At 35.6% G+C, this 54055-nt stretch overlaps 6 protein-coding genes and 1 long non-coding RNA gene across 12 annotated transcripts; 5 read left to right on the top strand and 2 right to left on the bottom strand.

Annotated features, from left to right (window-relative positions):
* The first annotated feature begins 2958 nt into the window (after positions 1-2958).
* LOC129789255 (plasminogen-like) lies at positions 2959-8166 on the top strand. 2 transcript variants are annotated; one of them, XM_055825916.1, is made up of 5 exons: positions 2959-3199; positions 3398-4624; positions 4851-5304; positions 5370-5571; positions 8152-8166. In XM_055825916.1, exons 1-4 carry the CDS (start codon positions 3179-3181, stop codon positions 5552-5554), a joined length of 1887 nt encoding a protein of 628 aa, XP_055681891.1. In that variant the 5' UTR covers positions 2959-3178; the 3' UTR covers positions 5555-5571; positions 8152-8166. The 2 variants fall into 2 exon arrangements, with proteins under 2 accessions (XP_055681891.1, XP_055681884.1); XM_055825909.1 differs by lacking the exon at positions 8152-8166 and having other exon boundaries at positions 5370-5675.
* Positions 8167-9355: 1189 nt separating this feature from the next.
* On the bottom strand, positions 9356-10481 carry LOC129790240 (protein atonal). The gene has a single exon (XM_055827672.1). It carries the CDS (start codon positions 10454-10456, stop codon positions 9713-9715), a length of 744 nt encoding a protein of 247 aa, XP_055683647.1. The 5' UTR covers positions 10457-10481; the 3' UTR covers positions 9356-9712.
* Positions 10482-15615: 5134 nt separating this feature from the next.
* LOC129790295 (ras-related protein Rab-11A) lies at positions 15616-21620 on the top strand. Of its 2 annotated transcripts, XR_008750545.1 has the most exons (5): positions 15616-15816; positions 17782-17903; positions 19463-19811; positions 19929-20117; positions 20276-21620. XR_008750545.1 is itself a non-coding variant. In XM_055827748.1 (4 exons), the coding sequence occupies exons 1-4, from the start codon at positions 15777-15779 to the stop codon at positions 20063-20065; spliced, it is 648 nt and encodes a 215-aa protein (XP_055683723.1). In that variant the 5' UTR covers positions 15631-15776; the 3' UTR covers positions 20066-21620. The 2 variants fall into 2 exon arrangements, 1 of the variants encoding a protein (XP_055683723.1); XM_055827748.1 differs by having other exon boundaries at positions 15631-15816; positions 19929-21620.
* Positions 21621-21920: 300 nt separating this feature from the next.
* On the top strand, positions 21921-26322 carry LOC129788841 (double-strand-break repair protein rad21-like protein 1). The gene is made up of 4 exons (XM_055825231.1): positions 21921-22712; positions 22776-24369; positions 24454-24612; positions 24690-26322. The coding sequence occupies exons 1-4, from the start codon at positions 22339-22341 to the stop codon at positions 24813-24815; spliced, it is 2253 nt and encodes a 750-aa protein (XP_055681206.1). The 5' UTR covers positions 21921-22338; the 3' UTR covers positions 24816-26322.
* Positions 26323-27374: 1052 nt separating this feature from the next.
* LOC129789460 (proton-coupled folate transporter) lies at positions 27375-33017 on the top strand. 2 transcript variants are annotated; one of them, XM_055826290.1, is made up of 8 exons: positions 27375-27841; positions 29597-29870; positions 29946-30347; positions 30742-30995; positions 31500-31601; positions 31712-31981; positions 32493-32601; positions 32669-33017. In XM_055826290.1, exons 2-8 carry the CDS (start codon positions 29623-29625, stop codon positions 32862-32864), a joined length of 1581 nt encoding a protein of 526 aa, XP_055682265.1. In that variant the 5' UTR covers positions 27375-27841; positions 29597-29622; the 3' UTR covers positions 32865-33017. The 2 variants fall into 2 exon arrangements, with proteins under 2 accessions (XP_055682265.1, XP_055682273.1); XM_055826298.1 differs by having other exon boundaries at positions 27408-27841; positions 29606-29870.
* A 312-nt stretch (positions 33018-33329) lies between these two features.
* LOC129788400 (angiotensin-converting enzyme-like) lies at positions 33330-38636 on the top strand. Its single transcript, XM_055824441.1, has 6 exons — positions 33330-33824; positions 34544-34705; positions 34771-35551; positions 35618-37146; positions 37204-37438; positions 37496-38636. Exons 1-6 carry the CDS (start codon positions 33585-33587, stop codon positions 38359-38361), a joined length of 3813 nt encoding a protein of 1270 aa, XP_055680416.1. The 5' UTR covers positions 33330-33584; the 3' UTR covers positions 38362-38636.
* A 2287-nt stretch (positions 38637-40923) lies between these two features.
* LOC129790602 (uncharacterized) lies at positions 40924-44141 on the bottom strand. Of its 3 annotated transcripts, XR_008750579.1 has the most exons (5): positions 43262-44141; positions 42090-43146; positions 41603-41662; positions 41116-41399; positions 40924-41033 (listed from the first exon to the last, which is right to left on the bottom strand). It is a non-coding gene; the product is annotated as an uncharacterized LOC129790602 (long non-coding RNA). The 3 variants fall into 3 exon arrangements; XR_008750578.1 differs by having other exon boundaries at positions 40924-41399; XR_008750580.1 differs by having other exon boundaries at positions 40924-41662.
* Positions 44142-54055: the final 9914 nt, after the last annotated feature.

Below are 54055 nucleotides of genomic sequence, written 5' to 3'. Positions count from 1 at the left end.
GACGTACTAAAATAATAAAAATTAACTTGACAGGCAAATAGAGCAAATTGCAAATTAGTTAAGTTTTTTTTCTTTCTTTCTAATAGACCTTCTTACAGAGAAAAAAGTTTTTTTTATATAAAAAAAAAAGATTCTGTATACCTTCTAGCAAGAAATCTTTGGCGTGCTCCTTACAATATGTGCCACGCGCAAAGACCTCTCGTGTGTTTAGAGACTTTATTGCAAAAAGATAGCATAGGTATAGAAATGGGAAACTAAAAACTTGGCTCAAGAAAAAAAGCCGACACACGCTCATAGAATCTTGCGCCGATAATCGTTGTGCCGAAAATCTTTCTTGCTCCCGTACGATCATCCTTTTAGCGCTCCCCGGACGTCTGAAATTTGCGAAAATTGTAGAACCCCAAGTAGAGCTCATTCATGAAAAATTCGCGCCTCGTACGGAACTAATGAGGTCCGACATGAAGGTTTTTTCCTCCAAACAAAAATATATTTTCTGTGCATAACTTTCAACACTTGCGTTAAATATCAATATAATTTGCAAAAACCAATGCATGTTCTTCAAAAATATAAATTTGAAGTCTTATTGGACAATCAATCAATGGGAAGATGTATCCTCATGAAATGCAAAGTTTTGAAAATTACATAATTTGAGATTATTATGTTTCGTTTGAGTGTTGATGATTGAATAAATTGGTCGTTATTTGCGTTTTTGCATTCAAAACAATTCTGCTAATATGACATGGATAGAAAATTGAAAACATTTTGGCTAAAAATTCTTTAGCTTTTTATTTGTGATTCTTTTAGATCTTCCGACGTTAAGGAAAATAAAATTTAAAATCTAAATGAATAGAGAGAAGTCGAAGGGGTGGTCACTACTAATTAATAGGCTAGAAAATCTATATAATTTTATTGTTTTATTGATTCTTCAAACTCAATAAGACAGGCAAGTCCTTGCTGGTGGCCCAAAATCCGGTCTAAATTTTGCAATCTCAATTTGTTCCACATAACTATACATTTGCCAATATATTTTGTTAAGAAGCTCTAATTAGACAAATTGTCTATTGATAATACTGATATTTTCCTAAATAAAATACCTGAATTTCCTTAAAGAAATACTCTTCGGTCTCTCTTAAATCATCGAAGGAATATTGATTGCCGATATATCAGTTTCATTTCATCTAACACATTCCGACAAAGTGCCGAAACCTTTGAAAAATACCCCATATGTGGGAGTTCTTGTTGGAGTTTGCTAATTGACTGCGGTAAGACAATGGCAAAAAAAAACTCAAATATATGGTCAGTTCATACCCTCTGCTGGCGAGAGTATGCTCAACTCCCTGGTGGCGCCAAAATCTTCCCAGTCAGGAGGATATCCTCTGAACCAAATTTTGCACATTATCTTCTTAAAACATATTAAGGGGATGACTTGCCAAAAATTTAACAAATAAAAATATATATACGGATATACCGAGTTTCCTGTGTTTATAGTGCACCACAAGAGTTGTGCACAATTCTCTACAATCCTCACATGTAGAGAAAAATTTGTTGCGTAAAATGGTAATAAAATAATTACTCATTAACATATCTTTTAAATTAATTAAAATTTTGACAAGAAAAAATGCAGAGAAAATATTTAAATACTTCTTAACGTCATCGTTAACATTCTAACTGTGTTGTAAAATTTGCATTTACGTGATTTTATTTCTCAATAAAAAAAATCTAAAAATATTTATGTTTATGAAATATATATTGATAACCTCGTGTAATTCTTCATGAGCTTCCAGTATCAATAAAATAAATTTGCAATAATTATCGCGCGTCACATGTAAAACCCAAGACGATTTCCCCCACAAATAGATTTATGTGCATGCATGAGAAGGCGCATATATGTAGTGTCTGTGTGAAATTCCAAAGCTCCTCAAAACAATTTTCTATTTTTTTCCAAATGGTCCATAATTCCAATAAAAATGTACCTTTTCGGCGATGGGAAAAACAGAAAAGGATCGTGAGATTTGTCACGGTCAAAAATATGCATTGAGCTGCTGGAGAATTTCTCAGGTATATGGTTTTATTTGATGTAAAATAAAATATTCATTAAATTCGTATAAAACAAATTCTTTAAATCTTTTTTGATGCTATCAGTGCTCGATGACACGATCGTTTATAAAACATTGAGGATCACCAGTGTGATCTCGCAGAGTTACCCCAAAAATGAAAGATATATTAACGTGTGAAGCTCGTGATGATAGGTCTGCAGGTACCTCTATAGGACTTTAATAATGTAAATTCGGTCGAGGAGTCCTTTGAGATGTCCTTCGTCCTTTATCATCATGTTCATATCAATTCCTCCATGCTCTCTAGCCACTTTATGGTGAATCACCTGCTGTGCCAGGAGTTTTTTTTTTATCGTCAAGTTGGTGGACACTGAGGGGACATGGTTTTCTATGTATGAGGAAATTTATTATTCAAATTTTATTAAAATAACAATAAAATGCAGGAGGGAAACTTCTGTATTTCCATCGGAAGTGATAATCATTTATGTTAATTTTTATGCTCACTCAGAGGCGCCCACCATCACCTTCACTTTCATTCTATGAGATCTTTGTTTTTTTCCTTAATCCCTCTAAGATGGAAAAAAATTATGGGAATAAAAAATTATACCCTCTGATTTTTCAAACAAAGTAGAAGGAATCTTTTTTTTATATATTATAAAAAAATCATCATCATCACGTGGAAGTTGAATGAAAATGCATCAATAGTTCATGAGAAAATCTTATCAAAAAATCCCCTAATCAATCACATACTTTTCCTATAACAGGGTTGCTCAACCTTCTTAGAAAATGCATCTATAATCTTGATATAAAATTTTCTTTGAATTTTTTTTTCTACAAGTTGCATATTAAACCAAGTTGCATCTACTCTGACTTTAATTTCATATTTGCAATTTTAGCGACATGCAACGTATTGCTGGTGAGTCCAGTAGTTGTTGTGCAGCACTCGTCGCGTGAATATCCGGATATTATTCTCAATCTTGCTCTCAATGGAAAATAAATAGTTTTCCTTATTTCAAAGACGAAAAAAATTGTGAAAAGTAATAGAGACTGTCTTTTAGTGATATGTGAAAAGTTTTATTGAATTGAAAGTGAAATTAAGGAGTTGGAATTTAAGTTAAGGAGCCATGAATACAATAAGTTCAAAGGTGCGTCAGCGGAGTTTATATATTCGCTTGAAGGCCAATTGTTGGTTTGATATTTAACCGAGATTAGTGAGTGTGTTAGGAAAAATACACACGAGTTATTTCTAGGAATTATAAATCTTACATTACACATTTCTGATCAATCTGAAGAAATATTTTTATATTTAGAGAGACGCTTTAAGTTGTCGCATTTGTTTACAGGTGATTCTCATATTTGGTTTCATCTTATGGAACGCACGAGCTCAACAAGTGCTAACATCGCCGTGTTCGGATGTCTTTGAGTATGAGAGCATTTCATCAAATAACGACGAGTGGCATGGGGTTTTACACTTGAGAAGTAATGTTATGCTCCATGGAATCTTCATTGATGTAATCTTGGATGCAAGGGCGCGCAATTTAGGCGCCAGCTACAGATATAGCGTAACAACGGTTGATAATATGGAATATCGCCTGGACGATAGGACCTTCAAATTGCGCCCGAATGAACAGACAGATGTGAGATTTTTTATAAAGTACAATTCCTACCAAATCCCAAGGATTACAGAAGTCAGACTGAATGGGCAGAAGATATGTCCCAGCCGTACTGTAGCAACGAGCACCCAAAAATCTGCTGCTGATATAGCAAGAGATACAGCACTTTACTACGAAGTAGTTGGTTCATCCAATCGCAATGTAGCACCACAGCGCAATCACGACAGCTCAAGCAATCGAGATCAACCCGTAACGAGCAGAAGTCACTTTGCATCGAATGACGATTCCTTTTCAACAGATCAATTTGATAGCAGCAATTACAACCGCAATCAGCAGGGTGCTACAAGATCCACTAATTCCCACACATCAACCAGCACTCTGTATTACACACCGACATCGCTTTCGCCGTATGATCAGCACTCGTCGTCGCGTAATTTGAATACCGGACGCGATAGTCAGACCACCAGATCTGTAAACACTCAAACTGCAGCATCCGATGGCGTTAACTACGAACCAAGTCGCACAGCTACGGGGCGAGGATCAAACAGTCGAAATACCAACAATGTCGACGGTACAACTCGTAGGGCGGTGTTCAATTCAAGTCCTTCAGACAGTGATCACATCTTCTCCCAAAATGCTGGCAGGACGACAACAGAACGCTATGCAACGACACGCAATTGGGATTCAATTAATAGGGACATCATACGAGCATCCAATGCTAGGACAACAACCAGGAGCCCCTATTTCCAGGGAGACTTGTCGAAATTCAACCCAATTGAGAGGGAAACGACCCCTACCCTATCCTTTGACACGTGCGGCGAAGTGGCGCAAAAATCAAACCCATTAATTGTTTCAGGGGAGGAGTCATACCGTGGTCAATTCCCCTGGCATGCAGCTCTATATATATCATCGGGACCACAATTGAAATATACCTGTGGCGGAAGTCTCATTAACAAGGTAAAAAATGTATAAAATTACGAAAGAGTTTCTTCGCACAAAAGCTGCATTGCTTATTAGGGTTTCTTAGACTCTTTTTTAGCTGTGATTTTTTAGCATATTCAAACAAATTCACAATTTTGCAAAAATCTTAAATAAATAAGACGAAAACCCCACATGTGGGAATAATGGATTAGGGTAAAGATATGAGTTTAAACATGTGCGCATATTTATTGTTATATTTCAGAAAACCATCATCACAGCAGCTCATTGTGTGGCACTGAAAGATTCCACGCGAGCAATGCAACCTGCTCAATTGCTTATATACCTGGGGAAATATAACCTCCTCCAGTGGCATGGTCCTGAGCAAGATGTCAAGGTTTCGGAAATAATCATCCACCACGATTATGACAATGAGAAATTCTTCTCAGATTTGGCAATTGTTAAGCTGAAGACTGAAGCGAGGTACTCTGAGTACGTCCGGCCGGTGTGCCTGTGGGGCTTTAGTAAAGAATTGCGCGGAATTGTTAATAAAATCGGCAAAGTCCCGGGTTTTGGGTACAATGAATACGGCATCGTCGATGACAAATTGTCGTATGTTAATATGCCTGTCGTCACACATGAGACGTGCATTTGGTCCAACAGGGATTTCTTTAGTCGCATCACATCCAATGTTACCTACTGCGCTGGATTTAAGAATGGTGAGAGTGAAAGAATTCGCGCCAATTTGTATCAATAAAAAGTTTTAAAATTACTTCTTTTGCAGGTTCTTCCGTGTGCAATGGTGACAGTGGAGGAGGAATGGTATTCAAGGAGAGTAATAAATGGTACCTTAGGGGTATTGTTTCCGTTAGCATTGCCCTTCAGAACCACTTCCTCTGCGATCCCGATCACTATGCTGTATTTACGGATGTTGCACAGTTTATTGATTGGATTAGAAGTCACATGTAGTCTGCTATATACATAATGTATGTACATATGTATGTATATTTTATTTGTAAGATGGGTCTTGCAAAAATTAACTATTGTAGTGAAATAAATAATATTTGCTATAAACTTTTTTATTAAAATATTTTTATCTTTTATTTATATAAAACTTCAGAGGAAATGGGTCAAAATTTAGCATTTGATACTACTGATGAATCCAATAAATTCCTGATTAATTAAATACTAATTAGTTTGAAAGTAATTGCTGAGGATTTTTCCGAGTTACAACAAATAGCCCAATTATCCCCTAATTGCAATTTTGGCGCCATTTACTCATTCACACCACAATATCAATGAAAAGTAATTCAAACCATATAATGAGATAACACAAAACTCCTTCACGTGAGCACTTAATATTCAATTTACTGCCAGAAAAATCACTTTCGCTAATGAATTTCTTAACAATACCCCAGAACAATTTTAACAAGAAATTTTCTCACAACTCGTTGAAAGGTAAATTGAGTTCGCGATAGCGAATTTACAGCGAAAAAAAAAGGGAAAAGAATCTTTTGTTGTGTGGCCAAATTGGTCCCGACAGTCAAGTGGAGTCCATTTCATCTATAAGCATGTGAGGAATGATTTACAAAAGTGAGACCCCCAAAGAACGATCCATTTGTTTTGGGCAAGTATTCGGGGATTATATTATAGCTTCGAAAAAAATTCATTCCCTTTTGGGCTTTCATAAAAGCGACACGCAAACACCTGTTTTTGCTGATGGCATCTTTATGCTCTTGCTTGTTGAATAAGATTTGCCTAATTTTTGCCCTCTTGCGCCGACACACACACAATATTTGAAGATCATTCAATAAAATGGATGCCATTGTGATTGGGATATGCGCAGACATATTCTAAAATGCAAGGAGGGTGGAATAAGGAGGTAAAGGCGAGAATATGATATTTTCATTATAATGTAGGTACTCGTGATCCATGATACCAACGTACATAAAGTCTTGTGAATAAAAGTTTAGTAGTAGCATCAAGCAAGAAGAAGAAGTTGAGAAAGGAAGGAAGGTAAAAAGATCCTCAACATTTCGTTTCTTTTCTTTTCGCCCTCCATGATGACCAAGAGGGTCATATATTTAGCATTTTATTGGGTCCTTTTATCGTATCAAACTGACAGCGAGCACCCGTCCTCTATTGTTTTGCATACTTTTTCTAAATGATCTCCCATTCTTCCATTTGTCAGTGTGTCCAACTTTTTATGTACCACCATATGATGGTAATTTTTGCGACAGTTTCACTGCAAACTCACTTCGCTCTTTGGAGATAGACTCCATTCAATCACCATAAACAGCAGAGATCAAAGAAAAGAAGGACATGCGAGATAGTTTCTTTGAGGACATCATCGACATCATCTCTCAAAATGATCCTAAATATAGTTTTAGAGATCAAATCTTGCACAATGTGCAAAAAAAAGGGAAACGAAAAACTTCCTGGACAGTGTCCCCTTTTTTCCGTTGGATGGATTTATTTCAGTGAGATTTCCATCGCCTCGGTATCTCGGCAATGTATTTTTTGGATTAATGCATATAACTGTATAAGAAGGGCCTACAGGTGCCTCAAATGCCCTTATAGACGAAAAAGTAAAAACATTCACTTGCGCTGCGGAGCTGGGGTAAAAGTAAATGGCATAAACACACAGATAATTTATACGCACCTTTTTTCTACCCAGAAGTGTGTACAACAATTACACATATCTCGCCAAGATCTAACGAGGGGGTAAATATTTAGAATAACTTCTGGGTGCAACGTTATTGCAGGTCAAGAACTTTTTCTGGGTAGGTACCGCGAAAGAGAAGGTGTTTGTCCTCGTGGCCTAAGTGACTCAGCTTGCTCGAAAAAATTCATTGTATGCTAAAAAGGAATGCATAACGAATCAACAAGGAAAAACAACCATAAATTACTCCCTTAAACCCTTAAGATATGTAAATTAATTTTGTTGGAGTAAAATAGCAAATTTTCCATTTCTGCCGAATTAATTGGGGAGTGTTGATTCTCAATTAGGAATCAATTTTTTTTTCAATTTATGCGCTGGTTTTCTTTTAAAGAGGGCTCTTACATTGTCTGTATAGAAGTCAATTAGCTTTCTTTTGTGTACTTTCTCCCTTAACATCCCATTTATATTTAAATTCAATATGTATTCCGCGATGTGAAATGAAAAGTCCTGTGGGAAAGTATACTGTCGGAAAACATGATTAATTGGTTTTGATTTAGCATAAAAAAAACGCGCAAGAAATTCAGTTGAACGAGGGTGAAATGCATTCTATATATAAATGCATCGGCGTCCGGGTTGACCACTGTATTAACGGCCCACCTTGCGCTAAACTCCTGTTTTTGAAGATGACCGGTGTTCGATTGTATAGATATGCAAAACCGATTTAACAATGCAAACTGGCAAGAGGGCAGAGGGTTAAAAAAAGAAGCATAAAAACCCATTTCACTTACGATAAAGTAATGATAAAATGTTGCTCGAGGAAGACTCACTTTCTGCTTCCTTGTTTTGCCAAAAAATTCTCCGTTTTCACAGCAATTTTTTAGAGAGGTCTCTTTTTTGTTCTTAGATTCTCTGTGGGAAGACGTAAATGTGCTTAATTAGGCAGAGGAACTCCCAAAACCTCGAGGGCAATGCAAAAAATTAATATAAAGCAGGAGACAAAACTGAAGGACAAAAAAATCACGTGGTGTCGAATTACATTCTGAGGAAGTGCAAAAAGGTATTGCAGTTGATTAACTCTTTAACAGTTTAAACACCATCAAATTGAGCAAAGAGTTTCTTAAGAAACTTAATAAGGTTGTAATAGAAAATATTATTTATTAAAACAAATAAGGAGGAAATAAATCTTGAATTTTATGTAAAAAAATGATTTTTAGTTTAATGGTAGCCGAGTTTATTTTGTTTCTTCAAGGCATAAAAAACTTTTTTGTGTTTTTTTTTCTTAAGATTCTTTCATGTCCTAAAAAGGTATGGCTTATCAATGCAATTTAAAAAAAAAACCATAAATACAACAAATAATATATTTCTGCTTCTAATTAAATTAATTTGTTGATTTAATAATGACCGCAGGATTACAACATAATTATAAGTTTAGAGATCGAAATTCCAAGCAATTCTTAAACGGTATAGCGTGCATTTGTTTCCCAATACAGTGGGACCCCAGTACAACGACCGCTTGGTTGAACTACTCTCGCGCATTGAAAATAATGAGTGTGAAGAGTACATCCGAGTGGTCGTTGTACTGGGGTCCCACTGTATTAAGACACCAAATTTCTCAATAAAAATAAAAAGATTCTTTTCTTGTGCGATGGTATATTATGTAGATACAATAAATGCACTACATAATTACAATTCTGAAATAATAAGAAAAAAAACTTACCAATTTAAGCCCTCAAAAACCCGCAAGGAACTTCATGGGAATTTTGTGAGCGGAATATCGCAGTGCGGTTCCGAGCTGTGAGATAATCTGTGTGAAAAAATTAGTCGCATCTCAGGAGAAAATGCATCGCAATAAAAAATATCACATAATAAAAAATAAAATTGATTCGGGTATTCTCTTCGAAAGCTAGACGAGGTTCAGCAACAACAAAAAAATTAACGACGATGCTTCAGACAAAAAAAATCGACCTGCTATTTGGGAATTTTACCTGCAATATGTGGTGAGGAGAACAAAAGGATTCGGTTTCTTGAGGGGTGGACCACAAAGGAGAAGAAAAAATACAATTTCTCTTTATAAAGTAATATAATTTTAAATATCGTGATACGTACAAGTGTTTTCTGCACTGTGCGGCGTCTCAACCGCCTTTTCATGTACACACGCTTCAATAACATTCATTAATGAACTTACAACAAAATTTGGAAATAAAGTAAGGTACGTCTAGGAGTTTCTAAAACTATATATCATCTGATGGATGGTACGGACAATGGCAAATAAAGGATAATTAATACATTATAAAATAATTATGTATATGGCAATAAATAGGCGCACTTGTTAACTAACGTTGTACAAATAACAATTTGAATGGCAACAGGAATTTTGATTGAAGTCAGCCTCAAAAACTATATTATAGTTTTAATGTAGAGCAATTAAATAATACTGCTTAGGGGATGATTTTTTGGGGGGTTGATTACTGAAGAAGCTCCCATAGGGCTGTGATATATGTTTGTGCCATTTGGAGTGTCTCGTGCTTGGATAGCTGCCGATCATTGCCAAGTGATGGCAAATACTGTCGTAGTCTGTCGAATGCTGAATTCAGTGTTCTCATCCGCTTCCGTTCCCGCGCATTTGCCGCCAGACGCCTCTTTCGCTTCACCACCGGCGACACTTGCTTACCTCGCCTCTTCTTTCCACCCCCTTCGATACCATCTGTGCTACTTGGGTAGTCCGTCACATCGAAGAGAGCCTCATCGGCACTATCCTCCGTCAACACGTCCTGATCAATGGGCATTGATGTTTCATTGAATACTGTGACGACGAGATTATTTTCACTTGTTGCTTTTTTGCTGATCCCCAAATCCTCCGCTGCTGGCGAAACAAGAGCGGTGTCTTTCGTGACTGAAATAATCGCAGACTGATGCTTTCGATAATTTCGCCTTTTCCCTTTCGTGAGTGAATCAATTGGCGGTATAGTTTTGCATGGGACCCCAAATTGAGGTGGTGGATTTAAATCAATATACTCGGGACTTGACGATCTCATACTGCCCGGACTTGGCGTGTGCCACCCATCAGAGAAGGAGCTCTCATAGTGTGGGACGAGGTAATTCTGCAAATAGCTCTGCCCAATGTAGCTCTGTGCCTCACTCATTTGATCCATCTCCACTAGTTCTCCCTTGCACGGGATGTAGTAATATCGATACACATCCGAAGTCATCCTTATGGCCCACACACAGCTTTGCCAAAAAGTTTCACACGGTTTCCAATTTCGGGGACTTTACGCGCTTTTGAGCACAACACACGCAACCACACCGTCTTGCAACCACCGCGACTATTCTTCCCGGAGCACAAAATTCATCTGGTGCGAAAGAGAGCTGTGGGCTGTTTTTATATCGCTTACCTGGCGTTCGAGGAGGGGAACAACACGTGCCGCTCAACCAATCACCGCTCACTCGCTCAGACCATACGAATTCAAACATTGTGTACACATAGCTCCCTTATGTAAGTAAATTTTGTGCATGCACCACTTAATTCCAATAGAGGATGATTTTTTTCTTCTTCTTGCACTAACACCTTCCGCTGCACATCAAATTACATCCCCTTCCACGACTTGCAATAAAAATTAAGAAAAAAACTACGACGAAAAAATTCTAAATGCAATTTTAGGCGGTTCCTCATCTCTTCGATCATTCAAGTCTTTTAAAGAAACTGAGTCTCTTTTATTGTGACTGTTGTATGCATTTATATAAAATGTTCATCAAACGATAATTTCCCAAGAAATCTTTGAAATGTTTTATGAAATTAAAGGACTTGTAGTATGGTTATAAATTATGCCGATGACGCTGATGATGAAAGTGTTTTTCCAATATTTATTTAGATTAGGCACTCATACTCGAAAAGAAGTTTAAAACAACACTCTTGTCTCGTGCCGACATTTTTTGTTCTACATGAATCGATCTAAGCGGGGGGTTTTCATAACAGAATTTTTCACCTTTTTTGTATTTTATTTTTGTTAACGCTTCGGAAGAGTGTACGTACACGTCTTAAAATTCATTTAATTCTGAGAATTAGTTTTTAAATCATCAATAATTGTGAAAAGTTCAGGCATTTTTGTGGAATAAAATATTTACTATACCTAATTTAGCTTTATGCACAAGCAAATTCAAAATGATCTCAAATAAAAATTTTTGTATTATTTCTGGGTGACTTCAGAGAGAAATGAAAAAATCTATTTTAATTTGTGATCTCCTAAAAATAATAAAAAAAATATTGTCACGCTAACCCTAAAATGTTCTTTCTATTTTTTTTGTCCCATAAAGCTTTGGTGGCTCGACAAAATTCTTTTGCATTTCTTCCTCTAAATTTTTAAAATTTATTAGAAAACTTTATTATGTAGGTACTTTACAAAGTTCAAGCTCAATTTTGTAGTTTTTATTAAAATTTCCGAAATAACATCAACAACGTTCTTTCATGGATGAATTTTGGTATTTTTAATATCTTTCTCCTCCGGAATAATTACCTAGCTTACCTTTAGGATCAAAAGAGAGGGTAAGAGATTTTTTTTGGAAAACATTGGATTTTAAGGGATGGTGGTGTAAAATGCTACATACGTTGAGCTTTTGAGGGAGAGAGACTGTATAACCTCCAACATAAACCATTAATTCGTTTCTGTGAGACCATCTGGCACACGCCATTTATGCACGTGTTCCTCCGTTCATGCTTGCATACACGGGTCTCAAGAGTGAGAGAGAGGTGGCTGATCCTCCTGGAGAAAATCCAAATGCTTTTTGTCGCAATCACCCCATAACATTTGGTCGAATTTTCAGGCAATACGCCAAGAAGAAATTTATTCAACATAAACATTTTGTATTATATGTAGGAAAAAAATGAAAAGAAGAGTTGATACATAAAACGATCCTCTTTTATTAATATACTTGTCACTGTGCAATCCCATGATTGTCCTTGCTGCAATTTTTGCATCAAAGAGGTGAACAATGCAATAATTTTGCTAGTTTGTTATTCATACATATGGTGCCATATTTTGTCCCCAAAAAAAGGTCCGAAACAGATGGAGCCTTCCTCTTTTATGTGCATATTATAATCATTCCAATAACAAATTATACCCATCGCACAAGACGACGGTTCAACTTCTGCCTGGTGGATGATAAATTTTAAAAGGAAGCAGGTATATATTCGGAATAAAATGAAAGAGTTCCCCAAAAGTTCGTCATTTCACCCGCGAGAGCATAATCTCTAATGGAAGGGTTATTGTTCTGCTATAATTAAATTATCTCATCCCATTTTTTTTTCAAAGATCAAATTGAATAAAAATATAGCTTTGCGAGGGAATTCTGGCCGACATTTCTCTCGCTTCGACAATGAAAAATATCACTGGTTAAAACATCATTTTCATTTCCGGACTCTCCTCCACGTAGCACTTGTGCGCTTGAAAGGGGATGAAAAACGCCTCAGTGAATAGACACCATTCTCCACAATGCGTATCCTTGAGATGCACAGAAGGATAACTTTTTTTTATTAATTGAATATTGTACAAAAAATAACAGAAGCTCCCATCTGTTGTAAGTTTTGTAAAAAAAAAATGTATAATAAAATGGTTGAGCAATAAGGGTATAATTTGAATTTTATCTCATTAATTTCCAATGTTATTTTAAACGTTTCGGCAAATTAGGATTTTTTTTTCTCAAATGTCCTTTTTCTTTATGATCAGATATTGAATTTTCCGAATTTACAACTATAGTAAGTGTTGATTTTGAATCTTTATGAGTCCTTCCCAGGTTAAAGCTAAAAAAAAATGAACCGCACAGAAGGGCAAGAATTTTTGAAATTTTTTCACCGTTTTCATCATAATTGAAGATTTTCTTCTGCCCACTGAAGTAACTTGATACACTTTCATGTTGAAACCACATCGTGTGTTTTCTGTGGTACTTACACGGCTGATTAGCGCACGGGGATCGTTTTTGGTTCCAAAAATTTTGGGAGCACGTTTATGGACATTTAATATATCACGCCCTTACTAAATATGTCAGTCGGGTAATCATCTATCGAAAATTAGTTGGTGGTCCAATGCGATATTTCTTTCACATAGCTTTTACATTCTTTTTTTACCCCAAATTGCGGCTGGGAATTGGGAGGGAAAAAAAGGAGAACCGAAACATCAGACCTCCTCAATGAATTTTCCATCATAATTTTTATTATATAGACACCAAAATATCGCGATGATGATTAAATATCGACGGCCCTGAATAGAAATTTCTTCGAAAGGTAACACCACGAGAGCGGAGGAGCACGATTTTTTATTTCAGAAAAATCGTTTATCATTTTATTTCAGACTGAATTTACTCTTTCTTTTAGACTTTTTTTTTAGCTACGTGGGAAGGGTGCAAATTGTTTTGGGATATTTGAAGAGGTTGAAAAAGAAGGGATCTATAAAGTTGCAACAATAGAAAATACCGACGATGATGTGGTTGATACTTCAAATATAATTGCTGTTTTTGTTGCGGAAGCTCAACAATGAAAACATAACTTACACTCTCACAGCATAAAACAGCACAAGAAAGGTCTATAAAACTATGAAGGAGCTCGATACATAATTGAGATCATTATTTTTTTTTGTACAGTCACGACACAACAAAAGGCTAAAAAGGCCAAAACTCAGACGGTTGAGAAAGAGGTGGCAAAAATTAGCAACCCTTATTATATCCATAACTTCGGCTGTTTTATACAAAATTTATATCATTTTCTCTTTTTGTTGCTCTCGCACATTTTTTTTTCAATTTTATGTTAGTTTCTAATCTTATTATAACGCCATGGGGGGTTAGATGATTATTTTACGTGGCATTTTGGCATCATTTTTGTCACCTTCTTCACGAAAGACGGATGAACTTCAAAAGATGAATAAGAATGACAGGGCTAAATAGGAAGCACGCGAAAAAATTCTCAAAAATAAATAAGAAAATTTAATTTTAATAAACTCTTAAGCAAAACTTTATAAAATAATAAAAAAAATCGTCAAAATCATAAAAAAAATCATTTTATGTTTTTATAACAAAGCCATATCGTCCAGGTAATCATTCTTGGGAAGAGCAATATTTTTTTTACCTGGAAGACTTGAAGCTCGATACGCCCTCACATCAAAATCACTTCGGTTTCATAAAGGTATGCCCCATATATTGCTTGATCTATAAAGAAATATGAATCTTCTTTATGAAAACACCAGCGCATCGTCCCAAAATTGACATCATCAAGTCAGCAGAGTTCATACACACGGAATTTAATAAAGATGTTGATTTTATAAAGTCCGAGAATCGACCCCTTTCTAATTAGCCGATCCATAAATTACGGTCAAAAAGATCCCTCGCCGAAAGAGTTTTGGATGAATTTTTATTAATAATTTATTTATATATCTTCTCTCTTGTATTTTGTGTCTTTATTGGAGGTGTGTCGGCGATTAGCTGAATTTACATGTTTTTGTATTTATTTGATGATTTGTTGTGTTTTTATTACGAAATAATAGATTTGCTTCCTTCTAAATTGTACAATAGCTTTTAGGTCAAAAGATGCAGCCATTCATTCTAGGATAGCCAAATATTTTAAAGGAATTTTCTTTCCAGAAAAAATTATCTTTTGTATCCTATATTTTCAAGTTAATAATTTATATCAGGATCATGATCTTGAAAAAATCCTTTTCATTGAAAGATGGAAAATATAATCAAAATAACCCAAATTATTGCTGTCCTTCCAAGAGTCCTTCCTGTCTTTCTTTTTTTTTTTCAAGACTGCAAAATGAAAAGAAATTCCCTTTTGTCCAACATTGAGGACAATTTGTGGTTTTCACAACAATGGAATGCTGTGACGTGTGAGGGTGATTCCTCCAGTTTCTCAAGTGTATGATTAGGTTTTAGTTTTTATGTATTGTATTCGAATCAGCAGAGGATTTCTCACACAGGGACTCTATTTTCTGCATTCCACTTACCTTTGCTCCAAAAATCCCAAAAACGGATCCGGAACTACACATTTGTAACGGATTATTTTTGAATTTTGTTCCTCAAAGAGGGTTTTCACTTGAAAGAAATGTGGATATTTTGTTTCATTCTTTTAGTGATAACTTATTACTTTCTAAAAGAGATTTTGCTAAAATTGCAAACTAAGAAAATTCACTCAAAATTCTGAAAAACTTTCTTTCATCCAACGAGTAAAAAACGCGAGAAATGTGTTAATTTTAGAAGTTTTTTACTTGGAGTGGGAAACCCCTTGAAACCGCGAAACTGCTTCTTATAAGTTTCACATAAGAAACAATGAAGAAACAAATATCAATTCCTATTGGAAAATGTGCATTGGTGTGTGAGATTGCTCATAGTGTGCGTGACAATGTTTCTTGTGTGTTTTGTTTCATGGCTGGCGTGATTGCGTCTCCTCCTGAAAAAAAGTGAATTTTCAAAGTGATTTTGTTGCACGAAAAAGGGATTTCGTCGGGATATTCAGCCTTGTAATTTGCATCCAACACCTCAGCCAACAACATGGGAACTCGCGATGACGAGTACGACTACCTGTTCAAAGGTAATTCCGCTATAATGTTGGGACGGAACACCCTTTTGTGACTCAAGTTGTCAAAGTGCCCCGTCTTCTACGTTTCCCTCATTTTGTGTGTGGCACCCAAGAGAAAAATTGCAAAGTCCGTGACCTTTCTCCTGCCACGGAGTCACTCTTTCCCATCGCCGGGAACCACAAATTACTCCCTGGAATCATTACAGCACGCAATTTGCTGTTACATTTTGCGCAACATCACCCAAAAAACCCGTGATTGCGGCAGTGTGATGACAAAATTTCTCCACGGGAGCAAAACTCGCATTCATTCCCAGAAGCGGAGCGCACAAAGAAGTGGATCATTCGCCTCGATGACGTTCCCAGCATAACAATGTGTGCTCTGTCTTTGAGACTCTTTTTTGTAAACTTCCTCTTGTCGTTCAATCTATCAAATCTATACTATCCTGGCATCCTAGTAGAATTAATCAGCTGTTTCTCCATCTCATGGATGACTCACGAGGCAACTATATAGCAGTGCTGTAGCTTATCGTTCAGTCGCCAACACACATAAAACCCAGTCGTGGTCGCCCTTGATTATCTTCCCTCCCCCACAGTTGCGTCGTCCGTCTTGCCACTCAATTGATCAAACATTCAATCCTTCTCATCCCTTTGTGTTCACCCGGGAGCTACCAAAAAAATCCTCATAATAGGAGGAGATGTTCAATAGAACTGTTCAAGTTCTCAAAGGGGCGAATAACTAACATCCAATTATGATTTTCTTATAAGATTTTTTGTATTCAATTAAAAACCTAAAATTTTGAGGTCAATTTTGGTTTTAATTGCCTATTTATCACAGAAAAACTACCAAAAAAAATTTTCCTAATTCTGCATCAGCCTTTCTTATTAGCTTGTCCGAGAAAAGTAAAATATTTTAAAGAATTTTTAAAGAATAATTTATAGAAACTTCTAGCAGTTTGATTAAATACTAAAATCTTGAGCTTTGAACTGTCTTAGGTATTCTCCCAAATTATACTTACGTCAGCCCTTTACATTTAACTCTTCATATAAAAAATATTAATGCGTTCTTATCACAATTTTTGTAATTTAAAAATATATTTTTTAATCTATTGACCTTCTCAACAATCAATTCAGCAAAACAAACAAGAAAATTTTTAATTTTGCAATTTATCCACCCCCCGGAAATTATGTTTCTCAATTTACTCAAATTGGGCGAAAAGTACCACAAACGTGGCTCTACATTGTGCGTGTGAATTAACTGCAAAAAGATCTCTCATTATTGTCATCGACCACCACATATCTAATCTATCACACAGGTGACCCCCTAACATAGTTCTTGGTGCGAAGGTGTACGGAAATTTGTCATAATTGATCAAAGAATGCTAAAAGAAGGCACACCTCGCGTTGGTGCAGAAAAAAAACACTGAAATTATATTTTCAAGACGGTGGGACAACACATTCCAATAGCAGCGTCTAAGTTGGTGCTATATGACCCAAGCAAAATATTTATGAAACGACCCCATTGATTGCCATTACAAAATTCAATTAAGCAGCAAATTCAGTTAACAACAGAGTTATGTTGTGAGAGAAGAAAACGCCTCTCGGAAGTAGATTGAAATTTATGCGTGTACTGATTGGGAAAATTTTCTCGTTGTTTCTTATTTTTTTTCGGGAAAAATTTAGGGAATTTATTCATTCATTCATGTAGGCACGGAGAGATAAAATGTGTGTGTATGCAAGTATTTAATCAGGGCAATTGAATGCACCAGATAGAGATGTTAAAACTTTAATAAATGTGTGGCCTACGAAAATTGAACGAAAGGAGCATGAAAAATCGATAGAAACATACCTACGTTGCTCACATACCTATTATATGTATGTATACGTACCGTTGTACACGGAAAAGTCATGAGTTGACGCGAAAATTGGCACAAATATTCCCCAAAAATGTGTTGACTCCTTTCCATTTCTTCTTTCCAGTTGTCCTCATTGGAGACTCCGGAGTGGGGAAGAGCAACCTGTTATCGCGATTCACTAGAAATGAATTCAATTTGGAATCGAAATCAACAATAGGTGTAGAGTTTGCTACAAGAAGTATAGAGGTAAGAGATCCTTGAGAAAGGACATCATCACATGTCAAGAGTTTTGCCAATAAATTCATCATTCCTCACATGCAAAGCATCCTATCCTAAACTTATGCTGGTCCTGAAGATTCTCCATCCGGGTCCATTCAATTTATTATTATATTTTCTATATTGATTTTTCTTAGAAAATTATTTAATCATTCATAATTAAATCTTATAAAGTGTTGTGACCGTTGTGACTCACAGACATAATATGAGAGAATTTTTTTTATTAAGACCAAAGCGAACAATAAAAAAGGCAACAATTTGGAAGTTAAATCACAACGATGGAATCAGTATGAGTTTGCTTTCGTTTTGCTTTTTAGCATAAATGAATCAGAAATAGCCTTCAAAATGCTGATAAATGCACAAAAGTATTTCTTTGTAGAGGAGTATCTCTCTCGGTAAAGAATCAATCTCTTACTGCTGATAACATCTAGCGCAAAACGTCCTTCATGGGGGTTTGTTCGAGTCCAGCTAGTTTTATTGCGTAGCTTTTGTAAAATACTCAATTAGAGAAATTGTGAGAATGAAAGGAGCACGTCCATTTAATCAATAAAATGCGACTATTCGAAGTTTTTTTTTTGCACTTTACACTGATGGAGCTTTCAAGAGTCTCAATTTCAGTTTTAACGACGTCTATGAGCTTTGTTAGCAAAAAAAATCTGCTAAATCTTTTTTTTATGACGCAAATTAGTCTTTTATATTTTACTAGTCAACCCGAGCCCCCAATCACGTGTGAGAAAACTCCATTTTAAGCTATAAAAGGGGGGCGTATATTAGTAGGGGGGATGAATAATACGATACCCCGAAAAATTTTTAAAATAAAAAATTCCCGTTATCTGACCCTTCAGCAGGTAGAAAATGGGAAAAAATCAATTTTTCCGTGGGGGCGCTATAATGGGGGGTTGGGGCGGAATCCCATATAGCGCTTGCAACTCGTATTGGCCCCCTCTACCCCCATACTAAATTTCATCAAGATCGGCCCAGCGGTTTCGGAGGAGTTCATGTGCCACAGACAAACATTTCAGCTTTATATATTAAGATATTATTTATACAAACTATTTCATTGAATTATAAATAAATATTTAAAACATTTTTTCTCAAGTAAATTACAGTAATTTGACTTTTTTTTTTGGTAATAAAGAGGCTTTACATTAGAAAAAAAGTATAATGTTCTTCTTGCATGTAAAGAAAGTTTAAAAGTATCGATTCCATGGGGAAAAATGTGTAGTGAAGAAAATGAAGAGAAACCGTGTAAAGTGTGTGGCATGGAATGGTAAGAAAAGACATATAAAAGTCTATTTGACCCCGGAGTGCTATAAAACATATGTAATTGCGTGTCTTCCTCTGCGGGTGAGATCCTTGAGTGTCGGTGGTGATGGGGGGGGGGGGGAAAGGAGCAGAAAACAATTTAACCCATTAACCTAGTTTATATAAGAAAATTCTCTATGTCAAGTTTAAAATTACAAAACACACTCATGTAGCATAACACGTGCAGCGAGATATTTATAAAGATGATTTTATTTATTTGGCAGGTTGATGGGAAAACAATAAAAGCTCAAATTTGGGATACGGCTGGTCAGGAGAGATACAGAGCTATAACGTCGGCTTACTATCGTGGTGCTGTTGGGGCTCTTCTGGTTTACGACATTGCCAAGCATTTGACGTATGAGAATGTTGAGAGATGGCTCCGGGAATTGCGTGATCATGCTGATCAAAATATAGTTATAATGCTGGTGGGAAATAAGAGTGACTTGAGACATTTGCGGGCTGTTCCAACAGACGAGGCGAAGACCTTTGCTGAACGTAATGGATTGAGTTTCATCGAGACGTCTGCATTGGACTCGACAAATGTAGAAACTGCATTCCAGAATATACTCACAGGTGATTTTCATTAAGAATAGAATAATCTATTACTTTGTGATGACGAATGTGCTTGCGTAGGAGCTTTCTTTTTTATAAAACTACCCCCAAAAAAAATGCTTTCTATGTTCTTTGCAGAGATCTATCGGATTGTGTCTCAAAAGCAAATAAGAGATCCACCCGAAGGGGATGTTATTCGACCAACAAATGTGGAGTCTATAGATGTGAAACCCACTGTCTCTGCTGATTCTGTGCGCAAGCAATGCTGCCAGTGACCGCCTAATAGTAGTGATGGAAAGAGCGCTTCAATCATTTTTCTTAGTTCAGGTACTTCCCATGCGTAGCTTTTTTTCCCATGTTTGTCACATTTTATTTTTACCCAAAAACCTACTAAATAAAATTAAACAAAAAAATATTGTAGAAGATAATAATTTTAAAATGAAAAATCACAAAAATAATATTAATTTCCCTTCTTTCCTTTCCAGAATTATTTGCATAAGTTTAATGATGATGAAAAAATCAAGATACAGAGGATGAGAAAAAAAATATTGTCTAATTAATGAATTAATTATGAGAAAAAGGACCCATATTTAATTTTTTTTTTGTTTAAAAATGAATCATACCAATTCATTATAAAATCATTTTGCGTAGAATGATTGCGAAATATGTCCATGTAAAAAAAATGTCTTTAAAATTTGCATTAAAGTAATATATATTGAATAATCACTAAAATATATTGACTAATAAATAAGAGACATTTATCTGATAATTTACAAGCACGCTGCAAAATTCCTTCTTTTGATAAAAAATAAAATCAACACAAAAAAAATCCTGCTTTCATTATAGGAATAAAATCGGTAGATATTTTAATTATTTCGTTTTCTTTTTTCATTTAATTTGATGTTCAATGCACACAGGGATGTTTTCTCTATATAATATAAAATGAGTACTATTTCGAAAATATATGGGTTCAATGTCGGAAAAAAATCAATTTCGAAAGTTCTAAAAGAAAGTTTTTGGCTATTTAGGATCATGTTGTGTATTTTCGAAATATATAAAAATAGAAAAAATCACTAAATCTGGTTATTCTTCATACAATATAAAATTATTTTAATGCACGATCTCTTATAATTTTTTTTCGAGTTTCTCTTTTGGGTTTCAGTGGAAGAGTTAGTCATAGAGGATTTGCGCGGCATTTTTCCAAAAAACACTTGAAATTCATCAATATCGAAGCAATTTTCAATGATTCTCGTGATTTGATGTGAAAGCAATTTATTGAAGAGAAAAAATACATAAAAAAAACAAATAAAGCCCAATAGATGATCCACAACGAAAAGGTTTATGTTGAATTAAAATTTAAAAAAACAGTGAAGGATTTTCATTTAATAAATAAAACATTAAATTGTGGAAAAAAAAGGATGGGGGATTTATGGAAGATTTCGAACGTAATGTAGGTAGAAAAATTAAAATTTTTCGATAATGGTTATTTTATTGCCTTTGATTGCAAAGAATTCATAAACAAAATTTTTCGGTAATTTTGGTAAAATAATTTTCTTTTTTCAACTTTGATATGCCTTTTTTTTAATAAAACAAAATAGCAAACGGAAATAGTGTTTACAAGAGAAAAGGAAAAAAAACTTTCTCTCCAATTAAATATTGCAAAAAGTAAAAAAAAAAAAAGAAGAAAAAATAGATAAATTTGATGAAAAATGTGTAATTGCTGACTGTAAATTTGCTTTAGAGGGAAAAAAAATATAAAAATGAATTTAATATCTAATCAGTTTCTTATGTAATTAAAAGAATAAATTCAATAATAATGAAGAAAAACTACTTTGTACAGTTTTATCTTTCATGATAAAATTTTTAGATATCAATTTTCTTTTTTTGTTCTGCTGAACAGAAAATTATGTTGGGAAGAATATTATTTAGCAAGAAATAATTTTAATAATTTGTATTAATTATATACATTATAAATTCCTTTATTTCGATTTATTATAATAAAATATTTTGAAAGAAAAAAAAAAATTTTCAATAATTTAAAAAAAAATATCTTATTTGACAGTTGAATTCAAACTTTGTACGAGTTTCTTGTTTCAATGCCGCGTTGTATGTTTCATGGAAAACTTTTGCAACAACATTTTAGCATGAAACAAAGCCGAAAGTTTGTTTTTCGCAAAAGCGTCCATAAAAATTAGTTTTTAAAGTGAAAATTGCATGTTTTCCCTCAAAATTTGCATGAAAAAGATTTTACGGTGCACTAAAGTGTGACAAGGAAGTGAATTGTGGCGTCAAAGTGTGCTTGTTGAGAAGAAAATTGGATATTTTGGGTGGCTTGGCGCCAAAGAGGCAGCCATTCTGTCAAATGTTGGAAATTTTGCATAGTTTTTCACGGAAATTCAGTGCTATTGCGGAAGTAACATAAGAAGAAGGTGCAAAAAGACCTCCTGGTGCTGGGGAGACGATAAAAAGAAGGCTCTGTGTGTTTGTGTGAAAGTTTTACGGGGAGGTTGCTCCCTAAGCGGGAAGTTTGCGGTGAGACGTCGTCGCCATGTTCTATGCACATATCGTCCTGGCCAAGAAGGGCCCTCTGGCCCGTATCTGGCTGGCAGCGCACTGGGATAAGAAATTGACCAAGGCACACGTGTTTGAGACGAATATCGAGCAGTCTGTTGAGGGTATCATGCAGCCGAAGGTGAAGCTCGCTCTCCGGACGTCCGGACATCTCCTTCTGGGCGTCGTCCGGATCTACTCGCGCAAAGCAAAGTACCTTCTTGCAGACTGCAATGAGGCCTTTGCGAAGATTAAAGTGGCTTTCCGGCCGGGAATAGTTGATCTCCCGGAGGAACATCGAGAAGCTGCCGTTAATGCCATTACACTTCCGGAGGTTTTTCATGACTTCGACACGGCGCTTCCTGAGCTAAAGTAAGTCGTTTGAAAACAAATTCTAAAGATCCTCTGATGTTTATAAATGAATTTTCTTTGCAGTGATGTGGATATTGAAGCGCAATTCTCAATTAATCAATCCCGTGCTGATGAAATTACAATGCGCGAAGACTACGGTACCCTGCCAATGTCCATCCATGATGATGGATTTGGGGATATGGGATTCGATGCAGATACCCCGGATTTGGCACGTGATGCCATGGATCCGACAATTGATGACAATCTCTTTGGGGAGGATTTGGCAGCCAGTAGTATTGATCACACAAAAGAACCCGTTCCAGGAACATCACGCTCGATGATTGAGAGTATGCCACAGGGGCCGATGGATGATGGCTTTGGGGAGGAGTTTGGGCAGCCGGCAGCAGGACTCTTCGAAGGGGATATCTTCACAGATGCCCCAATGCCTTCGACGAGCCTCCCTCCGGTTACGCAGCACTCCCATTCGGACGATGACGATGACATGGATCACTTTGACGGGGGAGTCCCATCGCCCAGTTCTCCTTCATCCCCACCACCGAGTGTGTTGCCGGGAGAGACGCCGGTGCATGTGGGTGGTAGCAGTCCGGTAGATCGCGTCGCTGCAGCCTTGCAGGCACTTTCCCCAGGGCAAATTGGGGAGATTGAGGGTGAGCATCCGCTGAATTTGCGTGGTGATGATTTGCCAACAGCAGCCGAGGAGGAGCACCTCGATGAGACGGGGGGAAATCTCACGAATGAAGAGGAGAGCTTTGCCCTGGCACCCATTGATGCCACCGCACTTAAAGGTGTGACCAAGGCCAAAAGGAAGCGAAAGCTCATTGTGGACGAAGTTAAAAACATCTCGGGGGAAGAGATGAAGAATCAACTGGCCAATACGAGTGATATTGTCACAACACTGGACCTGGCACCACCTACAAAACGTCTAATGTTTTGGAAGGAAACTGGTGGGGTTGAGAAGCTCTTTGCACTTCCGTCGCGAGATATTCCTGCGCGGAATCTCTTCAAGAACTATCAGCGCAACCTGGTGTCGCGTGCAATTGACCTCGAGGACTTTTCCGTTCTGGGACCTGCAGAGGTGCTGGCGCTGGAGCAGCAGCGTCCTGAGGAACCAGAACCCCTGCCGGTGGTGAAGCGAGGGCGCAAGCGAAAGCAGGTACCGGAGGTGGAAGCACCCGTACCGGCACTGCCGGATCCGGAGACACCGCGGGAACAGATGCCCTTCGATCAGACGGCTGGGTCATCGATAAATATTCCACGGGAGTGTGATCCAGCATTGATGCCACCACCACCTGCACCGAGTGTACATCACATGTCAAGTCCAAATAGTGGAGTAATGGGACCCCTAACGCCGGGATTGCCCATGACACCGGGACTCCTACTTACACCTGGACTCTCCATGACCCCGGCGGGTATGCACGGAGATCTCGGTGGGCTGGACCATGGCGGAATAACGCCACATCATGCAATTGAGAATATGGAATCAATTCCCAACTTGCCAGCTGACCAGGTGTCGTCAATTCTCAATGGAACCGCCATGGAGAACATGGGATTCACCAATATGGGCTACGAGGGTCATCAAACACCCCGAGCGGGGATGTCCGAGAGGGTGCCCAATGATTGGAATGAGGACTATGACTTTCCACCCTCTGTGGGCCATGTAAGTACAGCATATTTTGCATATTTTCTTTTGATAAGTTTAAATGTTAAAAAAAATGAATTTTAAATTGATCTTGTTTTGCAGATGGGCGAAGAACAGCTGGAGAATGAAACGGACGAACAATTCGAAGAGAGGGTACTGAACAAACGAGCTGCCCAGCTATTTATTGCCGTTAAGAGAAAGCTCCTAAAATCAGACAGCATAATGCTGTCAGAAATGACTTTCCGCAACTCCAAGAAGCAGGTAAGATTCACGAAAAAAAACATTTTAAGGAAGTTTTGAGAACTAAATATTCTTTTTTTTAAACAATAATCTTGCAGGCGGCACAAAAATTCTACTCACTGCTGGTGCTCAAGAAGTTCCAGGCGCTACAAATTAGCCAACATGAACCCTGTGGCGACATCACAGTTACAAAAGGCGAAATGTTTGATAATCCTAAACTGTAATGGATCCCTGCTGATTTTAGCTCCAACAAGACCCATTGCTTCTATGGCAAATCAAAAGTGTCCCAGATTTTATTCAAATTTAATTTTTCTTAAAAAAAAATCATTTTTTTTTCTTAACATTTCTCAGTGTGACTGATCTTTCATTATGTATTCAGTTTCGTAGGCGAACAAAAAGAGGTGTCCTCAAAAAAATTAGGAAAAATTAGCATGAATTCTGTGTGATCGATTCATGGATAAGTATTTAATTTATATTGGTAAGAATTAACGCGCATTCATTAACTGAAGTTTGAGTTCAATGACGTGTATCAATGGCTTAAAAATTGAATATTTTCTTTTTTTTTTTCATTGATAAAATAAATTTTCAGTTTTTCTTCTATTTTTGTTATCCGAAATTTCTCTTACAAAAAGCACGATCAAGTTGAAGAGTTTGAACAAAAGAAACTGAAATTCTGCACGCAAAAACATCACAATGATATGATTTTTAATAGAAAAAAAGCAAAACTTTTTCTTATTAACCATTTAACAAATTATACTGAGCACCTTAACCCAAAAGAAAACTCATTAAAAGGTTTTTTTTACTTGTACTGCAAAGAAATTAAATAAACGGAAAATTGATTTTATTCAGCAAAAAGAAGACATTCGAGAATAGTTATTGACACCAATTTTTTTCTTTTACATTTTGCGCCCATAAAAAGCATTTGATTTCAATTTTGTTGAATTATTAGTTTTGTGGATGTTTAAACGCGCAATGTTTTCGCAGAGTTTTATAAAGAAAAATCTCCGAAGAATAAGAGGAAAGACAAAAGATTGCTGGAAAATAGAAATTATCTTTCTCATTTCTCTTTAAAGTTTCTTCAAAAAGCGAAGGATGCGTGTATATAGTTTTAGATAAATTTTTGACATTATTTTCTTATTTAATGTTTTGTATTAAATTTAGGGGAGACTGGGGTGAAGTTAGTCACATTAAGGTTTTATGATAATCACAGAAAAATGCTTTTTTGCTTTGATTTTTCTTTAAAATTAAATTTGATTAATTTTACCCCCTGATTTTTCCTACGAAAAAAAAAACATGAATTATATACGAGAACTTGAATTAATGACGACACTGTACAAAAAGAAATGATTAACTTTTTTTTTTAATTAATTAGCATAATGTGTCATTGAATAAATAAATGGAAATTAAAGTGAATTTGAAAAACAAATGAAATGAAAAGAGAATAAAAAATGTAGTAAAGATCAACTTTGTGTAAATATGAAATGTTAGAGATAAGATAAATAAAATATAGAAAAAAAAGTAAGTTTATTAGGGAAGTAAGTTCAAAAAAGTTTTAAGTGAAAATCTTAAGTACCTACATGTAAGAGAAATTAAATTTAGTCGTTTAAGATGATGAGTAATGATTAAAAGAAACTGAGAAATATGTATGACATAAAATTTAGATTTTTATTGAATACTGTTAATATTACCCACTAAAAAAGAAAATAAAGTGCATGTTTAGAAGGAAAAAAACTTTAATTTTCTCTTTTTTTTGTTGTTGTTTGATTCAACCCGGACTTTTAATTTATTATATAATTCTGTCAACTGCTAGAGATTTTGGTTTATCTTCGATGGAGTTAAAGGGAATTTTCAGCAATAATTGTTCCATTTTACCCAGATTTGCTCATTCTTTTACATTTTAGCACACTTAGAGATTCTTCTTTGTGCATGAAAATAGCATAAAAACTTTTTAATTTCATAAAAGTCAAATGGTCTAAGGGGGGTTTAAAAAGTTTAATTTCTTGTGGAAAATTTAGAAACTTTTGGTTAAGAATTGACTTTTCTTGCGAAAATTTTAATTAATTCTTGGACATATATCTAAATTAAAAAGACAACGAAGCTTTTTTTTTAAAGTTAAAAATACTTTCTCTTTTGAACCAACAGAAATCAATATTTTTTTAGACAAAAAACAGAGCTCACATTATTGGAACTAAAAATATTTTATCATATTCTATTGATTTTATGAGTAAAGAAATCACATTTTAAAAATTTTGTTTTTTTTAGAAGCAACCAGTTTTTAAATAAAAAACGTGATTTAGATTTAAGAAAATGAGGAATCTTCCATTCAAACTGTTCTACATAGAATTTGACTTCATTGTCCAGGAGAAAGCAGGCAAAAGAATTAATTTAGCTCATTAATTTTTGAAATATTAATTACTTAACAATTTAATCACAAGCAATGATCTTAAAACCGTAACTAGTAGAAATTCTTACTGGAAAAATGGGCCGTGCACTGAATTTCTCGTATTGTTAGACAGGAAGAAGTATTTTGTGAGAGGGAGAACATCCACGCATAAAGTCTGGAATTTTAGCAATTTACAATACACAGTGAAACACGTGCATTTGAGAGGAAAATCGGTCGATCGTGGGAAAACCTTGGCTACCGTGTCTATTTGGGAGGGAAGCTCTGTGAACTTTTGAATGAGAAAACTCGGAAAGCGCTCCGAGCACAAAAAAAAACGTGTGCTCGCTTAACTCGGAATAGAGCTTCGGGCTGGAAAATTGTGGGGGATTCTCTGCGATCACTTTGTGTGTTGCTTGATTGCTAAAATGTTGGTTGGGGCAGTCAACAGTGGGCTCGTTGACGATCACGACATATGAAAGGTGGTTTAAGAAGAAATAAAAAAGAGAATTTTGCCAAGAAAAGCAAAAAGGTGCGAAAAACCAGTAAATCTCCAAACGGGTCAAATAAAATCTCTCGCTGAATTTAATTGAAAAAGTTGAGCAATATATCATTTGAGTTATATTTGTGAGTGCTAATGGTGCTAAAACACTTCTGCTTATGATCAAACAGAACATCGTGCGAATAAGCTACTGGCAAAGCGATTATTCAATAAACGCTCAATTTGTCCAAGTTCTTTAAAATATATAAGTAATCTTCTTCTGTGCCACGCAGAAATTTTTAAACAAAAAGTGCGAATGCAAAGTTAGAATCCAGAAAATTCGTGCAGTTTTTTTTTTTTCATGATCCAGCAGTAGTGGGAGAGAAGCTGTAAGTTTTGCATATCAATTTGCTTTCCTAATGCACAGAGAAAAAATACAGCAAATATGTACATTTCCGGTTGCAGAGCGATGGACATTTTAGATATTTACAGCAATTTTTCACGAATCTCGCGTGTTTACCTCTAAAAAAAAATGATAATTTGTACGGGGAAAATATAGGTACTACCTACCTATCTAATTATTTTATAATTAAATGTTCATAATCTTATGCTCTTTGCCCGCAGATTTAAAAATTACAGCCTTGATTTTTTTTTCTTTCAACTTCATCTATCTCGTCAGCTTTAGCACTTTTTGCAATATATTTTCTCGTACAAAAGAAATGGCAAATTAGCCAGATTTTTCATTCATCAATTGCATAATTTAAAAAAAAATTGGAAATCTATCAATTATTTTCTTTCATTTACCTCAATTTGGCCTTTAGAAAAATTAATGATGCCGTTGATACTAAAAAAAATGAAAGGATTACATAATTCTTTAGAATTGCTGATTCTTCTGTGAGTTTTGCCTTTCGGTAAATTAAATTTAGCAAACGCGCGCCTAATTCAGCAGCAACCATTAAATTCCCTCACAACGGGGTAATTGAATTAAGTTTTTGTGACAATGCTAAAATCAACAAGATTTTCATGTCCGGAATTACAATTGACGACAAATCAACCAGCCCAATGCGTTTTAACTTTTCAATGCAAAAGGTTGGAATGACAGGAATATTTTAAAGGAGAAATTTATTTTTAGAATAGTAAGTTGTACTACTATAGTAACTATGTACTTATATAGCAAATAACAATACAACTCAAAAGTCCTTGACTATCTCTTAAACTATTAAATTTATTGCTCATAAGTTTTTTTTGCATGATTTTTAAATTTATTGACATTTTAATATTTTTTGGTGTTCTACTTAAATTAAATTGTTTCGAAGTTTAGGTATCTAATTAAATATAGATAAAAGTACTCTTCCTAATGAAAGGTCATAGATTTTTATTGAAACTTTTAAAGACATGATTAAAGTCCTATGACCAGTGGGAACATTTTCTTGGAAAAAGTGGGAATATGCCACAAAAAGTCCTACAATTCCTACAAATAATTTTTTTTAATGTTCAGAGAATTTAAAATTAAGTTTAATTCCGTTTTAATTTAATTCGAATTATAGACTTTGGATCTTTTGTTATTTACGTAACAAACAGAATGACTTGTTCTTATTTTAACAACTGTGCATCTGTTTCTTCATTTTATTATTTTTTCTTTAAATTCTTAAGGATTTGACCTTTGAGAGCATAAATGAGTCACTAAGTCTTAAAAAAAGATGTCTTTTTGCTTTTCAATAACTACTTAGAACTAACCATTTGATGCAACTTAGAACCAATTCTTGACAAAGATATGAATTCATAACATTTTTTTTTGTTTAATAAAAAAAATTGTAGAAAATCCACAATGACAAGGCGGAAAACTCCATCAGGCACAAGCCACAAAAAATAGTTATCGCGTTTAAATAAATAATTTCAGCTTTCATTGTGAATTTTGAATTTTGTTAGCACGCAGAGCAAATATTAGAATGTATGTAAAATGAATACTTTCAGCAGATGTTTTGTGTTTTGATTTTAAAAGCTTTCAACTACACATAACTTACAAAAAAGTTTAGAACGCTTTTATTGAATTTGAATAGAATTATAATTATTTTAGGATGCTTGGAGAGAAAAAGCTGAGAGATTGATATGCTGATAAATTGATTTTCATTCTGTCGTGAAAGTTTTTTCAGCACGTGGAACAAAAAAAATGGAAACAAAACAGGAAAAGCCCGCAAAAACACCGGAATGGAGAGATTTGGGGGTGCTGGCGAAAATTCAGTACGTCTGGAGTAATATGACTGTTGAGCCCCTTTTGGCGCTGTACATAATGCCCAGCGTTCTCTCAGGCTTGGCCACACAGAATCTTAATCTTGAGAAGGCATGTCGTGTGAATTTGGCCTATGGGGATGTTGTCTGTGATGCTCTATCGCGTCGGGATACGGCGAATTTTACGAGGTGATTGTCTTTTAGCACGTGAAAGGAAATCATTATATAGAAGTAGGTGTTTAAAAAATTAATTATTTCTTTTAGTGAGGAGCAGATGGTACAGCAAATAGTAGCCAAGATGCAGGGATGGAAGACAATTCTTCAGAGTGCCCTGCCGTGCCTTCTAATTCTCTTCTGGGGCTCCTGGAGTGATCGCCATGGACGCAGAAAGCCCTGCATGATGATTCCCATTGTAGGGGAGCTTCTCTCAGCATTGGGTCTCATTGTCTGCACGTACCTGGATTGGCTGCCCATGGAAGCGAGTGGTATCACCGAATCCCTCTTCCCTGGACTCACAGGAGGTTGGTTCACGCAAATGATGGGTGTCTTCAGCTACATTGCAGACATAACTGATAAAGACAATCGGACCCTCAGGGTTGGGATCGTGCATCTCTGCGTGAGTTTGGGATTCCCACTCGGAATGGCGCTCAGTGGAATTTTACTTAAGTAAGTTTTACGATTCTTTTTCGCATTTTTATGCGTTTTTTAACCAAAATTCTTTGATTTAGAGGCGATAAAACAATTCTTTATTCGTATTTATGTAAAAAGTATTAGAATAAGAATTTTTACGACTGGGTCATTCTCTCATTAAATTTCTGCTCTATTAATCATAAAAAAATCTTGATATAAAGCATTTTTGAGATAAAATTTAAATATTTGGTTTTCTGTTCTGTGATCATGATTAAGCTGAAAAAATCGAGCAAATTAAAAAATGAATTTCAAAATCTTGAAAAAATTCTGATCATTTTCTTTTACTCAAGTCAATAAACACCCGTTAATCTTCTTAAACCCATAAGAAAGCTTTTTAAATAAACATTATGCTTTTTTTTTTAACTTGCAGACAAATAGGATTTTATGGAATATTTTCAATATCATCTGCAATGTACATAATTGCCCTCTTCTACGGCTATTATTGCGTCAAGGAGCCGCAAAGGGAATCAAAGCCCCAGAAAATTAATGAGAAAAATGCATTGCTGGATTTTTTCGATAAGGACCACGTAATGGAGACATTCACGGTAGCATTTAGCGGTCGGAACCGTGTACGCGTGCTTATGCTGATTGTTGTCGTAATGGTCGTCATTGGGCCAATGCACGGTAAGCCACATTATGTCATAGACTATCACAATTAATATCACGGCCGTTCAATGTCACAACATTGCTGTCTTGTGTGCGATAAAAGCGCGTAAACGTTGAATTTTTTTCACAATATAACAACCGGGAAAAAAACGGAAGTGGCTAATCTTGAACAATTGATCCATTTAAATTCAATCGATATAGAGATGGATCTTTGGTGGTATGTAATTGAAAGTTTCTACAAATTATCCATATCACGATAAAAATCCATATATCAGTTGAGGAGCTTTTGAAAGTTAGATTAGAGCTATATACATACATAGCACAACCTTCACACCTCAGCGAATTTAACTGCAAAGTGCATTGAGACCTCTTTGTGATTCTGTCCGCCGGTATTGTGCATTCATTTGCCCGCATCTATCGGCAAAATTGGACTCTTTGCTGACCTAAATAGTGAAATTGATTTTTCTACGTGATTTGCATGACCTCATGAGCTTTTTTTATTCGTTGGACTTTTCATTCCAGGCGAAATGTCAGTGTTCTACCTATTTACACGCTACCGCTTCAACTGGAGTGAGGTTGAATTCAGTTTCTTCTCCACCTACTCTATGGTAACACACTTTATCGGTATGTACAGTGAGATTGTACTACATAATATCGCATATAATATGATTTATTCACTGATAGTGTGCCCCGAAAAATCAATTAACCGCCCATTTATCTCCCAATATTCGCAGGCACATCGTTCAGCGTGGGAGTATTTTCGCGTCTTTTGAAGCTCGATGATGCACTAATTGGTGTAATTTCTTGCATGTCTAAGATTCTCTCATCCTTCGTCTATGCTTTCGCCGTAACTAACTGGCAAGTTTACTTGGCTCCTATTGTTGAATTTCTCAACGGCACCAGTTTTATCGCAATGAGATCAATTGCATCGAAATTGGTGAACACCGATCAACTTGGGAAATTGAACTCACTCATTGGGGTTGCTGAAGCTCTCATGCCACTGGGTAAGATCAAACAAACTATGCTAATACATCACATGTGGTTATTTACCTTTTTAGCCTTGATAAAAAAATTCAAGGAGAGAAAAATTTGAAGCTTTTCCTTTTTTATCTCTTTACAATCTTATGAAAGCTTCAATTATCCCCTTAAGGTTTTTTTTTAATTGATCAAATGGAATTTAAAAAGTAGGATATCTTTTCCGGCCTTCAAATAAATGATTTATTTAAAACAAATCGGATAACTTGGTTTTTGCTAAAAGATTAATTTAGATTTTCAAAAAAGCTCAAAAAGCTCTTTTTTCAATTTTCTCTTTAGAAATTCAAGAGAAAGATCTTCCTACGAGCATTTCTAAAGTAATTTGATTTAGAATTTTTTTTTATAATGTAGAGTATGTATTTAAGTGAAATTTTCTCTCTTTCAGAACATTTTTTCTAATTAAATTAAATCTCAAATTTCTGAACAAGAACAATTAATTTGCCAAAAATATATTAAAAATTTCCTTGTCTTTAATTGCAGTTTATGCTCCAATGTACACAAATGTTTACGCAGCCACAATGAAGACTTTTCCAGGAGCTTTCTTCCTTTTGGGTGGTGCTTTAACACTCCCTGCTGTCCTCATTTTCTGGTAAAATACAAAAAGAACCCCATCCCGCAACAAAAAGCAATCTAACGATTTTTTAAAATGCTTTCAGTTCAATGTACAGAATGCATAGAAATGACAAAATTCAAACTACAGACAATGAGAAGAACGACAATGAGAAGCCCGCTTCGGTAGGAGAGGCTGGTGGCAATGAAAAGACATATCTCTCATACGATAATCAGGGATATGTGAAAGAGAAATCCATTGATATTCCGCGTGTGGACCATTTGGAGCACTCTAGGCTGTGATATTTATTTTTTTCTCCATCAATTCTAACAAGTCTTTTATTGTATTTCACGACTCTACTAATTTTTTTTTAGGGATTTTAGTGAAGTTATTAAAAATGTACCTATTCTGTGAAACTCTCTGAAATAAAACATAGGCGTTGTTTGAAATTAAAATAGAGTTTATATTTCCGTAAATTGATAGCACAAATTGTACCTGTTCAAAATTATATAAAATACAGTGAAGCTTCAAATAGTGAACTCAATGATGGAGAACTGTTTTAGTAATTTTTTGAAGCACGAAGGAAGAAAAATTCTTTATTTTAGTAATTTTTTAAATTGTAAAAAATCATTTTAAAAAATTATGAAAAGAGACTAATAATTGTTCTAAAAATTACAAAAACAGTCATCTGATGATGAGTTCACTAAGAGAAGCTTCTCTATATCTAATCAATTTTACCATACATATGTTTTCTCATTTCAGAGCACCAAATATTACCTGACCATCCCAATCAATAATGTGGAATTGGTGGGAGATAATAAATTATTTATTGCATGTTCTTCGAGTGATAATTTGATAAAGTCCCAAAGAAGAATACGCGGGTGGGTATAAAAGAACTCTCTCAGCTCTGAACGTGTGCTAGTCACTAAACTGATCGCTGCAGGTGTGCTTCCAGCTTAATAGGTGCAAAAAGTGTTGTATTCTGTGACAAAATTTAATGTGAACTTTTTTTGTGAGTTGAAATGAGAAGTTTTTGGGGAGGATTTATTGGAGCTGTGATGCTTTTAGCATCACTGCAGCCACTTCAGTCTCTCCCAGCACTCAATGGATCATCTCTGCAACTTCTTGCACTAACTGAGACCGAAATGATGGAGGTTCTCGATAAGTACAACAATGATGCCATTTCTTACTGCAATGCTCAATCATTGGCAAACTGGGACGTTCAGACACACGTCGGTGATCAAACTTATACGCAAATTCAGGTAAAAAAAAAAGAATTCGTGAAAAAAGTCTTCCTCTATCTCAACAGCTTCGAGCTTTAGATAACATTTTTTTACTTTGCGTGAGTGTTTTCTTGTGACACAATACTCTTGAGATAATGAAGGTGCATAAATTTACTGGCTAAAATAATAATCCAATCGTACAGCAAACACTTTTGCACATCTCAAGAAACGTTTTGAAAAAAAAATGTGAATTTTAATGTGTTATCGCAAACAGTTGTACAAACACTTCGTGCGCTAATTTCAACATATTTTCGTTAAATTAAACATAAATTCTAAAGATAGATTAAAAAGAATGTCGGCTCTACGTGAAGTTATGAATGAAGTAATGGAATTTTTCAATAGTACAAAGTTGATAACAACGGACTGGATATCAATTCATTGACTTACACCATCTTTTAATAACTTTCTGAATTGACTGATAGTTCTTTTTTGTTATTTGGAAAAGAGATAAAAGAGTGAAAAAGCGCTTATCTTCAAATTGTAAGATGGAAAATGATTATTCTATAAACTTCTCTTTCATTGCCAGTTTCAATTAGAAGAGCGATATATACCTTCAATGTAGAAAGGATGATAAGATTAGCTTTTAAGAGTAGGGGCGTGTATCAATAAATACATAATATATTATGTATTTTGTGATACAGGATCAATGCGTAATTTAATAAATTTTTAACTAATATTTTTTATTTACCATCTAATAGGTTGAAAAATCCTTGGAATACGCAAACTTCCGTAAGGAGCACTACGACTTGTATTTCAAGGATGCCATAATTGATGACTACACAGATGAAGGTGTGCGAAGACAATTAAAGTTCTTGAAAGATTTAGGATCTTCAGCGATGAGTGATGATGATTTAAAGCAGGTTAATCTTGTTGTTATTCAATTCATTTATCAGAGATGATAAATTACGATGTTTTCTCAATGAAGTTCACAGATACCAGAAATGCCATGACTGCTATATACAATTCCGCCAAAATATGCCCATACACCCAGAGAGATTGTGAAAGTGATCCCAACTTCACAGACTACCTCACACTTGATCCCGAAATTGAGGTTCGCATGGCTGAATCGCGGGACTACGATGAACTCCAATATCTGTGGACGGAATGGCGGGAGAAGTCTGGGAAACTAATGCGTGAAGACTACAAGGAATACGTGAGACTGATAAATTTAATGGCTCAATTGAATGGTTATACGGAAGCTGGAGAAATGTGGCGAGGACGGTACGAGGTGGATAATTTTGAGCAGATGGCCGAAGATCTCTGGGTACAAGTGGAACCTCTCTATAACGAACTCCATACGTATGTTAAGCTAAAATTGGAGCAGATTTACAAAGACAAATTGGATCCACGAGATGAAACAATTCCGGCTCATATCTTGGGAAATATGTGGGCACAGTCATGGTCAAATCTCTACGAAGATCTCAAGCCATTCAAAAATGCAACTCTTGTGGATGTTACCGGGAAGATGTTGGAGCAGGGATATACAATTATGAGAATGTTTGAAGATTCTGATGAATACTACGAGAGTCTTGGCCTCGGAAGGCAAGAGATGAGCTACAATCCACCATCGATTATTGAGAAGCCCGAAGATCGTATCATTGCTTGCCATGCATCTGCTTGGGACTTCTGTAATGGACAAGATTTCCGCATTAAAATGTGCACGAAAATTAACATGAAGGACTACAATACGGTTCATCATGAAATGGGTACAGCATACTTAATTTTTTGTTAATTATATACCTAATTTGTTTCATTAATTTTTTTTTCAATAGGTCACATCAATTACTACCTTCACTACAGGGATCTTCCATTATTGCTGCGTGGTGGAGCCAATCCTGGTTTCCATGAAGCTGTTGGCGATGCTATATCCCTTGCCGTTGAAACACCCCAACACCTTCAACGTATCAACTTGCTGGATGAGTATGCTGACTCAGAAGAAGATAACATCAACGCCTTATTCTCCATGGCTCTTGAAAGGGTAGCCTTCCTTCCATTTGGCTATCTCATCGATAAATGGCGATGGGATGTCTTCCGCAATGCAATTCCTGAGTCACAGTGGAACAGCCACTGGTGGGCACTACGTCGTCGCTACCAAAAGATTTCCCCACCTGTAGAGCGTTCAGAGGAATATTTTGACCCTGGTGCAAAGTATCACATTCCCGCTGACTCGCAGTATATGTCCTACTTTACGGCTCGCATTCTGCAGTTCCAATTCTACAAAGCCATGTGCATTGCTGCTGGACAATACGATGAAAATAATCCTCAGGCACAGCCTCTGCATAAGTGCAACTTTTATCAATCAGTTGCAGCAGGAGATCGATTGAAGGCTGGTCTTCAACTGGGTACTAGTAAGCATTGGTCTGATGCTTTGGAGGCCATTACTGGATCCCGAGTTATGGATGCAAGTCCTCTTATTGAGTACTTCCAACCACTTTATGACTTCCTAAAGGTTGAGAATGAAAATCTACGAAATGAAGCTATGCAAGAGACACTCAGAGAATACAATGTCTTGGCTGCAGAAGAAGCAGCAAAGATGGTTCATGCAAGTTGGGATGTATCAACCAATATTGGTAATACTGCTATTCAAGAGCAATACAATCAGGCAGTGCTGCAAAATGCCCAATTCCATAAAGAAAAGTATGAAGAAATTTTCAGTGGACTCAATCCAGAAGACTATACAGACGAAGATGTTCGGCGTCAGTTGCTCTATCTAACAAAACTGGGCATTAGTATTCTTCCAGAAGAAGATTTAAGTACCCTAACTGCTGCAAAACTTAGAATGGAAAATACCTATTCAGATGCAAAGATTTGCCCCTACACAAAAAGAGACTGCAACGTTGATACAGATCCTGATGCTCTAACATTGGATCCAGAAATTACAAAAGTCATGGCTGAATCTACAGATTACGATGAATTGGAGTACGTTTGGAAGGAATGGCGCGAAAAGAGTGGAAAATTGATGAGAAGCGATTACAAGACGTACATCGATCTGTCCAATAGGGCAGCAACGATGAATGGTTTTGCTGATTACGGAGATATGTGGCGCTTTGAATATGAAGATCCCAACTTTGCCCAAAATATGGAGAATCTCTGGAATCAAGTTGAACCTCTGTACAGCACCCTTCATACCTATGTTCGACACAAATTGATTGATATCTACGGATCGGACAAAGTAAAGGTTGATGAAGATTTAATTCCAGCTCATCTTCTTGGCAATATGTGGGCTCAATCATGGGTGAACCTGTACGATAGAATTAAGCCTTTTGATGCAAGTGTGGTTGATGTTACCCAGAGCTTAGTGGTATGTAATAATCTTCAATTTCTTTGGTTTTATGTTAAAAAAATCAATTTATTTTAGGATGGAGGATATACCGCATTTAGGATGTTTGAGGTTTCCAATGAGTTCTTCATGTCTTTGGGGCTACCTTCAAATGAAATGAGCTATACAGGGCAGTCAATTATTGAAAAACCCACCGATAGGGTCATTACGTGCCACGCTTCAGCCTGGGATTTCATGGATGGTGAAGATTTCCGAGTGAAAATGTGTACCACCATCAATATGGAGGATTTTATCACAGTTCATCATGAAATGGGTATGAAGCAACATTAATGATTATTTCTAATTATACTAACTCGCTAATTCTCTGCAGGGCATATCGCATATTTTATTCTCTACAAGGATCAACCTGTTATCTTCCGCGGAGGTGCTAATCCAGGCTTCCACGAAGCCGTTGGCGATCTCATAGCACTCTCAGTTTCAACTCCAACACATTTGCAAAAGATTGGCCTTCTGCAGAACTACGCTGATACGAGGGAGGACAATATTAATGCCTTATTCCAAATGGCTCTAGAACGTGTGGCTTTTTTGCCATTTGGACTTCTTATTGATAAGTGGCGATGGGAAATCTTCAGTGGAGCCATCCCAGAGTCCAGCTGGAATGCAGAATGGTGGAATATGAGGAAGAGGTATCAGAAAATTGAGCCACCAAATGGAGAAACTCGTGGAGAGGAATTCTTCGATGCTGGTGCCAAATTCCACGTTCCTGCTGACTATAAGTACATGTCCTATTTCGTGGCACATATTTTAGAATTCCAGCTTCACAAAGCCATGTGCATTACTGCTGGGCAGTACAATCCCAACAATCCAACTGCAAATCCCCTCCATAAGTGCGATATTCACAACTCCTTGGAAGTTGGTGAAAAATTGAGAGCAGGTCTCGGATTGGGACTCAGCAAGCACTGGTCTGAAGCCCTAAGGGAGATGACTGGGGAGACAGAACTTAGTGCAGCAGCTCTCCTTGAATACTTCAGCCCTCTGGTTGAGTATCTGCAGGAGGAGAATGAAAAATGGGAGCTAAAGGAAGAAGAAACTAGCAACAGAATCCCCGTAATAGTGGGATCTGTAATTGGATCCCTCCTAGCTGTGTGCCTTATTGGATATGGAATCTATCTCTTCCGGAAAAGGAGGATAGCAAAAAAGCAAATTGGAGAAATAACGCCGGATGAGAAGAATTGAATCCACGTTGTAATAACGGTTAGGCAGTACTAAATGTTTGAAAATACATTTTATGCTATGCAAAAACCAACGAAGCTCCCATTCACCACGAGGCGGTGTTCATAAACGCACTTTGAATCATAACTTCCATTCACAACTAACTAAGAGGCCGCAAGATGTCGGTCAGAGTATTAAGAAAAGCTTCTTGTTGAGAGCATAAAAATTATTTTTCACAGTTTATTAAACAATCATTGTTATGTAAAATATAGCAATAAAATGAAAATTATTAAAAATTAGTCTCTTTTTTTTTAAATAACAATCCAATTAGAGAGAATATTGAAATAATTTTTAGATGCTCCTCGTGCTGAAGAAAATAATTACTTTCTTAAAGTAACATCAATAAAGTAGTAGTCTAAAAATAATTTAACAACCCATTTTTCCATACTTTTTGTTGCAAAAATGTATGTCGTAAGTTCTTTAGTTCCGGTTCACGCAATCTTACACTTCCGATACAATGTGACTCTTTATTTTTGTTTATGCACCTCAAATGCACGATTTTACCTGGCTCAACGCAGTTTTCTTTTTTCTACACTGCAGAACTCAACTAAAATCAATAAAAAATGAATATGAGATAGAGATAAAAAATATGTGGGTAATGTTTAAAAAAAACTAATTAGAAAATATTTTGATTAAATGCACTTGAATGAGCAAAAAATGTTAAACAGAATGCAATAAAAATTTATATAGTGATTCATTATTGGAAGACTTATTTCTCTTAAATAATTTTCATTTTTACCACATTTTTAATGCTTTTATGTATTATTTTATGTAGAAAATTAAAATATAAGACAAATTACTTTTCACAATACATCTCGTGCCAGAACATCATCTCCTTTTCGAACTTTATTCTCTCTTTCATAGCAAATCCATGATACATAAGAGCCTGATAAAATTTGGCGAGGTACCAAGCTTCGTGAGAATTATACCAAAATACCATGTAGGGGATGTAGGGCAGCATGTTAATCATATTTTCACTTTTCTCCAAAATTGGAAAGTTTCGTGGAAAATTATCAAAATGCTTGAATTTTTCATATTTTTCATCTCTCACAATCAGATTTTTCACGTGATATTCATCATTATTATTATTATTTTTTAATAAATATTAAGAGAATGTCAATAAATGTTGTATGATAGATTACATGGAGAGAATTCAGCTGAATATGTAGTCGATTTTTTCTGGTACAAAAAAATCCCCATCATCAAGTTTATCCATGGTATTCATTTGTGTGCTGATGTAGTAAATAACTTTCTTTTGATCTTTTCATGCGTATACTTCTATTACGCTAGAATAACAGCCTTTTTTTGTACAAGAATGTTTTTGAAATTACATGACCACAGATACGCTTTTTTCTCTATCCCTCTCCCTCACTCCCATCTGCAAAATACCACCGAGAATGAAAAATCAAATTTATGCCATTTGCAATTAACAATCTTATATATATTATTTTTTAAAATATGCATACATTTAAGTGTAACAGTATAATTTTATGGTGGGAAATGCGAGGGAAAAATAACACGAGGAAAATCGTCTGGGGGCCCTTTGGGTTTTTATTAAAATTGTAAATGGGGGGAACGCGACGATGATGGGGAATTATGTATATAATGTAGCGTATTGATGAAATAGAGGGCATATAGTCGAAAGAAAATGTTATATTTGTTTATATGCAATGATGCTGTTGGCTCATTTTCATCATTCTGCCATCATATGCACATCAATCGGTCCATCTCCCTATGCTATGTATAAAATATATATTTGCTGCCATCGACTCCGCATGGTTGCACCGCAAGAGCCACGATGTGTGCGTAAATTGTAAAGGAGCTCCTCTTGTCATCGAAATGGCAAAAATCTCTATGGACTTATATGTATGCACATAGTTTATGTGAGTGCCATCGTCATCGATGAAACAAAATACCAGACATTGTGAAGAGAACAAGTTTGGGATCAACGCTGGCAATCTCATGCAGTTGGGTTGGTTTTCATCTTAAAAGCCCCCAACAAGTCGCGCAATGCTCCTCTGCGGTGTGGAAGTTTTTTGGGTGAAAAAAGGCTCAACATTGGCAAAATGGCCATCGACATGGCTATGCCAGGAGCGAGCCAATGCCCAGATCAATGGACTGACCAACAAAAAGTGACTCTCATAATCAAACTGGTTTGCAACTTTTGCTATTGGGTGTGCAAAAATAGCACGAATCTACCACGGCCTGCATGGACACAAACGGATATGACGAAGACGATGAGATAAAATAATAATATGAAATTACAACAACACGGCAGCTCTTGAGGCAGGGCAAAAAAAATTGCGGACAAAACATGAAAATTGCAGCTCCGCTGTCCACAAATAACAGCAAGTACGCCGAGGTAAAGGTATAAGGCGGAGGAAGGCAAAAAAAAAGAGATGTTGAGGCGAAATGAACACAGGCAGCAGCAGCAGCATGAAAAGATGACAGAGCTTCAAGAAATTGAAGAAAATGATCGTTTGGGATACGATGAACCTAAACTGGTTGACGCTAAATAATATCTACATGCTTAGATGTGCTTCAATAGATGTGTAATGAATATTTTCACATGTAGCTTAAAACAGATGAGGCTGACCAAGCTGCATAAATCATCATTCAGGCGGTGTCAATATAGCCTGTGGGGATAAAAGAACACCAAAAACATGCCATTTGCCATGCAGAGAGACACGTAGGTTACATAGGTGGTATGGTACACACCTTGCCAAAATTTCACACCTCATGTGTGCGCAGAGTTCAATGAACATTGGCAAATTCTCTCCTAGATCTCGTGATATTTTTTTTTTTCGTATTTCATACCTATACCTCCATCCGTTCATCCGTCCATCCGTCCAGGTGGAGAGCAACATTGATAGTGCTGTTTCCGTGGCGAGATCCATCCAACATGGTATGGCCGCTATGTTGGCCATAAAAGTTAGTGACTTGTGCACTTTTTGCCTCCAATTGCTCTTTGTTGGCAGAAAATTCAGGAATTCGTCTCAAATCTAAACGTGGTGCATGAGATGCATTATTACATTGTCTAAATAAAAATGTAATGTATGTAGCATCCGTATAGCATCCAAAGCAATTCACTCCCCTATATATGTATAGTATGCTCAAAAGATAGACACGAGTAATTATTTTTATGTGTAAAGGTGAGTGCACATTTTTCATTGCATCGCGCTATATACTAATAATAAAAACTTACCTGTCTAATTGGAGTCATTTTGTTAAATAGTCCCGTTACACCTCAACTGGATTAATTGTGCTGAGGAAAGAGAGAAAATTGGCTTTAACACATTGAAAAAAAGGGTGAAATGGATTTGGTCGAAAAATGATTCGGAATCTTCTCGCCATTGTACATGATTTTATCGCGGTTCACACCCGAGCGAACATGAACCGCGAACCCAAATTCTTTGATCTCGTAAACATCGTGAACTATCACCTATAGTCAAATGTAAAAAAAAACTAACCTATGTTTTTTATTTCGTTAATTTTGAAATGATACCCAATGACGTATCGAGACTTTTATATTTGCTTCTTCAGGTAAAAGAGAAAAGGGAAAAAAACCGCCAAACGCATTTAAGGATGACATCTTTCATTTAAAAAGTACAAGATTCCGATGATTTTTGGTTTGCCACACTCGTATGCCATTAATAATGCGTGCGTCGATTATAACTAAAGAGCACACTTACCATGCTGATCACTAATTGTTGGTAATCCATTAAAGGTGCAGTAACATCCCAAATAAGAGCATTTAACTCCATCCAATGATTTTTCTTTGCCATTTTTTGTTCCTTTTTAGGAAGTTGGCAAAGCAAACCCAATAGCATACATGGCTTTCCCCCTATTATCTAATCACGTTTCAAGTTCATCTGCAGCAGTTACGGTGGAAGTTGTTCCATCTGCACGCCGCGAGAACTCGATATCTTGCATTTGCCATCCCCTTGCTTATAAATTTCTTTACAAACATTCACTCTACGAATTCTACAATTGCATAAATTGTTGTCAAATCATCATCAATTCTTAGATATCCTCCCCACCTTTCGCCCGGGACCCCCCTAGTGTAGCCCATTCTCAAAGTCAATGCTGTAGCTGTTTGGGCACACTCTGGTGGGTTCGGTGTGTTTGTGTTCTCATCACAACCAGCGAATGGTGTGACGCCAAAGGGCCCAAAAGTGCGGGGTAAATGGGGGACAAGAGGGAGGCATAAACCGCGGTGCTGAACAGCATTTTCGCATTGGCAGCAATCTTCCGTCGAGTCTTTCGCTCCAACATTTCGTGGGCTCTCTTGCATTGTGTGTGCGACTTCAAAAACAATTTTAAGCGCTCGAAAATCTATTTTTAAAATTTCATCCACTGCAGGGGCCGACCTTGAGTGCGGCCAACGACCATTTGGCCGGTTGGTTCGGTTTGGCATGTTGTTGGTTCGCTGATTCTCATCAGGCTGGTGGCGATGGAGCCTGCCCAACAAGATAGTCGGTTTGGTTGGGCGCTCTCAAAAATATTTGTGCTCACAGCATAATATAAGAATTTTTTTTTGCACAAGAACCGACTGGAGCCACCAGCTCTTCGGCTTGGACTTTTCTTCATCATCTTGTCTCATAATATTTTTTTCTCCTGCATGCCTTACGTTCCCCCCGAAGACCCTACATTGCATATATGTACATACATATTTACAGTATATATGTGTGGTACAATATTTCATGTTCAGCGAATCGGGAAGAAACTGTGGCATCAATTTTTGTGCAACTGAAAAAAGTATAACAATAATAATAAGAGATAAAGGAGGGGATAGGGTGCAAAAATTGCAAGATTACTTGGCTGACCTTTCTTGCAAATTGCTCACACACTGAACTGAACTCACCAAGCACGCTAATCTTCCAATTTGGCGCAATTCGCATTTCGCGCTCATCGCTCTGACACTGACCGGCGCAATGTTTCTTCGCGGCTCCCAAGTCCGGACCGATAAACTAGCCATATAGCAAAAATGCGGCAAAGTGACCTCGCCGCCTGGCAAAAATGAACAGAGAATTTGGCGAACTCATGGGGCGGTCAGTGACCTTCTTCCAACTTCGACTGTGTTTGCTGCTCAAGTTTGCAACGCTGTGCAAAGCCAATAAAAGTGATTCTTGTGTGTATGAAATGAGGCGCGCGGCTCAAAGCAAAAGTCACTCGCCACTTTGCCAATTTACCAACATACCGAAAAACCACGCCGTGCACCAACACACCGCCGTTGCCACAGAAAATTTTAAACACTCACACACTTTTTTGCACACGCGCAACGCATTGTTGGGCCGCTTCTTTTTTCGGCCGATGCCTCCAGCAACTGGAACGGGGGTTCGGGGGCCCGGGCGGTCGTGGTGTGCAAGACGAATGGCGAAAAGATGAAATAAGGCATGGTGGGGTGCAGTGCCAGGAGGGTACCACATTGTGCCCACCATATGGTTTCTCTTTGCGCGTCAATGTCTGATGAGATTCGCGAATTCCCATGAAAGCCGGTTATTGTTTTTGGAAGCGGACGCTCTCCACGCAATTTGCTTTTGTGATGCCAATTTGCTCCCTTGGCACTTCTTCTTCACTGCAAAACAGCCCAGTCCCGGACCTATGCCAACTGCCGCCAACTTTCGATTTCGGCTTCCACCCAGTTTTTTTTGGCACTGACCTGCCTCAATATAAACGCGGCACTCACAACAACAGTCTTGATACCATCAAAAGAGTGGGGAACACTCCAATTTTGGCGGTCTGCTCCAAGTTTGGAGTTAATACACTCTGCAAATTTTTTTTCACCTTTATGATTTATGGGTTTATTTCAAGGATGTTATGTACTTACATAAATATGAACACAGGTTTATGTCAATTTTATTAATCTTAAAATGTAATAAATGTTAAAATCATGAAAATAATGTCTTTTTTTGAAATTTAATCAAAAAATTATACCAAAAATTGTTTCTTTTGCTCGTTTTTATCCATTTTGTTTTGGACAAGGTTTAAAGAAATATGAAAACTCTGGGAGAAAGCTTTTAATATATGTCATGTTTTCCTTGCTGTATTAAAAACGTAAGGTTGCTTATTCCTATTTTATTTTTATTTAATATTATACAAAAGAGTTTTAGATATAAAACTCAATGTCACCTACTGATCCTTAACTCTTTAATAATCCTAAAAAATCAATAGGCCGTTTGTTGTAGAAATATTATTTTTGAGTTTAATTGATGAGCTCGTAATAAAGGCGTTTTAAGTCTAAAATTGAAAATTAACGAATTTGATATATATTTTTTTGTTTTTTGATAATATCTTGTAATTCCTCAAGGATGTTCTTTTATGATCGTAAAGTACTCAGGAATTACCAAGCATAGTTCATCAATGTTTATGAATCAATTAACAAAAATAACTTTAACAAAAAAATAGGAAATTTTAAAGAAAAGATATCATTTATCCTAAAGTCCTTAAATGGTTAAAAATAATTAACATAATTTTGTAGAATCTTTCAAATAAAATTTTGCAGTGTAATTGATAGGAAAATTGATATAAAATTCTCGTAGAAATTGAATGCGAAAAAAGTTCCTCCATCGCTCCAAGGGCAGGGCTACCTACAAGTAATGTTTTGTACCTACCTACATATAGACATGATTAGCTCCCGGGGGCATTTTGCAGATTTTCAAGAGAGACGACAAAATGATGGTCATTAAGGAGCATTTAGGTGGAATTCAAGAATAATAAAGCACTATGAGATGACCAAGAACTTGACAAACAAGATGCCAAGCCATTCGCATTATTAGCCCCTTATTCGCGAGGCGTCCACCACCATCCGGGGTGTACAAGAAGGTTGATCGAATTATTTGTGAATTCACACACTTGAACCATGATTTCCACTTTTCATTTAAGATATTCAATGTGTCTTCTTATAGTGGTGTAAAAGGCATTAAACTTTGACCATCTCACCAGGGATATATGTATATCTTCGTTGTGCCGTATGTATGAACATTATATATGTAGGTAGGTATATATAGTGATTCCATATAACAATGTCTATCCGTCCATTCCTTGGCAATTGTCAAACAAAACAAGAAGAATCATCCAGAATGATCGTCAGTAGTTTGCAGAGGAGAGTTACTTGGTAATTTCAGTTTCTTGAGCACCTCAATACAAAACGGAATGTTGTCGCATTTGTGATGCCTGGCCATGATTGATTCCGTGGGTCAGTTTTTGTTCATTTCCACCATTATAATTCCATGTATTTGTGCAAAGTTTCTTTCTCATTCTTTATGTGGTTAACAACTTCAACATTTTATTGGTACAAGTTGTTTTCTTATCAATATAGCCGAAGAGTAAAGTGACTTACACAAAAGATTTCTTTCATCTTGCTCCCCTTTTTTTGTACAATCCGCCACAAGATTTGCTTTTTTAGTCCTCCTATATTGCACACTGACTTTTCTTCACTCAATTTCTCTCTTACTCGCGGAGAGATACACACAAAAATACGAACATAAAGGGTATATACGACAATGAAAACCAATTTGATAAATTCAATTACAAAATGCATTTTTGTTCTCTTTTTTCTTGCATTTCATACAATATGCGAATGAATATTCATTTCAATTCGTCTTATCGCTAATATCTAAAAATAATCTTTTAAAAAATAAAAGAAGAAAATGTTGGCTAAGTGCATGGCTATATGACTTTTGTACACACTATGCTAATATTTTATTTAGTGTGGTATCTCCACACTGAGCGACTACTAGCCGGTGAGTGCTGGGACAGGCATTTAAACAGTTCTTGTCAAGTAGTGGGAGGACATCCAATCTATCTAATTGCTATGCAAAATAAATATTTGGTCTGTCAATCATTGTTCAAACGATTTGAGATATGTGTTTCAATATCTGTGCAAAGTACTGTCTTGTCACTATATATGAACTATTGATTGTGATTGCTAAGGAAGTCTTCCACTTCAATCTCAATTTTAAATCCATTCTCTTCAATAAAAAAAAACTTTATCCACAACTACTGTTTAAATTACTTTATATATTTCAAAATTTAATATAAATAGAAAAATAGTAAAATGACAATGAAAGAAAAACTAGAAGAACATCAACAATACGCGCCTTTTTGAAAGTAAATGAGAAAAGAATCAAATTACTAACGCGGGATGTACATAAATATACCTACATACATATTTCTGTGAGACGCAATTTCCTTTTACTTGGCCATTTCTTTGGTGCAAGATTCAATTCTCCAACATATACCTTCACCCTTCCATCCCATTCCAAAGCATCTAATCTTCATTATCAACAAGGCCCCACACATAATTCTCCTCACGCATAAGCCAACCCCTCATTATGTACGTTTGTGAAAATCTATATTCACACTGCTTATAATGCATGCGTGGATGCATTGTTAATATTACATAAGCTGCACATTCTGACAAATAGGGAGAATATAGAATTAAATCGTAAAATTAAGTTCACCCTAATTGTATTTCCGTCAGATTACAATTTTTGCCCATAAAAACATTTTTTTTTTGAACTATTGCATCATTACCATTTTTAATAATTCATACTCTGAAAAAAATAGTTTGTAGCGAGGTTTGTCAAAGTTTGTTAAAGGATATTAATTTGGAGGTAAATATGAAATTCAACAAACATAGTTTGTATTTAGAGATTATTGGTTGTAAAATGTTTGTAAATTGAGGGAAAAAAACAAAAAAGTACAAACTTTAACAAACCTTTTACAATTTTTTGCAAACAAATTTTAATAAATTTGGAATAGCAAACTTTTTACAAACATTACAAACATGTTTGTATGCACGTTTGTTTATAAAATCAAACATTAACAAACATTTTTGATAAAGCTTGTTAAAAGGTTTGTTATTTTAATCCATTAACAAGCTTAAACAAACAATTTTGAAACAGTTTGTTGATGGTTTGTTATTTGGGTACTTTTTCATTAGAAAAAGAAAAAATGGACGCCGTTTAAGAAAAGTGCAAAAAAACCAGAAAAAATGAATAATTTGTGAAATATGGAGGTTTCATGAAGAATCTCCAACTTCATCAATTGTGTGTGGAGTTTAGGATTTTTTAAGCAGATAAATCATACTGAAAGGTAAGTTATTTAAAGATAGCCTAAATCTTTTATGGAATCATTCTCGAATTAATCATTCTGTTTATTTGCAGATAATGGAATAACTATGGAATTCCTGAAGAGAGACATCAGTGTAATTTTCATCCACGCAAACATTACGGTGAAATTCTGCCGGGAATAGAGGAAGCAGCAGTACGTCCGAAAACCTTCGGAAGCACCGCAGAACCCCAAACCCTTATAAGTTTTTCTTAAAAGTAAATAAAATTGATAATTTTTATTTAAAAGGATGTCTTTTATTTTAAAAGTTACAAAATAAAATAAACAAACTTGTAATAGCTTGCTAAGGTTTGTAAGGAGCGCTATGCGAATTTTTATACAAATTTTTACAAACAATAACAAACTTTTACAAACATGGATATTTTATTTTGAAATAACAAACTTGGAGATTAAAAAGTAATCTCCTTTGACAAAAAAGGGCTTTGACTCCTTTTCACTTCCATGTTTGTTAAAAAATGTATGGGAGTTACAAACTTTGACAAACTCAAATACAAACTATTTTTTTCAGAGTACAAGATAGTTGCTCCATCTAATCACTCTTTTTTTCTTCCCTCACTCACTGTGTCTACTTATACCGTATAGGTAGGTACGTGGAATGTGCGTATGTATTCAGCATGAAAACAATAAAACTTTTATCATTCAGCTGAGTTTTTAACTTGAACTTCATACGCTGTAATTGTGATACATCCCAATAAATAATTTCATATTAAAGTAAATTGCGGAGAAGATGGCGTGAGTAGGGTATATAAGATTAGTGCCATCTAAATTCTTGGAAGAATTAATTCGCTATTATCATCATTCATCATCACACCCATACAACATACGTCTTGTTCTTTGAGCATTTTAAGAAAATCATACACTTTATTTTACACAATATATAGTGCATACAGAGGTGTTGTTCTTTGCACGAAAATTATTTTGTACTGTGTTTGTGTGTTTTATGCAATTTTCAAGAGAACTTTGCAACATTTGAAATTACATTAACCGCATAAAAGCTCATGCGATACAGCATCTTGAAATTTATCTCTTTATATAATTCTTTTCTTTGATTTATTCTTCCATCTCATTATTAATATAATTAATAGAAACTAGATCCGTATTATTAAATTCAAGATTAACGTTTTTTGAAATTTTCCAAAGTTTCAAGAAGAACTTTAAAGCATAGAGCAGCATAATTTATATAAGGTGCATGTTTAAAGAATGCAAACTCCGTCAAAAAATGTTTCTTTGCACAAAAAACAGTTCATACTTACTTTTTGTGTGCAAAAAGATACATACACACAGCTCAAAATTATGTATCTCTTCTCAGGAGTTTACAATGAGTTTGCGAGGATTTCTTCTCCTCTTTCACGCAGTCTTATGTACTTTTTGCAATTTTTTGCGAATCAGCAGAATATTAGATGGGTACGGATGGAAAATTTTTGTATATTTTCCAGCAAAGAAAAGGAAATTTTCGACGTTACATTTTTTTTCACCACACAGGAGTACGACCCAATCACAAAAGTTTTCTCTACGCATGTAAGCAGAGAGTGACGACAAAAATATATATATGGAGAAAGAGAAGTAACGAACATAAACAGAGAGAGGAAAAAACTATATACCAAAAAGACTTGGGCTTAGGTCAATGAACCTGTCTCAATTCTTACTTCGTTGGGATAGGTTTTGTACACGAAATCTACTCATTTCGACCAACTTTTGCCAGCACAGCTATAATTACGTTAAAAATTTATTCATGCGTTCTTTTTTTTTTTTTTCAACCAGCAAATAGGAGCAGGTTGAAATGGCAATTTGAAGAGTATTTTTCCCTATCCTCTTCAAATCGCCATTATCCTTTATCTCCGTCCATTTTTTTTTCAGCCCAACTCTATATTGCAAGGGGTGATTTTTTTTGGAAAATAAACTACATATATGTAGGTATATATGTACATACAATATTATTCAGAATCGTGTAACTCTACAGAATTACTGTTGTTTTTCCAACAAAATTTCATTGCATTTCGAATATATAATTTCTTTGTCGTGCGAATTGTCTTTTCTGAAACACTGCGTAATTAACATGACATATGTTTTTCTTTCACTTAAATATTAATAAGCCTGTGCACTCCGTCTTGCCTTTCATTCACACATACGTGTGACGAAAAACGAAGAGTTACACACTCTAATAAGTTATAAAAAAATATATAATTGACGGTGAGATGTGTGACACTCATGAGCAAATAAATTACATCCTGAATATTATTGAAGACATTCTGTTGCACTCAAACCTGTCCAACGGAGCATTTTAATCTGCGAGTCCAAATAAAACTGGATGGTTTCCGCGATGGGAAAGAGTGGTGTTGCCAATATGTAGAAAATTCTAGTCATTTTGTCCAAGCAGTCTATTATGGTTGATATATACAGTGATGGACCATGCAAAAGGTGCAGCTGTAAGTATTTTTTCCTTACTTTTTTATCCAAAATGTTTGCGATTAATAAAAAATAAGGATGTTACCGATGTTACGCACTGTTAGAGAACTTTACAAAATAAAGTATTTTTAACGGTTTTAGTTACCTACGTTACCTATTAATTAAAGTGTTTTACGAAATCGATTAAAGAATTAAATTCTTGGCGATTGTTTCAAAAAGAAATAAAATATTTAAAGAAAATTAACGTCCTACTAATCCCTTTCTTGTGAAAATTATATAATTTTCTCTTTACTTTCCTGGAAAACTATCACGCTTCTCAGAATTCTAAATAACGAATTTTCCTTATTTATTGTGTTTCACAATTCCTTTTAAGTTGTTTTATTTTCATGACCCAAAATCGTATTAAAAGATCTCTTTAGTTACACGTTTAAAGGGAAAAAAATGACAATAATGACGTCATCTTTGAGGATTTTGATATTGTTCCTTTTTTAATCGTTTATACCAAGATTATTCGTGTCCCGATTATTCCTCGAATAAGGGGGTTTCCCTATACAAAGCAGGAATGTAATCTTCTTTTAAAACTTATGAACTGAAAATTTACTAACAAAATTCTGCGTTGATCATATATTTAATAAATATTAACAGAAGAATTTGTAAAGAATTAAATTATAATTTTTCTTGACTTTTCAAGGCATGTGATGCAATGCAAAAGCCCACAACTGTGCAATGAATGATGTGTGAACTGTGTGTGAATGTATCATGGAGATGAAGCAATGGATGTTCAATACGAGAGTACGAAAATTTTTAGGGACGTATAACGTATGTGGAATTGGCATTTTAAATACAACGTTAATTGCTTTATTATCTAAAGTGATCAATCATTCGCTCGAGAGTGAATTGAGAAAAGAAAAGGAAGTAAAAGATCAAAATTGTATTTCGTGTAGCGAAAATAATGTTCATTATAATGAATGCTATATAGCATATAATAAAAGTTTAATGGAATTTTGAGTCAGTGACCGATTACATTTTGAACTTGGATTATTATTCTTCGTCTTCTGAAAGGCTCAATCTGTTCTCTTGATCACCACCATGGGTATATGTGTGTTACATGGCACTTCCATTGCAATCATCTTCGCGTTGCACTTCTTTCAGCCAATATAGAAGGCATCAGATATTTAAACTTTGAGCCATAACAAAAATTATATATAGCAATATCTGCATTTCTATGGCATTCCTATTGCACCCGTGGCTTTTTTGTGTGACTCGCGATCATGATGTATTAGAAAAATTCATCAATTTGCAGCAGGGTGAAGAAACGGATGGGGATTGAATGGTGGAAAAAGCTCTTAGAATTAGATAGGAATGCATCGAGTTTTAGATGCCAAAGTTAGTTGAGAATTATTCATTAGTTGTGAAAGGTGGCAAAAATTCTTATACATACCCAATGTAGATGCTGGGAAGCCAATAAAATTTCTATCATGACTCCGTCATCTTTATTACCGCAATCTCCAATATTGGATAGAGTACTACGCGGATGAATAAATGTCCATAATGCAAGAATAGTCGACACATTTTGACGTTGTTTGTCCAAATGGTGAGTATAAGAATTATATATATATATTTATTTTTTTCCATTTAAAGATGAAAGTTGATTTTAGAAATGACTGGATGTTTTTTTTGTTGTTGTTTATAAAATGACAGCGAGCGAGAGCTTTTTCATGCCAAATCGCCACTCAATGTCCGAATGTGGGATTTCCCCCCAACTTTAATTTCCCATTTCAATTTCAAACTAACTTTTCTAAATACAAAAATGTATATAAAAACAATAGCTTTGTGCATATTCTCGCATAGAATTTTTCAGCATTATTTTTTTTCCGCGGAGAGATAGGCAATGTCGATAAACATTTCATTGTACTGCGAACGGTGTGTGGTATTCAATATTATGGTGGGATGTCATGTAAAGAAAAATTGAAATTTTCCAAACAATCCCAAATAGCAATGGGTAAATATTGTCCGAACTAGTAAATTGTAAAATGTAAAGCGCAAACAGCTGCAAGTTCATTTACGTTCGTGTTCCAAATGCTTTGGTGCGGCTTTAGATGCTTTGCTGTCGCATATTGGTTTAGTTTGAATGCAAAAAAAAAGACACAGCAGGGAGAACCTGCGAAAATGGACAAATATAGACTGTCACTGTTCTACATAAGCACGATAGGAGAGCAAAAATTGTGCTGAGTTGACAACTCTTTTTTTTTTGCACAGCCCGTGAATCTCTTTTGTTCTCTGGCGAGCTGTTGAAATTCGAATAAAATGCAGAATGTTGATCTTTTTGTCACAAACAAAATTAACAGCGAGAATTGTTCCATTAAAGCTTTCTTTTCGTTTAAGAGGAATTAAAACAATAAGACATACCTGCCATGTAAGATTAGGTCACTGAAGGGTATTTAAAAAAAAACTATGTACAATAAATGTTTTAAAAATTTGATTAATTAATCCTAAAAGCTCTAATTTAGAAAAATCTCAAATTCACCCTTTTAAGCTTTCAGCTGTACTACGCACTTTGAGGAACTTTTAAAAATATATTTGCACTTGTGTGCTTCATGCAAGTTCCCACTTAAACTTCTATTATTTCGCATCAATTGGAATCACATGTATAACTTGCTATTTCAACCCCTTGTTCAATTGCATTTGTGGATTAATATTTTGTGGCATAAATATTAAATCATCGTGACTTGTAGTAGGTGGTAGCATATATATGTATATGTATTATGTATACCATGCAACCACATATATTTTTTTCTTTCTCATACGGTGCTGCATACGTAAAATCCAAATGTGCGCATTATTTTGCACTACACATAATATCATCCACAAACGACGCTCCATACTTATATTTATTCGCACATAAGTTAAAACGATGTAAATAACTTTTCAACATTTTGTGTAGTTTGAAACGGGAATTGGTGAAGGGTTTACGCACCAGAAACTCATTTGTATACTCGGTTACTCTCTGAAATTATTGATTACCATATAAACATTTCGCAAAGGGGTTGAATTTGAAAGTTCATTACCCTCGGCAGTGATGAGAATATATTGTAACGTGGCCCAAACCTGGGTACACCCCAACTTTATCATCGATTCATCCCAGTTTCATTCTTGACCTATACCCACCTCTTACTCCAATTGACTTTAGTTCGATTTCACATATTATACAGTTCCAATCATACTGTGTATACAGAACGCACAAATGCATGACGTATGAAATTCATTCCCTAAATTGATTCATAAATACTGGGTGAGATTTCAATTAAAGGAGACGATAATAATATGGAATGTCGACACCCCATCTCACTCTATCACGCTCTCTCTATATGGTGCATCTGTTATCAATAAGTTCGTGTGGACAAGTCCCACCGATGTGCATGTTTGCATTCAAAAGGTACCTTTCTGCTTACCTTCCAATTGACAATCTCTTAATTAAGTTCCATCAAATCTAATTACTTCTTCAAAGGACCACACCCTTCATGACATTGGCTTATATATCATAAGAGGCATATCAATCAGCCCAATTATGTATTCATATGCAATGTGGGATTGTGAGAATGTAACGCACACCCACCCACCCCGCATCCACCCTCTTCTCACAGATATTCTGTAGGTATGTAGTAGAGGAAGTTAATTCAAAAATGCACCATAGTATAAGGTAAGTACTAGAGAAACTCTAAATAATCAATTAGTATACTTCATTCTCTCTGTTCTATTATTATCACGCATATTGGGGGGATAAAACAAAGTATAGCAACACCTTTTAACCCTCCCTGTATTCATCGACTCATCCTATATATAAACAATATTATTCAACATAAATAACATCTACCTACATCATACATAGTGTGGATTTATCGAAGTAAACTCCGGGAAAACGCATTTTTCCGTGGAAAAAGATATCAAAGATATTTTTACTTTTATTTGGATTAGAAAATTAAAGCACGTATTTTTCTCATATATTAATTTCTGTTATTTTACGAGTCAGTTTAAAAATGAAGCGTTTTGAATATGTTTTGATTACCCAAATATGATTGAGCTTATGAAACAGAATTTATAGAACAAAAAAATTTAA

The sequence above is a fragment of the Lutzomyia longipalpis genome, chromosome 1 (genome assembly GCF_024334085.1).
Source record: "Lutzomyia longipalpis isolate SR_M1_2022 chromosome 1, ASM2433408v1".
Classification (NCBI taxonomy): domain Eukaryota; kingdom Metazoa; phylum Arthropoda; class Insecta; order Diptera; family Psychodidae; genus Lutzomyia; species Lutzomyia longipalpis.
This window is presented reverse-complemented; position numbering and strand designations above follow the sequence as displayed.

Excerpts from the sequence above, each read along its gene's own strand:
- LOC129789255 (XM_055825916.1), top strand. The coding sequence starts at position 3,179 with ATGAATACAATAAGTTCAAAG. Across the intron at positions 3,200-3,397 it reads TGAATACAATAAGTTCAAAG|GTGATTCTCATATTTGGTTT; the intron begins GTGCGTCAGCGG and ends ATTTGTTTACAG. Across the intron at positions 5,305-5,369 it reads CTGCGCTGGATTTAAGAATG|GTTCTTCCGTGTGCAATGGT; the intron begins GTGAGAGTGAAA and ends CTTCTTTTGCAG.
- LOC129790240 (XM_055827672.1), bottom strand. The coding sequence starts at position 10,456 with ATGACTTCGGATGTGTATCGATATTACTACATCCCGTGCAAGGGAGAA.
- LOC129790295 (XM_055827748.1), top strand. The coding sequence starts at position 15,777 with ATGGGAACTCGCGATGACGAGTACGACTACCTGTTCAAAG. Across the intron at positions 15,817-17,781 it reads GTACGACTACCTGTTCAAAG|TTGTCCTCATTGGAGACTCC; the intron begins GTAATTCCGCTA and ends TCTTCTTTCCAG. Across the intron at positions 17,904-19,462 it reads TTGCTACAAGAAGTATAGAG|GTTGATGGGAAAACAATAAA; the intron begins GTAAGAGATCCT and ends TTTATTTGGCAG.
- LOC129788841 (XM_055825231.1), top strand. The coding sequence starts at position 22,339 with ATGTTCTATGCACATATCGTCCTGGCCAAGAAGGGCCCTCTGGCCCGT. Across the intron at positions 24,370-24,453 it reads TTCCACCCTCTGTGGGCCAT|ATGGGCGAAGAACAGCTGGA; the intron begins GTAAGTACAGCA and ends CTTGTTTTGCAG. Across the intron at positions 24,613-24,689 it reads TCCGCAACTCCAAGAAGCAG|GCGGCACAAAAATTCTACTC; the intron begins GTAAGATTCACG and ends ATAATCTTGCAG.
- LOC129789460 (XM_055826290.1), top strand. The coding sequence starts at position 29,623 with ATGGAAACAAAACAGGAAAAGCCCGCAAAAACACCGGAATGGAGAGAT. Across the intron at positions 30,348-30,741 it reads CTCAGTGGAATTTTACTTAA|ACAAATAGGATTTTATGGAA; the intron begins GTAAGTTTTACG and ends TTTAACTTGCAG. Across the intron at positions 30,996-31,499 it reads CGTCATTGGGCCAATGCACG|GCGAAATGTCAGTGTTCTAC; the intron begins GTAAGCCACATT and ends TTTTCATTCCAG.
- LOC129788400 (XM_055824441.1), top strand. The coding sequence starts at position 33,585 with ATGAGAAGTTTTTGGGGAGGATTTATTGGAGCTGTGATGCTTTTAGCA. Across the intron at positions 35,552-35,617 it reads TACGGTTCATCATGAAATGG|GTCACATCAATTACTACCTT; the intron begins GTACAGCATACT and ends TTTTTTCAATAG. Across the intron at positions 37,439-37,495 it reads CACAGTTCATCATGAAATGG|GGCATATCGCATATTTTATT; the intron begins GTATGAAGCAAC and ends AATTCTCTGCAG.